General features: G+C 34.7%; 10 protein-coding genes across 20 annotated transcripts; 6 read left to right on the forward strand and 4 right to left on the reverse strand.

Moving 5' to 3' along the window:
• The first annotated feature begins 5,560 nt into the window (after nt 1-5,560).
• LOC111004902 (V-type proton ATPase subunit c''1) lies at nt 5,561-7,354 on the forward strand. Its single transcript, XM_022276166.2, has 4 exons — nt 5,561-5,847; nt 5,958-6,035; nt 6,479-6,649; nt 6,763-7,354. Exons 1-4 carry the CDS (start codon nt 5,720-5,722, stop codon nt 6,932-6,934), a joined length of 549 nt encoding a protein of 182 aa, XP_022131858.1. The 5' UTR covers nt 5,561-5,719; the 3' UTR covers nt 6,935-7,354.
• A 196-nt stretch (nt 7,355-7,550) lies between these two features.
• On the reverse strand, nt 7,551-9,428 carry LOC111004901 (uncharacterized). Its single transcript, XM_022276165.2, has 4 exons — nt 9,010-9,428; nt 8,628-8,932; nt 8,303-8,513; nt 7,551-8,194 (listed from the first exon to the last, which is right to left on the reverse strand). The coding sequence occupies exons 1-4, from the start codon at nt 9,364-9,366 to the stop codon at nt 7,676-7,678; spliced, it is 1,392 nt and encodes a 463-aa protein (XP_022131857.1). The 5' UTR covers nt 9,367-9,428; the 3' UTR covers nt 7,551-7,675.
• Nucleotides 9,429-9,528: 100 nt separating this feature from the next.
• On the reverse strand, nt 9,529-12,253 carry LOC111004675 (uncharacterized). 2 transcript variants are annotated; one of them, XM_022275789.2, is made up of 4 exons: nt 11,796-12,253; nt 11,145-11,452; nt 10,765-10,975; nt 9,529-10,254 (listed from the first exon to the last, which is right to left on the reverse strand). In XM_022275789.2, the coding sequence occupies exons 1-4, from the start codon at nt 12,057-12,059 to the stop codon at nt 9,745-9,747; spliced, it is 1,293 nt and encodes a 430-aa protein (XP_022131481.1). In that variant the 5' UTR covers nt 12,060-12,253; the 3' UTR covers nt 9,529-9,744. The 2 variants fall into 2 exon arrangements, with proteins under 2 accessions (XP_022131481.1, XP_022131482.1); XM_022275790.2 differs by having other exon boundaries at nt 11,811-12,251.
• A 3,771-nt stretch (nt 12,254-16,024) lies between these two features.
• Nucleotides 16,025-16,848, reverse strand: LOC148209385 (uncharacterized). The gene is made up of 2 exons (XM_088127764.1): nt 16,794-16,848; nt 16,025-16,662 (listed from the first exon to the last, which is right to left on the reverse strand). Exons 1-2 carry the CDS (start codon nt 16,846-16,848, stop codon nt 16,025-16,027), a joined length of 693 nt encoding a protein of 230 aa, XP_087983890.1.
• A 1,984-nt stretch (nt 16,849-18,832) lies between these two features.
• LOC111005202 (Acyl-CoA N-acyltransferases (NAT) superfamily protein) lies at nt 18,833-23,047 on the forward strand. The gene is made up of 3 exons (XM_022276631.2): nt 18,833-19,066; nt 21,345-21,467; nt 22,694-23,047. Exons 1-3 carry the CDS (start codon nt 18,913-18,915, stop codon nt 22,909-22,911), a joined length of 495 nt encoding a protein of 164 aa, XP_022132323.1. The 5' UTR covers nt 18,833-18,912; the 3' UTR covers nt 22,912-23,047.
• A 3,421-nt stretch (nt 23,048-26,468) lies between these two features.
• On the reverse strand, nt 26,469-29,440 carry LOC111004656 (putative EG45-like domain containing protein 1). 7 transcript variants are annotated; one of them, XM_088127312.1, is made up of 6 exons: nt 29,325-29,382; nt 28,817-28,876; nt 28,619-28,718; nt 27,200-27,321; nt 26,810-27,110; nt 26,469-26,718 (listed from the first exon to the last, which is right to left on the reverse strand). In XM_088127312.1, the coding sequence occupies exons 4-6, from the start codon at nt 27,300-27,302 to the stop codon at nt 26,712-26,714; spliced, it is 411 nt and encodes a 136-aa protein (XP_087983438.1). In that variant the 5' UTR covers nt 27,303-27,321; nt 28,619-28,718; nt 28,817-28,876; nt 29,325-29,382; the 3' UTR covers nt 26,469-26,711. The 7 variants fall into 7 exon arrangements, with proteins under 7 accessions (XP_087983438.1, XP_087983441.1, XP_087983440.1 ...); XM_088127315.1 differs by lacking the exon at nt 28,817-28,876 and having other exon boundaries at nt 29,325-29,440; XM_088127314.1 differs by lacking the exon at nt 28,817-28,876 and having other exon boundaries at nt 28,619-28,775; nt 29,325-29,377.
• A 1,400-nt stretch (nt 29,441-30,840) lies between these two features.
• DXPS3 (1-deoxy-D-xylulose 5-phosphate synthase 3) lies at nt 30,841-35,600 on the forward strand. Of its 3 annotated transcripts, XM_022276017.2 has the most exons (11): nt 30,841-30,989; nt 31,124-31,410; nt 31,683-31,802; nt 31,889-32,053; nt 32,240-32,390; nt 32,699-32,967; nt 33,106-33,379; nt 33,736-34,028; nt 34,143-34,421; nt 34,600-34,884; nt 35,170-35,600. In XM_022276017.2, the coding sequence occupies exons 2-11, from the start codon at nt 31,243-31,245 to the stop codon at nt 35,317-35,319; spliced, it is 2,154 nt and encodes a 717-aa protein (XP_022131709.1). In that variant the 5' UTR covers nt 30,841-30,989; nt 31,124-31,242; the 3' UTR covers nt 35,320-35,600. The 3 variants fall into 3 exon arrangements, with proteins under 3 accessions (XP_022131709.1, XP_087983436.1, XP_022131710.2); XM_088127310.1 differs by lacking the exon at nt 30,841-30,989 and having other exon boundaries at nt 31,005-31,410; XM_022276018.2 differs by lacking the exon at nt 30,841-30,989 and having other exon boundaries at nt 31,005-31,410; nt 33,766-34,028.
• Nucleotides 35,601-37,172: 1,572 nt separating this feature from the next.
• On the forward strand, nt 37,173-40,131 carry LOC111004759 (ammonium transporter 2 member 5). The gene is made up of 2 exons (XM_022275938.2): nt 37,173-37,911; nt 39,040-40,131. The coding sequence occupies exons 1-2, from the start codon at nt 37,303-37,305 to the stop codon at nt 39,844-39,846; spliced, it is 1,416 nt and encodes a 471-aa protein (XP_022131630.1). The 5' UTR covers nt 37,173-37,302; the 3' UTR covers nt 39,847-40,131.
• A 7,893-nt stretch (nt 40,132-48,024) lies between these two features.
• On the forward strand, nt 48,025-52,621 carry LOC111005066 (HCO3- transporter family). 2 transcript variants are annotated; one of them, XM_022276427.2, is made up of 14 exons: nt 48,025-48,282; nt 48,797-48,912; nt 49,032-49,114; nt 49,273-49,465; nt 49,557-49,695; nt 49,772-49,937; nt 50,024-50,190; nt 50,349-50,522; nt 50,628-50,723; nt 50,817-50,933; nt 51,023-51,330; nt 51,447-51,720; nt 51,858-51,995; nt 52,073-52,621. In XM_022276427.2, exons 2-14 carry the CDS (start codon nt 48,818-48,820, stop codon nt 52,103-52,105), a joined length of 1,983 nt encoding a protein of 660 aa, XP_022132119.2. In that variant the 5' UTR covers nt 48,025-48,282; nt 48,797-48,817; the 3' UTR covers nt 52,106-52,621. The 2 variants fall into 2 exon arrangements, with proteins under 2 accessions (XP_022132119.2, XP_022132120.2); XM_022276428.2 differs by having other exon boundaries at nt 48,816-48,912.
• A 3,305-nt stretch (nt 52,622-55,926) lies between these two features.
• Nucleotides 55,927-59,338, forward strand: LOC111004645 (GTP-binding nuclear protein Ran-3). Its single transcript, XM_022275739.2, has 8 exons — nt 55,927-56,075; nt 56,161-56,230; nt 56,529-56,585; nt 56,686-56,803; nt 58,063-58,152; nt 58,503-58,682; nt 58,801-58,878; nt 59,050-59,338. Exons 1-8 carry the CDS (start codon nt 56,073-56,075, stop codon nt 59,117-59,119), a joined length of 666 nt encoding a protein of 221 aa, XP_022131431.1. The 5' UTR covers nt 55,927-56,072; the 3' UTR covers nt 59,120-59,338.
• Nucleotides 59,339-67,846: the final 8,508 nt, after the last annotated feature.

The following is a 67,846-nucleotide window of genomic DNA, read 5'->3' on the forward strand; positions in this document are numbered from 1 at the left end:
AAGATTCAGATCTTATCTAAATTTTCAAATATTTTTAAATAATTATAGCTATTAACCTTTTTTTTCCCACTAATCTGAATATGGGAGAGTAAACGAGCATTTATTAATCTAAGTATTTCTTTTTTCTTATTTTTTAGTACAACATGTTGGGGTGGAAATTCGAACTCATGATCTCTTGATTCGAGGTTCATCGAATCTCTCTCTCTCATATGTTGATAAGATAAAAAATGTCCTATCTTACCATTCCAAATGTGTTTGATGTGACATCCTCTCCATTGCAGCACAAATTTATTTGACATATTGGTTATTGATAATCATAATTGAAATAGACCTACAAAATATAAGTGAGCACCCCAATGTAACGTTAAGTTAGAAGAAGTTTGATGTATTTTTCTCTCAAATATATCCACATATTTGTACGTATCTAAAAACGAGTATACCTTAAATATTTATAGGGATTGACCGATTAAGGTCACGATCAATCACGACGCACACTTGGAGCAGTGGTAAGTGGGGAGTTGGACGGTTTCTTTCGTTTTGAACATCCAACTTTTCAACTTTCTTTATGTCAGTTTGTAGAACTAACCCAAAGGCCAGTTCCAGTCCTTCGAAGTATGTCAATTTGGATGAACATTGAGTTCTAATGACACATGGTATGCCATTATTTGTCCTCAGACACTCTATCCCAAACTTTTTGTTTTCTCCTTTTTTTTTTTATTTCGAAAGTCTACAGAAAAATTTATTCTAATCGGACCATTAAATTTTTTTTCACTAATACAGTATGATTAATTTGATTCAAAGGTTGATCAATGTTCCACTACGCATAGTATCAAATATTTATCACATAAATATTTGTTTATCATGTAAACAAAATGCTTCATTATTTTTTATTGAATACTTTATAAAAAATCGATGATGATAATTTAAAAGAATAATGTTATTTATACAAAAAAGAACTAAAGTAAAATATTTCAAATAAGCATTTAGCCGAGTTTGCATGAATTATTAAACTATATCAAACTTACAAAACATTTGTAAATATATGACAAATGAAAACATATCTAGTTCAATGATATATTTTCGAGATTAAAATAGATAAAATATAAGAACTGAAATGAATAAAAATTGGTAAAACATGACGGTAATAAATATCTCAAGAGTTTAAGAATTAGATTAAAATAGTATTTAAATTTATTTAGAATAAATCGATATTTTAAAAATAATCCTAGAAAGCAGGAGAGGCAAGCCCTCACCTCAACTAATTTATAAATTGTACTAATAAAAGCATTGTTTTATAAATTAAAATCTTTTCATTTGGAAAGTTATCTTCCTCGGGAGGGGCAGTGGAAAGTTGGATTTTGACTTTCGTACGATACGATGCGTTTAATTTGTGAAAAAGATTTCCGATAACGGGAAATTAGTAATCGCCAAAACGACACAGTAGTAGCGTTTTCGAGGCAACATAGAAAATGGACCACGAACCGAACATTAAAATTATTCGGATCAATGATCATATTGCTCCAACGGGTACAAAATCCCCACGGATCCGGAGAAGATAGGTCGGTCCGTAGTCAACTGTTTTTTTTTAATTAATTTTGTTTCTTTTATCATTGTTTATGGTACATGCATCTCATGTGGGAAGGTTACGCGATGTTAATTTTATTTTTAAAATTATATTCTATTTATTGAAAGTTTTTTCACAAATCTCTTGCTGCTTCCTCAGGGTATTTCAAATTTCAATGCATCTTCATATGATTTGATTGTCTAAGAGATTGAACTCAAAAAATAAAAATACAAAAATTGTCAAGAGATTGCTTCTAGTATATATATATATATATATATATATATATATATACATATATATGTATTTATTATCTAACTTTTTTTTAGTGCCCCTATTGATAATCTCAAACCCAATTAAAAATGAGAAGGATAGTGCACATGTTTAAGATACGATGTTTCTGTCGGATACTCGTTTGAGCTTATTGAACTATTAACATTATATTAATATCCATCAGATTCCCTAACAAAATCAATATCAACAATAAAAAAATCTTATAAACATTGACAAACCTCTTTGATCTTTAACCAACATCAACATGTAGAGGTTAATAATTAACGAGTTGAGTTTTGCTGAAGTTGGTCTAGGTAGATAATACAAATATCATTGCTCCTCTATTTTCTTAAGAAACCAGCTAAAGGGACAAATGTAATATCTGTCAATGTACAATCTTTTTTCTTTTATTTTCTTTTTTGTATTTTTTGAAAAAGTGCAATCTTTTTGGAGTGTAATGTAATGAATTTTAAGTATTATTATTGTAAAAATGAAACAAAAGGGTCAACAGTGAGCATTTCGATCCACTAACCTACATGTTGTACTAAAAAATGAAACGGAAAGGATAAGCTTTTGCGACGAAAAAAGAATAGAATAGTGTAAATTAAAATTAAAAGTTAAAAGAGAGAGAAATGTGGGGGACAAAGGAATATGATGGGGTGTGACATAAATGATTCTTGAGGGAATCTTGGGGGCGGTGTGAAGGGAAGGGATGGAGCATTCCAGCTGGATTTTCGTATTCGTATCACGTAGCTGTCGTGTCCATGATTCTATTTTCCACCTCCACAATCTATTTGTCAGTAAGATCCTATTCCTATTCCTCCCCTTTATTTTATACATTCATATTTCATTTCCTTTTTCTTCCCATAAATTTTTTTAAATACTTTCCATCCCAATTCCTAATTCAGTCAATCAATTGTTTACTTATTTTATTTTGCTTTATTTAGGGACTTCTTGGTCTGTCATGTGTCAACATCATGTTGAATCTCATATAGAATAATGAGAAGATTCAACCATATCTTTCGTATTGATACAAGTATTGACAGTTCGGAAAGTTGCACCGAACTTCTTGTCTCCCAGGTAAGGTACACGAAACTATTCTTTTTATAACAGTAGATCGAATTGTATACTGACTAGAGCATCAGAGTTCTAACTTTGTTTTGCAGGTACTTCGAATTTCGATACATCTCATCCGAGTTTGGTTGATTTCACGATCAAACAATAATAATAAAATATTATTTTATTCCATATAATTTTAAGTTTAGTTTGTTTTGGTCAATGTAATTTTAAAACGTTAATTTAGTCTATGCATTGAAGTTTTGTTAATTTAACTAATTGGGCTTTTGAAATGTCAATTTCTACCTCACTTACTAAATTACTTAAAACATAACCATAAATTTGTATTAAATGATTTTCATTGTGTATATTCAAATTTTGTAAATAGAGATCAAATTAGTCACTTTTTAAAAATATAAAAACCAAAATAAATGATTTGAATGTATAATAACTAACATAACTGTTGAGACTTAAAAATACATAAACTAAAACGAATATTTAAGTTAAAAGTATAATATTTAAGTTAAAAGTATAGACATCAAAAAGTATTTAGACCCTGAAAATAATATATAATACTTCAATTAAAAAAAATCTCTCATTTGTCTATTAAAACCTTTTACAGTTAAAAAATTACAGGGGCGAAATGTAAAATTGGAAATTTTATGACTTTATCCCTGATTTTAGATTTCATAATTTAGAAGGTCGTACTTTGATATTTTACTTTGACGTTGTCTAAATATCCATCTTCGTCTTTATTTTAAAATTTTTGTCATGTATTTATTTAAATGTTACGAGGTGGCTTTTCTTCCCCCAATAAAATATTGTAGATTTTGAAATTTATTAGAAAAATTTGAAGGTTTAAAAATATTTTTAGAAAAGTATAGTAACTTAATTTGAAAAAGTATAAAATGTCTTTAAAAAAAATCTACCCTCATGGTTATCTAAAAAAAAATAATAATAATAATCTACCCTCTATGGAAGAAAATATAATATATTAATTTGAGATGTTTTCAACTTCTTATATGACACGTCGCAACTAACTTATGTACTTCCGTTTATTTTAATTTATGTTATGTACTTTTTAAATATTTGTTTTGCTTTTCTATATTTTAAAAGAATTACCATTTTAGTTTTTTCACTTCACATGACGTTTTACTTGTTAAATTTATTGAAATCTAACAATAAATTTGTATTAAAAAATTTCTATTATATATAAAATTTGTGTTAAAGTTTTACAAATAGAGACCACAATGGCCACTTTAAATTTTACCAATAGAGATTAAAATGACCTTTTAAAAATTTGGATATCAAAATGACCGTTTTAAAAGTATATTGACTAAAATTTGAAAAGTATCAAAATAATATATATATATATATATATATATATATATATATATATATATATTTTAGTCAACATATTGAGGAGGTAATTACCAAATTAATATTTAAACCATAAAAAATCTCAATCTTAAATTTGTAATTATATAAATTTCCACCCATTTCCAAAGCCATGCCCCCCTCACTGTGAAGATATTGAAAGCCCTTGGGCTTGGCCCAAGCCCATCCTACCCCCAACTTGGGGAGAACGGTCTGATGCAAATTTGAGGCACTTTGGTCGGTTTTTCAATTTACTTTTTAAGTAACAATTTTGAAGTATATATATATTTTTAAAGTATAATATGTGGGATGGATAATCGAACTTACCTTGTCAAGTACCGTTGGACTATGCTCGCTTTGGCTATAATCTCTTTAAGTTATTGTTACTCTACACTTTTAATTCGGATTACAATTTAAGTTATGGTAAGGAAATGGAAGTCTATTATTTAGATCATCATTTAAATTTTAAGCTGATCTTCTTACCACAGATCAATAAAAATCTTCAGTTGTATTGGTACTAAATAGTAATTTTTTTTTTTATGACACTCGAATTCTTTTGAGAATACTCAATTACCATTATTTGCTATTATTTTTTAATTGTTTAAATACAACAACATAGTTGAAATATTTGTACTTGTTCTACTATTATGCCCAACAAATAAATAAGAATTGCCCATAAAGTAATATTCACTTGTCAGGGAGCATGAGGTGCAAATGTTGGAAGTTTTTTGTTTTTCTTTTCCTTAGAATATTACACAACAAAAAGGGAGAGATTCACTTTCAAAAAAAATGAAATAAAGTAAAGAATTTTTTTCATATGGGAAAAAGTGAGATGAGAAATTGAAAATTTGACATCAATTAATGAATTTTTCAATATCCAATAAACTATACTTAAATTGATAGCGAAGATTGGTAAACAAATTACTATACACGTGTCAACAATATAAAAGTTTCTAATAGTACAATATATATCACTTTTCATTTATGTTAAATAAAAAATATTTAATATATTTTAAAAATATTAGAATTTTTTAAATTTTATTTTTAATTATAGCATAAGAATTACTTTAGTTAAGGTATTTTATATTCTTTATTTAAGTTTCACTCTGGTTTAAATTACGTATTATTTTTTAAATTACATTTTTCTAATACAAAATTTTAACTTTTTCAAAATTCATATTAATCTTATGCTATTTATGTAAATCCTATTATTCAAATACTATATTTCATATATTATTAGAAATACTGAGTTTTGTTATTTAAAAAAAAAAAAAAAACCGAGCTTTGTCACGCGCGCGTGGACGTTTGTCGATATTCATTCCGTCGATCTCCAAAATTTTCAGATCAGGAACTCCTCGTCTTCAGGGTTCAGACGAACGGCTTTCAGATCAAATCAAAGCCTGCTGCTTCCGATAAACTGCGCGATTTTCAAAATTACCGTCGGAGATAATCATGTCGGGCGCCGTCGTGGCGGGACGTGCTAGCTCCTGGGCTCGCGCTCTCATCAACATCTCTCCATACACTTTCTCCGCCGTAGGCATCGCCATCGCCATCGGCGTTTCCGTCCTCGGCGCCGCCTGGTGCCAACCTAACCCTATTTTATTTGCCTTTTGTGTTTCTTCTGGTGAATGCTTGTTTGATTAATTTCCTTTCTGAATGATGAAATTTTGCGTGGTTGCGGATTTGCTAGGGGGATTTACATAACGGGAAGCAGTTTGATCGGTGCTGCCATCAAAGCTCCTCGTATTACTTCGAAGAACTTGATCAGGTCAAGCCCCAACTCTGGTAGATGAATTGTTAAATTTTCGTATGGATTGGATTACTGCTTATGAGAGGATCGGGCCGGGATGAACAATTAGGGATTCTTATTGATACATTTGTTGTGGACGTGAGGCCTTTTCTTTTCTTCCCTTACTATTGTCATGTCCCTTTTCAAGAAATGTAGTAGTTATATATTGGACCGATACAACTAAGAATCACGATACACGCAGGTATTTATAACTTTCTACATCAATTAGAACAGTATCGAGCAGGAGCTAGTGGTTTTGAAAAAAGATTGTTGAATGTATTGCTGTAACTTCTTTTTTTTTTTAGTGTCTGCCTCTACCATTTTAATTGGTCCAACAAATTTCATTACTGATGTTAAGCATTTAGCTACATTTTTCTGGTGATTATTTTGATTATAACAACTCGAATGTTGTGTTATTTCAGTGTAATTTTCTGTGAAGCTGTTGCTATATACGGTGTCATTGTTGCCATTATCTTACAGACCAAGTTAGAGAGCGTGCCTGCATCTCAGATGTATTCCCCCGAGTCTATGAGAGCAGGATATGCAATTTTTGCATCTGGAATCATAGTTGGCTTCGCAAACCTTGTCTGCGGGTTCGATATCTTCTCATTTGCTTGGTTTTTTCAATCAAAATCATCCAATGTGGCTCTTTTTACTTATTCATTTTGATTGTTTGTTTTGATTTTTTCTGATGCTTTGTTTCAAGGCTGTGTGTGGGAATCATTGGAAGCAGCTGTGCGTTATCTGATGCTCAAAACTCCTCTCTCTTTGTGAAGATTCTTGTGATTGAGATCTTTGGCAGTGCACTTGGGTTGTTTGGAGTGATTGTTGGTATAATTATGTCAGCTCAAGCCTCTTGGCCTGCAAAGGCAGGCTGATCTACCTCTTGGATTCTGAACGTGGGATGTTAAAGTTCATCTGTGGTGGGGAGGGTAACTTGTTTTTCTACTCTTGAGCTCTGTAGTTTACCCCTTCAATAGATAATGATATTCTTGTAAGTTGTGACAGCTAGAGTGGGAAGTTTTATATGCATCTGTTAAAATTGTTTGGGTTTCAATCCTCTTCCCTTGAGAACCATTTCATCTTTTTGATGTTGGTATCAAATATTTTTTATTTTTGCCTTGTTTTGGATGGGAAAGATGCCATCATAGTGTTCGTTGAATAAGTAACGGAGGGGAACTTATTGTAGTAGGAGTACTCCCTTTTCTGGCGCGTGTAACATATTTCTTGAAATATCTTTCTGTATCAACTTCTTGGATCTTTTTTGAATCAATAATATCATTATATTTACTGTTCCATTACTGGATGTGGTACTTTCAAATGCAAAGGAACACTTGGATATTCACAAAGAATGTAAGAGTTTGTGATGATTCAGTAACGAGGAAACTTGAGGCTTTAATCTATAAAACATGAGTGTTGCCAATATAAGCAGCTTTATTTATCCCACCCTCCCTACAACCACATTGATGCAAAATATGGATATCTTCTGCGTAGTTGAAACTTGAAACAGATAGGGGATCTATTATAATTTCTGACAATACAATGTATCAAGTACATTTAAATGCAGCCATAGACTGGACTTCCAATCCGAAAGGCGTTCTCATTAATACATTTGAGCTTTAGTAAAACTTCAAGGTCGGATCAATCAATTGAGGAACATCATTAAAGAAAGGAATGTTTTTCTGTTGAAGTTCTAGGTAATCCTGTGGAGTAGCTACCCTCGGGTTGAAGGGTTCGCAGTCAGGAAGAGCTAGACCTTGCTTTAGCCTACCCATATACCTAGAATGCAGGACTTGCTTTGAGCTGACGGGCAGCCGAATGGATTGATACTCCGCAAGGGCTGATTGTAAGTTCTCTAGTCCCCATTTTTCAAGGCATTTGCCTAAAACAGCTGCATCTAATATTGACATATTTGTACTTCTCAAGCCATGAGGAGTTGTGGGATGAGCTGCATCTCCAACCAATACCACATTGTCCCAAACTAGTTGTTCCAACGGATCCCTATCATATATGACATTGATGAAAGGCTCTTTTGTTTCTTTAATGACTCTTACGAACTCGGGAACCCAAACCTTCTCTGCTTGTTCCTGCATCTTCCTCACCATCTCGTCGTGTACTTTCATGGTCAGTGAGTTACCCTGCATTTGTTTTGCACATTCGTTTCAGCCTAACACAAATTATAGAACTGTTGTATAGAGGTTTACGCAGAAAAATGGCATCGTGATCGCAGTTAGGCAATTAATTACCTTGAGTTGTGGCTCTGGTTGATTAATATACCAAATCCAGTTGATCTTTTTCTTTAGAAGCTCGTAGAGAACAATGTGAGTGCCGGATCCCAAGTCAAAATACAAGCACTTCCCAAGTTCGGGATACGCCTTTCGGATGCCAATTATGGTCTCTGAATCCTCATTCTCTGAAAAATCAAGGACCCCTCTCCAAGCACAATAACCAGAATATCTACACAAGACAATGAAGTTGTGAGTAGGCATGGTTCATAGGGCACTATGAAGTTATAAATCAATGAGAGATGCAAAGAATTTAGCATTGTGCTCCATTTTCATTTTCACATACCTCAACTTGAGGTTGGGAAGAAAGGTTTGAAGTACAGAAGAGAGACACCCATCTGCCCCAACAAGCAAATCCCCAAATATTTCAACAATCTCATCAGTTTGCAAAACTTTAGCTGCTATTTTCACAGAAGCTTTGTCTTCTGATGTGCAGAAAGAGAGAAAATGGTGTCCCCAAAGGAAGATGTCAGGTGGGAGCTCATTGTGCAGAAGGCCATGGAGGTCAGCCCAATGTGCTGCTCTGAAATTGAAATTCTCATCCTTAGTTAAAATCCTCCTGGCCTTAGCTTCCCCATCCGTCGCTTGATTCTATTAAAAAACACAAAAGAAGCCCTAAACATTTGATTCAAATTTCGCAGAGAATGGGGAGTGTTGATGTTCTTCACCTGATCTATTGTGAGAGGGAGTGTGGAGTGGAGGAGGAGGAGAGGATGGGAAATCCAGGACTGGATGAGGCTCTGCGAAAGAGGATCGAGGCCGAGGCCGGCGCCGGTGGAACTTCCGGTGGGGGGGGAGGTCGATTTTTCAAGTATCTGAACTTCCCAGCCTGCCTTTATGAGGGCGTGAGCGGAAGATATTCCGGCAATGCTCCCGCCGACGATGACTGCTCTGGGCCTTCTCTTCTTCTCGTTCATCGTTTTTTTGTTCTGTTTCTCCCAAACGAAACAGAGCGGAAGAATCAGAACTCGAGATTGTTCCAGAAATGGAGGTGCGAGGAAAGTGGCACGTGCGGCTCGTGCCATTTCCTTGTATCATTGTGAGATTTTTCTTTATTTTTATTTTTATTTTTTATTTTTTATTTTCCTTTCCAAACTTGTATGTCATATTTTCTCTTTCCTTTCTCACCAAACGAGCAACATCGAGTATTTCAAAAGATTTGGCCAGAAAATCATTCGAGTTTCTACTTGACAGAGAGAAAATAAATTATCATTGGAATTTAAAAAAAAAAAAAGAAACATCAAGAACAACAGATTATTGAATATCAAACGAGCTTCTAACAAGATAAATTATCCTAAAATCTTCCGCTCATAATCTCACTCATTCTTTAAACTACCTCTCCGCTCCACTAAACAGAATATATTTGAGCTTCGACTTTCCAGAAATTGACTCAGATTCATAGATCAGACCAGATTAATTACTTGAGGAACATCATCAAGGAAAGGCGTATTTCTAATTTGAATCTCCTGCAAGTTTTCTGTAGTAGTAACCACCATCGAGTCAAAACGTTCATGGTTGGGAAGGGCCAAACCTTGCTTAATCAGACCGACGTGTCGAGAGTGCAGTACTTGCCCGGAAACGATAGGCAGCCGAAGAGACTGATACTCAGCTAGGGCTGTTTCCAAATATTCTACTCCCCATTTTTTTAGGCATTTGCCCAAAACTTCTGCATCTAATATTGACATATTCGTGCTTCTGGCACAATGGGGAGTAGTTGGATGAGCTGCTTCTCCAACCAATACCACGTTGTCCCAAACTAGTTGCTTCAATGGATCACTGTCATAGATGACATTGATGAAAGGATGTTTCGTTTCTTTAACAACTCTTGCAAACTCGGGGACCCAAATCTCGTCCACTTGTTTGTGCAACTTCCTCACCATCTCCTCATTCGCTTTCATGGTCATTGATCTAGCCTGCATTTATATTCGCATAGGTTTCCAACATCAATATATAAAATATATGAATTTAAGCCCGTTCTTGAATGAAAAATTTCATTAGGATGTTTACTAAAAAATATTTCACTATTGTTAATTAAGTTTATTAAAATAATGAAAAATTTCATTAGGATGTTTACTAAAAAAAATATTTCACTATTGTTAATTAAGTTTATTAAAATGTAGGAACGAAACCAATTAGTTGGATGCTACTCACTCTCATAATCTCATTCCTCGTTCTTATCTACAAGCTGCAACTTCATCAATTTTCATTCTTATTACTTATTTCATGGACCCACAACTTTTCAATAATTATTTTAAAACTTTTTTAATTTTCCTCTCATCTATCAGTTAATTTATTTATAATTATTTAGAAATAAGAAAATAGTATTCTAGTAATTGTGATCTAGTACTTCGATTTAATTTCTATTTTGATTCTTGAGTAAGTGAAGGAGGCCTTAATTTCAAAGTAAGAGTAGGAAATCACACCTTGAGTAGGGGTTCTTGTTGATTGACAAACCAAATCCAATTGATCTTCTTGTTAGGGATTTCGAAGAGTCCAATATGAGTTCCAGATGCCAAATCAAAATATAAACATTTACCGATTTCTGGATACGCCTTTCGGATGTTCATAATGGTTTCCGAATTCTCATTCTCTAAGAAATCAAAAACCCCTCTCCAAACACAATAACCTGAGTATCTACAATCACAATAAACGAGGCCTTAATGCTTTGTGAGAAATCGATGGGAGCGAAGAATTTAGAACGTGTATGAGAATAATTTTAGTAAAATAGATTTAATGACAAGAGATCCTGTGAGTGATTTTTATATAATTATTTTGAGCTCGTATGATTAAATATGATTTTGACCTCAATTCGAAGTTGGGAAGGAAGGTGTGACGTATGGAAGAGAGACAGCCATCTGCTGCAACAACCAAATCCCCCTCTATTTCAACTATTTCATCAGTTTGCACTCCTTTTGCCACTATTTTCACAGAGTTCTTGCCATCAGATTTGGAGAGAGAGAGGAAAATATGACCCCACAGAAATATTTCAGGTGGAAGCTCACTGTACAGAAGCCCATGGAGGTCTGCCCAGTGAGCTGCTCTGAAATTCAAATTCTCATCTTTCGTCAAAACCCATCCCTTCTTGCTTTCTCCACCAACGATTGCTCGATTCTGTTCACCAAACCCAATTAACCGAATTACTCTATTTGAAAAATTCAACTCAAAACCCTAAAAAAACCAACTAAATATTTCACATCATCGGAAAGATAGCGAAGAAATATGCTCCAAGAGCTATAAAAGGATTTTTTTGGCGAGTAGAGCTATCTCACGGGGCTCATTCTTGAGGCAAAGATGCTATCTCATCCCTCACAGAGATGAGCCACTCACCTCGACCAAAATGATGAGCCTCACCAGCTAACTTTCTGCCTTCTTCGGCTTCAAGGATGAGCTTCAATAGCTTTGAGTTTTATTATTCATCAAATTGAAATACTTTGAACCTATCTTTATTATTTACCGAGAGAGTATTGACCTTTTCCGTAGCAAGGGGCAAGGTGGACTCGAAGAGAAGTTCCGGACGGGAAAGCCATGACTGGAGGAGCCTTTGAGAGAGAGGGTCGAGGCCAAGGCCGGCGCCAGTGGAACATCCGGTGGGCGGCGCGGTGGATTTTTCCAGTACCTGAACTTCCCAGCCTGCTTTAATAAGAGCGTGTGCGCAAGATATTCCGGCTATGCTCCCTCCGACCACCACTGCTTTGGGCCTTCCCTTATTCTCCTGCATGATGATTTAGCTCTAAAATTTTTGTTTCAATGGAAGAGATGATGAAATTGCGGCTTACACAAGATAGCTACTGCATTATTAAAAGATCCGTTGGATAAGGACAGTGCAAATTTTTGTGGGGATAGAATTACGACCGACACATCCATTACAATTTTTTTTGCTGAACAAGGATAGCGTGTTAATCCAGTTGTTTTTATTTCTTAAACTTTCTAGAATAGTAATAAGAAACAAGTGATGTTATTTATTAAAATTTGAAAGAATCAAATATACAACCATTATTAAAATACCGAAAATCTTTCGGTTCTTTGGGACAGAAATTCCCATCCTGCCTTGTTGATGTGAGGCATGGGACCCACGTTTGATCTGTGTACCCAAGTGGTGGTTTTAATTTTTAGTTAGGTTCCGTTTTTCAAGAAAAAAAATCTTTAGTAAAATATATATATTTTTAACGACTTTAAAAACAAAAACAAAAATAAAAATAAGGTAGGTTTGAAATATTTTATAATAGAATAACATCGATTTTACCCTTTGTTTTTAAGAATTTTAGATCTCTAAAATTTTAGATGCTCGAAAATATAGATTTTCAACCATTTTCATTGACATTTTCAAAGTATGACAAAAAAAAATCGATAAAATATGGAAAATTTCAACAAAATATCAATAATAAAGACATAATATTAATATTAATAATTTTTAACACATTTAAAAATGATTATGAGGTGCTTATTTGATATAGATCACTTCGAACATAAGATCTCCTGCTTCGATACCATTAAAAGGATGAATAAATCAACCCCTAAATCAAAAAACTTAAACAGATGGATTAGATTAATTTAATTCATATATTGGATATCTAACATATATATGTCCACCAATTGATTAAATTCCTACATTTTAATAAAAATTATAGGAAATTTTTTATTTTCATCCTAAAAAAATGTATTCATCATTTATATACTACTTTTCGTTGATTTAAATTTAGATAAGTGTGTTGTTAGCCCAATGAGGTGATTTGGAATTGGAAATTCTCATCGTTTGTCAAACTTCATCCCGTCCTACTTTCTGTATCAATCGCTTAATTCTCTTCAAAACACAAAAGAATTAAAATGTAATTCAATGAAAATATCGATAAAAATGTCTTTGTCGAGATAGATATTTCTATAAAAGTTAGAGAATTAAAAAAATCGTAAAAAATATTTAAATTAACAAATAGTGACATTTTGTTGATATTTTTTATATTTTGTCGATTTTTTTTTATATTAGGATGGAAATGTTGATTTACCTCTCATGTCAATGTCGAACTCATAGATATATGGACCGACCGTAGGATGGGTGAGTTTAGTTATAAAATAAGAAATATTTTTTAAAAAGAATTATTTTATTTTGGGACCTGATTTTTAACGTTTTGATTAATTTACGTTGTTAATTACTACGTTTTTTTAAGCGTTTTTAACGTTCATAAAATTAGTTTTATTTCGTAAATCAATTTTCTTCTAATGTTTTTTGTCTGAACTTCTAATTGCTCATTTTTGTGAATAAGGTAGAACGCAGAGAAGCATATATGCTCTGTACGAAAAAATCTTCTTTTTTTCATCTTCTTCCTGAGCAATTTCTTCTTCTGACTCATCTCCTTTTCTTAATAAGGCAATATTTTAAATTTAAATGTCGACGTATGACGTTTCAATTACACTTCATGAAATTATCAATAAAAACATTGATAAAATATTGATGTGAATGGATATTGGTATCTATAGGTTCAACATTGTAAATCGACATTTCCATCCTATTAAAAAAATTGACAAAATATAAAAAGAATATCAACAAAAGGTTATCAATATATACATAATTAATATTAATTATTTTAATTTATTTAGAAATACAAAAAAATATTTATTTTTCGTTTTTTAATTTATCAAATTTTTTTCAGAAATATCCATCGACATTAATATTTTAAGAATATTTTCATGAAATTGAGACCTGAACATTTGCATCAATATTGACATGCGTCGAGGGAGAGATAAAATATAAAAAAAAAGAGAGAGAGGAGAAAATGAGAGAAGTGAAAGGTGGGAGGGAGAGAGAATTTGAAAAGAGAGGAAATAAAAAGAAGAAAAAACAAAAAATAAAGGAGTGAGAGAGAGCCATGTGATTCATTCACGTTGAATTAAACCACAAATTAAAAGTGTCTTAAACAGCTGCCACAAATTAAAAGTGTCCTAAAAAGTCAAGGGAAATTGTGATTTTTGACCCCTTTCAATAACCACTCTGGATTTTTGACCCCCTTTTGTTTTTTACTCATGACCCCTTCACCTTAGATTTCTGATCTCTCCCCTTATTTTATCATGTAAATTGACTAAATTGCCCTCGTTTCATAATAAATGCATTTATGATATAATAAATTTCCAACCAACCCACCAACCACCAACTTAACAATTCTCACTTTGTTTTTTCAACTCCAAATCACCACACACGCGCAAGTCACGTTTTTTTTTCCAATACTCAAGATTTTCTCCACGTGATTGTTGGCCCACATTATCCAATCGATCGGTCCTCACATAATCCGTTACCTCGAATCCATTGTTTTCACAATATAGGTATGTCCATTTCATCATTTTAGAATATTGTACTTCTTCAAACTTGTAATGATACGAAATTTTATCATTTTTCTAGAAAAAAACGTTATCTTACGGAAAACAGAAATGAAGTCTAGAATTTATCTTGGACCGGGATTGGTACCGGGATGAAATTTAGAACCGGGTTTGAGACCGAGATAGAAGGTAAACTCAAGCCCGGTCCTTCATGTCCAGATACGACCGGGACCGGGACCGAGATGGGGATAAACTGGGGTAGACCGGGATAGGGATTGGGACCGGGATAGGGACTGGGACCGGGACCGAGATAGGGACTGGGATCGGGACTGGGATAGGGACCGAGACCATGCAATATAAATCTTGAATTTTTCTTGTTTGTTTGTAAATTTATTGATTTGTATTTAATTATAGTGTTTTGGTCTATTTGCAGGATGCCTCGTGTCTTTATATCATTCGGTGGAGAATGAAAAGATATTGAAAAGGATTACGTGGGTGGTCGTACAAGAGGATTGACTGTGGATAGTAAAATCACCTATGCTGAATTTCTAGGACATGTATGTAGGCTAAGTAGTATAAATCCATTATAGGAAGATATCATAATTAGACGTGTATATAATTTTAAGGCGAAGGTTTGTGTAATGGAAATAACTGACGACGATGACCTGACTTTCTTCTTGACTGGTGAAGATGTCTCTGAATTGACGCTATACATATCTACCGTGCCAAAGAAGGTACATCAGAATGAACCGTACATGCCTTCTTTCCCATATTATTTAGGCCAACACGTGTCCAATGTTCCTATTCCCTCAGCTTGTGCCCCCCAATTTGCAAAACCCTTATTTCCGAGACCCTCATTTTCAAGTTCGTCAGTTCCGTCCTCGTCGTCGAACCCCTCTTCTTCCCGCCCACCACCCCCTACTTTGGTCATATTGGTCATGATATAGCATCTCTCACACCGTTAGGGTCAAATGTTGTTCCTTGTAATTTGGGAGATGATAGGGCATATGATTGGGATGTGCCTGGCTTGTGGAATGGAAGTGAAAATGTGGATGAAGATAGTGATGAATCATATCGTCCAATGACCGACATGGGAGAAGGAGACGACGAAGGGGAATATGGAAATGAGTACGCAAGTGATCGACTTGACGTGCAACATGAGCATGAACAGGTAATAATTCATAATACAATGGCTGAATATCCTGTAGACGCCGTCCATGAAATGGCAAGCAATAGAGTCACCGGTCAGTCAGAAGGTGATAGATTGTAAGCCATGGTCCAATCCGCTGGGACCGATGATGTTAAGGAGGGTGACGTATTCGACTCGAAGAAGGAACTAGTTATGAAAATGCATTTACTTGCATTGCGGAAGAACTTTCAGTTTCGAGTGAAGAAGTCTACGCCGGAACTATACTTCCTGCGATGCATCGATCCTACTTGCACGTGGCGACTTAGAGCCACTAAGATTAGAGATTGCAACCTGTTTAAGATAAGGCTCGTGTCCATTTTCTGCTTCCTTTCCTTGCCCATCATGGCAAGCTCTATATAGTACACTATAGCAATCTTCACAGCGTCCTCGTCATTTTCGAATGTGTGTTCTAAAAAAATTTTCTCTAACTCCGAACACTTCACACTCGCCTTGTCTTGAAAATACAGAATTCTAAGTCTCCGGTTACGAACATCCTCGTCTACCCTATTCATGGTGTGTCTAAGACCGGTTATTAGGTCGAACTCCCGCTTCCCAAAAGAGACCCTATTCCCGAATAGGTTAAAGCTAATGAGGTCGTCTCTAGGTTCCTCCACCTCTCTAAGCAACAGGTGATGGAGCAACGGACCGTTAAATACAACGTTCATCCCTAAAATCGGACCAAAACATGTTTGACTAAACATGTCTAACTGAGAGGGAGTTAACCTAGCCTTATGACGAGAAGAGGTTTTCCCTACGTGAGTGAGATTTGACAGCGCGGCCGGGAACCAGTCGTCTTGGTTGATCTTAAGTGTCATATCCACGTCTCCTGTAACAAAACAAAACAATATTGCTTAGAAATGGACCGAGTTGAAGCCTGGGATGGAATCCAGAAAGTCGAAGTACAAGATATGGACTTTCTGGATTCTATCTCGGGCCTCGTCCCGGTCCATTTCGAACCGGGATGAGTCCCAAGATGGATTCCAGAAAGTCCAACCATCCTTCTGGAATCCATCTTGGGACTCATCCCGGTTTGAAATGGAATTTATCTTGGGACTCATCTAGTTAATTACAAATATATTAATTAAAAATTTTATTTTATTGGTAATAAATATTTTTATTATATAAATTCGTTTAATATTAATTAATAATAAATGATAAATAATTAAAAATAAATATTACACCAGCTAAAAGAAATAATATAGTTTTTGTTATAACAGCGGTCAATACAAACCATTATTAAATTTTAGTCTTAAAATATTTAATAATAGTAAGTTTGTTTTAACAATTTTATTGATATTAACTAACAATAACAAACTAAAATTACATAATTAATAAATTAAATAGAAAATTTAAAATATTTTGTAATAGAATAACATAGATTTAACAGTTTGTTTTTAGGAATCTTAGATGTGAGAAAATAAAGATATTAAATATTTGTTTAATAATCATATTTATTTTATAGAAAATTTTATAATATTGAATGGGAATATTTCCGTAACTAAATTTGTTTTACGTAAGATTTGTACTTTGCCATTGTTAAAAGATTATATATTTGTTCTAAAAAAGCATTACTTAATGGTTTTTTTTATAATTTAGTTAATATTAAAATTTAATATTATTTTATAAAACACAATAATTTATATTATTTTGATATTTTTTTATAAAATATTTAAGAGTCAATATTAATTCTAACTTTATTAATAGAAATAAGAAATAATTAATCCTGTTTCTAAGAAACTAGATATGAATCAAATATATAACCATGGCTAGAATATCATTAATTAAAAAAATCTATTTTATTGATAGTAAATATTTTTATTGTGCAAGTTTATTTAATATTAATAAATAATAAAAAATAGAAAATATTACACCAGCTAAAAGAATTAATATACTTTTTATTATAACATCGATCAACATTATTAAATTTTATTGGTGTAATATTTAATAATAATAAATTATTAACCATAACAAATTAAAATGAAATTACAAAAATTGAAAAAAATTAAATCCTTCTAGGATAAAATTTGACGCTTAATTTTGATTAGAATTTGGTTGGTAGAAATTAAATTGTTACAAATTTTAAACTATAACATGTTTTCGAAACAGAGTCTCGTGAAATGTTCTCTCTTTGCCTTTCATTACATGAAAAAAATGACTATCTATCCCATATTGGTTGTTTGCAGAATTAAGTGTATCACAACTTTTTGCAAATAGTTAATAAGTGTTGTTTTTTTTTCTTGTTAAAATAAATGAGGCAGTCGGTTTACTTTGATACTGGACTAGCCAACCAATCCATATCGATCGATTCATCTTTCAAACCAACCGATCAAGTCGGGTAGATTTTTCGGTTTCATTTGTAAACCCTATTTAAAATTATTTTCCAAATGTTATGGACTAAAAGTGTATCTTTCGAAACTTGAGGAATCAAATAAATACTAAATTTAAACTTGAGGGATAAAAATGTATTTTACTCTTGAAAGATCTGACTGGAATTTATTGTTTGATAAAAATATTGTACTTACCAACACATTCACTTATATTTGTAAAAATGTCACTTTTTTATGCTTTTTCTTAATGTAGCATAATTTTGATATTTCTTGGAATGTTTTGCTTACCTTTCAGTTTGGTTTTAATTTGAATCGTGCTATTTTTCCAAAATTTTAAAATTGTTATTATATATGAAAATACATATTTATTTTATATTTTTGTTGTAGCCTAAATTTTAAATCAACCGGCACTAATTTCTAAAACTACAACTCAATGATCGAGACATTATAACCCCTCACAATTATATATTCTTTAAAAAAAAATCAGCCTACATTTTTCTACATAATAATTTCATTATCATAAATACTCTCTCTTACTCACATTGAAATGTTTTGGGCCGTAAGCCGAGTTGGGCTACAGGGCCCAAATAAATGGTTGGATGAAGGCCCAGTTGGGCCGTAACGGAGAACGGACGATTTCTGCCCATAATTTTCCATTTGATATGAGCAGGGCGGTTCCACTTCGTCTCCGCCAAAGAAATTTCTGCAGCTCTCTCCCTCTGAACTTTTTTTTTCTTCGTTGAAAAATAATGGGGGCGGGGCGCGAAGTCCCAATTTCGCTCGACGGTGTAAGGGACAAGAACTTGATGCAGCTCAAGAAGCTCAACACAGCTCTCTTCCCTGTTCGCTACAACGAAAAGTACTACGTCGATGTCCTTGCCTCTGGCGAGTTCACTAAGCTAGGTCTGATTACTTCTTCTATCGACTCTACGGCCTGTATCTTCTTCTCTTCTTCATTCTTTTGATTCTCTCATCATTGGTTCTCGATTTTTACCTTTTGAGCATTCTTATTGTGTTCTTTATCATTCTGCCTTGCGTCCTTTGCTTATGAATCAGCCGATTTTCTTTACGGATTTAGCTACTAGTTATTTGGGAGGTGGGAAGAATGTTCGTAGGGTTTCTACTATGAATTATGTGGAGTTAGTTCAGTTCTTTGGTGGGTTTTGAAGTATTAAGCTGTTTGAACTTTGGAATTGGCATTATGTTTTTCTGCTTGGATGCTCTTTGAGACATTATATGTAGTATATCTCGATTTTATAATCATTATTATTGGTAGCTTGCAGGCTTTAAGAGCCAGATTAGTGTTAATTACAATAAAGGGATGGGAGAAAAAATAATGGGAATCGAGAAAACAGATTAGGTGGGCTTACCTTTCAAACTAAAGGCCTTTTTAGTTTATTTACAAATTTTAAACTAGTGCTTGATAATTCTTCAATTTTATCCACTATGACTTAATCTCTTCCAAAAATTTCCATTTGGGTTCTCCAGCTTCCTGGTGGGAATTATCAATCTAAACCTATATTATAGTTTGTTTGTTAGAAAAATGAGTCATCCACTGGCTACTGTTGGTAGGTTTCTCGGACCATGACTATGATTTTGATTGCTCTTGCGAGGCAATGAATTATTGTTGTTTTTATTTTGTGGAAATAGTTCGGCATTGAGTTATTTTTAACTGTGGGTTTGATCAATTTATTTATTTATAATATATCTCTTGCTTCTTTGGTCATGTGGAACCATCAAACGATTGGTTCGTAAGTTCAACAGTTGATGGTTCAAGATATTTAGTTGACTTGTTACTTGTACTATTTCTCATCATGGATCACTCAAGGTCCACTGGAGATCCATTTTTCAGTATTTTTTCATTGTGAAGAACTTGTTGGAATGAATCTTTCTTCTAGATAGTAGGAGTCATCGTTTTATGCTTTCACTACTACAGTTGAAGATCACCCTAGCAACTTGATATGGGTGCTTTCTGAAGTATCCTCCACTTTTTCTTATTTTTAGATTCATTCACAGTAAGTTTTTCTTGCATAAAACTGACCGTATAAAGTTTGTGTGAGAAACTAGGGATGCAATTCAAGCATGAACTTGAATTTTTGTAGTATCCAATCTATCTGTACACTATGTAACGTGAGATCCTTTTTTGTAATGACATGTAAGGTTTTTATTCCTAGCTTCATAGTTTTTATCTTTCCGAAATAAATCTCTCTATAATTTGTAGATATGGTTTTCATGCGCTTCAGAATTAATGAAATATGATTTTTTCACTTCACTCCTAGCTTGAAATAAGTTAAAATCTTCCTTGCCAATTCATCAACTTGTTTTCCCTTTAATTAGGAAAATTGAAATTGTGTTTGGGTGTTTCATGACTATGCTAGTTCTCAGGTGCACCGTGCACATACCACACTTATGCATTAAAGTTCTACTATTTTATTTTTAGGCTTTCATTTCCTTTCTACTAAAAGATAGGTAATTCATTTTCTTCATCTCTGATTTTAACCTTGCGTATTTAAGTCCCATCATTTTTTTAATAGGAAACAAAAGAATATATTAATGGAGAAACAGAAAGATCATACTACAGAAAGGGGAGATGGGATATCCCACAAGGTCACCATACTCCATAGGGTTACAAAAAAGATTTTCAATTGGCTGTAATATGAACAAGATCATAATTACAGACGGGTTTGGAAAGAGAATACCGAAGGGATGCAAAGAGTCTAACTGAGTCCCAGAAATCCTTAGACTAGGGTATCTCTCTTTGGTTTGTGTGTTTTCAATTTGCACGTATTGCACTAGTCTACTGAAAATTTGCGAGTTTCTGCTTTAAGAAAAAGGCTAGGAAAAAAAGAACAATCTAGTTTCCTTTTCTAAATTCTTCTCTTGTGCATTTCATTAATTTGACGATTTAGTAGATTTAACCTGCTGCAGGACTACTCCGATGCATTTTAGAATGTGAATTTTGCATAATTCTAGCCATAAGATTATCCTGTTAGTTCTGAGTCATATACTGGAAATTAATCAGTATACTAATTAATAGTTACCACTTTGAATGCCTTATAGGTATTACAATGGTTTTTGTGAATTTAAAACAAAACCTTAATCTTGCTATTTTAATTGTGCTAATAGGTTGTATAGTTGTATTCCAAAAGGCTAAAACTGCGTATTCCTATTGGTTTTGCAGCATACTACAGTGATATATGTGTTGGTTCCATTGCATGCCGCCTTGAGAAGAAGGAAAATGGATCCGTACGTGTCTACATCATGACCCTGGGTGTTCTAGCACCGTATCGTGGATTAGGCATCGGTAAGTACCTACTTCATGTCTCCCATAAGACCTTTTGTTTGTATGTTTGTGCTTTTTTTTTTCCCGTTAAGAAATGGGGTGCATTAAGTTACTAAGAGAGAGTAGAAAACCCTACCGGGGAAGGCTATTACAAAAAGTGTCTCCAATCCAAATTAATCATTGAAAAAATAAAAACTGTGATTACAAAAGAACTTCATGGGAAGGGCACTCCAACTTGAGGTCACATACCGTACAAGTTCACAGAAAGATTCAAAAGACTCCACAAGAAACCTTCTAAATACACACTTCCGTAGCACATTAGCTTCATCTTTCAGCCAACTGAAGAGGAGAATTTTGGGAAGCCAAAAATCAAGCTTATTCCGCATAACAGAGGAGATGCTAGAAATTTTAAGCAGAAAAAGACCATCCATTCTCATGCAGAAACATGGCAGTGCAAACTGCAAAAGCCGAAAAGAGATGATCAAGAGTTTCTTTCTCTTCTAGACATGAATAGCAATCGTTTAGGGCAATGGGCCGGCTGGGATTTTTCTTTTAAAGCTTTTCTTACAGTGACAGTTTTGTGTCTAAGATGGATCCAACTTCCAATTTCTTTTATCAGAAGTATGTCCTCTAAGACCCAAATCCCAGTTATGACCCTCATCGTTACAACAATTGCCAATTACTGCAGCAAAAATAAGAGTTTGCATGGGAGTGGGGGAGGGCAATCAACATTCTTTTAAATTTGGAATTTTGGAGTACGAAGCCCATATTTGCTTGTAATGAAATTCCTCCAAAGATCAAAAGCATTTTCCGCATTATTAAATCTCCACGTCCATTTAACTACGAGTGCCTTGTTTCCTTTCTTTCAAAGCCCTAATACCAAGGCCATACAAAGAGAGATGAAGAACAGTCATTTCCATCTAACAAGATGGCTGCCCTGACCTTGGTTGGTACCCCTCTCTAGAAGAAGTTCCTTATGGTCTTCTCCAAACATTTTACTACCTTGGAAGGGATTTTATAATATTTTCTAGTAATGTTTGGGCATTGTGCCCTAGGTTATGGTATTTGCTAGTAACGGAAATAAGAAAAACTGAAGAAAAGTCACATGACGTGCAAAATTGAAGTATCATAGTTGGTTAAAAGGCCTTTATTTTATATTTCTTAAAAACCATTTGATTGAGATTAGAAGTTGATACTTTTTGGTGACACATTTTAGTTGCTTGTTTTATGATTTGGGTTTTATGCAGGTAGTAGACTGTTAAATCATGCTCTTGATCTCTGCTCAAAGCAAAACATTACTGAAATCTATTTGCATGTTCAGACGAATAATGATGATGCCATCAATTTCTATAAGAAATTTGGGTTTGAGATTACAGAAACCATTCAGAACTATTATGCAAACATTACCCCGCCAGATTGCTATGTTCTTACCAAGTTAATCACTCAAACTCAGACCAAGAAGTAACCTTTCAACTTGAGTTCATTCCTGAGTTGTGCCCTACGAAATTGTTTTGAACCTTCTTTCTACTTTCTGTTAGTCAATTCGGGTCACAACTAATATTTGATATTTAATATCATGGGAGCTAGAGGGCTTTTTGACATGCAAATTTTGTCCGTCTGGTAATTGAGTAAATCTTTCTCTGTGCCTTTTGAAGATCTTTAGAACAAGTTAAATTTATTGTTTTTATCAATGATGGTTACTTTTCGCCCTTAATATGAAATGTTGGCATTGTTTGATTAGGTATTGCTTCAATACTTCTGAAGGAGAACGGTATTAAGTTATCATTAGTTTAAGTGGTTAGGTCAGAGTAAATATAATTATTTGATTATTTCCAATACGTCCTCTCATTTGTGAATTTAGACATTAATTACTCACAGCACCAAATTGTAGACCAATTGATATGAAATGAATATTACAAGATGGGGTGTGACAGATTGGACTAGGAGATTTTGTTATTGTCTTTTTTCTCCCTCTTTTTATTGGAGTTATTTCACCAAAAATTGCCAGGTTAAGAAGAAAGATAGAAAGGGAGCCTGGATGTTGAAGTGAAATAGCTCATAGGTACAGTGGAAATTTAGTGTGAGGTCTGAGGTTAACGATTATATGTCACTTTGGAAATAACACCTAAGAGTTTATAACTGGCCAAGCTTAAATTTAATGTTTGGTTCGCAAGAGCAGAACCTGTTGGATAATCGGTTTAGTTTAGGAGAAAATGATATATTAATATGAAATAAATTGCAACTACTTTTGGGGCCAAGTATTGATTTGATTGAAGGTGCTCACTCATTGAGCCTTGATAAGGTAGTCAATTGGTACCAATTTCTTCGTTAGGTGATCTATTAATTATGCATTCTAAGGGATTGACTGAGGTGTTCTATTGTGAAACTCACTACTAGGGAGTGTGAACGGGGAGGTCCAACCTAACTCCTTGGAGATTAACTGGTTTATGAAGTGCAAAATTCTTGGTTTACATTAATACCAAGTGAAGAAATATCGAAACCTCTGGTAGATGGAGGCAAAGGAATTTGCCCTCCCCCTTGAGTTTAACATAAGCTACGCTATTAGCTTAACTAGCTCTAAAATCCTCCTACCCATTCAAAGAAAGCTTTTTCAAATGCCTCATTAAGATCATTAGCCCTCGACCCTGGAATCATAAAACGACCTTTTTCTACATATGCTCCTTGATTCGGGATCCCTCAGCTCATCCTTTGACCTTATTCTCTCTTTAGAAATTCTTGCCTTTTGGTATGAAGTTTGACTTTGGGTTAGTAAAGGGGTGGAATTTTCTTCCCAAATAGACATCTTACAGACAGACATTTTGACATTGGTCGTAGTGGATTTGTGTTAACCAGCATGGTGACAGAAGGAAGAGGAGTGAGAATCACTTCATCAATCACGCCTTACTCATTGCTAAAGTGAACCAGCATGGCCATTCGTTATTAAATCAACTGTCAATCACGCCTTACTCACTGTCATATGACATTTGAGTGCAGAGTTGCACTGAGCATAGAGGGGAGGGGGAAGAATTTGATACGTTTTAACTAGTTGAGTTATGTTTAGGTTGGTGACTTCCACCTCAATTACTATCTCAATTGAGTTCAGGTCACAATTGCTAACTCATCACGGATATTCTCTTTTGCTTGAATCAAGCAGGTTTGTTCGCTCACATGTGCTCTACAGCTGACTCTCCTGGATCCAAAACCCTATTTAGATGGACATTTTTGTCATTGGATTGAGATAGGAGCTGGATGCAAACCAAGATGGAATTTAATCTTGAGTTTGAAATTTGAATAATGACCTTATTTTACCTCTCATTCTCATCCTTTCTTTGACCCTTTTCATCACGCTCCCAAGTTTAAATGCAAAGCCAAAAAAAAAAAAAAAAACCCCACCAAAGGCCATCATCCTTTTATGTCTAACGACTAACTACAAATATAAAGCATTCTCAATTTGCAGCTCGTTTTGGATTTGTGTTCCCACTAATATTTATGACTATTGGTTGCAACAGGAACATTTGGGGTGACAGAATATTCTGTATAGTTCAATTGGTTAAGGTATTAGTAACTTTATGCACGAGTATGCTTCAAATTCTCACTCTCTTATTTGATTGGCAGCGATGCTCTTAGAAAAATAATTGGGAGACCAAATAAAGTAGTTGGTACGATATATTTTCTTATTGAAGCAAAATGCTAAATCTTTTTACTAGATTTTGTTGTGCTAAATTAGTCTATATTTATTTAACGGGCATGTCACTTCATCATTTAGTCAATAGTGTTGATGTGAGGATTATGTAGAATTATGATTCAAAATTTTAGAAACATAACTAAATTTTTTTTAATTTAGGGATTAAATAGATACAATCGTCAAAAGTTTGAAGATAAATTTGTTTTTTTTAATAAAACAAATTCTGTCACCTATCTAAAAAAATATTTTTTTTTTTGATAGTTGTATCTATTTAATGTATTTTTTTAATCCACTACTAAACATGTTGATGAAATTTTAAAAATTAAAAAAAAATTGAAATTTAGAAGTACTTTTGGAAAGGAAAAAAAATTATTATACGACTAAATTGAACATTTATAAAAATATAAATTAGTTTAGTTCAAAAGATGTGGGTGAGAGCGTGAGAGATTAAACTTCTTACTTCTGTTCTATTAGTATTCTAAATTAGTAATAGCTACTTTATCTATTTCATTATTTTGAATTAAAAATAAATAAAATGTCACATCTTTCAATTATTTGTAATGGAGTTTTAAAGTTTTTAATATGATAGAAATTTTGTGATCTGATCTCGTGATCGTTTCCGGTATCAAATTTGCTTTCGGCCACCCATGTGAGTGCACGCACGTTATTTCTATAAAAACAAATTCCACCTTATTTTATTTTTATTTTAATTATAGGTTTCGTTGTTAAATTTTTATCAATGTTTTAGTTTGAATTTCTACTTTTTAAATTTTTAAATATCAATGTAAACTTCCAACTCTCATTATGGCTGTTTCAAAAAAAAAAAAAAAAACTCTCATTATGGCTATAAATATGATGTATTTATTTTTATTGAAAATGTGATATAATCCATTTTATTATCTATATTGTATTTTAAATTTTTAACAAGAAAACAGGTTAAAAGTGAAATACTAAAATGGAAAATTTTAAGCACCAAAATAGGGGGAAAGGGTAAAATTGACTAAAGTTACATTTAAACTTTAAACCTTTATTTCACTCTTTTATCTTCTAAAATTTTAAAAATTAACTTAACATTTTTCATTTACATTGAAATCAATGTTTTAATTTTATTATTTTTTTTAATACTACAACTGGAGTGGGAGGATAAGCTTATGTTCACAATGTTAAAATACAAAGTTCCTTTTTTCATATTATCCTCAATTATTTATTGTAAAATTTTAGCCTTTCATGCTATATATTTTTTAGTACCAGAAATATGAATGTACAACCTTTGATCTTATGCTCAGATTGGTCCATGAACATGTTAATTAATATAATAATTTACATAATTCTTAATATGTAAAAAGATATTGCTTTATTTTGTTTTATTATTCAAAATACAGTTAGTAAAAATGTAGTAGAGTAAAAATAGAGGCGGGGGATTGAATTAAAAAAGTATATAGAAGAAATTAGGTGTAAGCGTCAATGGCGGAAACCGAACACGTGGACTTCATCTTCCTCACAGTTGTACATTTTGGACCACTCCCACACAAAACCTACACTCGTACATCATGCATATTCTCATCTGCTTTCACCAATTTTCAAACCCTGCAAATTCACAAAATTATTCCACCCCTTCAAAAATCCCTTCCAAATCTGGAGAAAAAAAAAAAACAGAAGTCAAAACCAAACCACTCACTCCCGATATTCGATGTTGACGAAGGAGGTGGATCCTTGAACGATGGATTTATACGCCGTCGTCGAGAGCACCATCGTCCTCCCGCCGCTGGCCGCCTTCGACACCGCCGTCGCCGCACGATCCACTATTGTGATCTGAATAATCTGATCCGGCATGCACGCCTTTGGCACCGTCGCGCTCAGGCACCTAACTTGGTAATTTCTTCCGCAGGCCGCACCATTATCCCATATCCCCTCCCCAGCCGCCGCAAATAGATTGTTCGTCGGAAACTGCGAGAGGTCGCCCCCGCCACATGCAGTGGCTGGAAAAACAAATTCAAACCGATTGAGATATATATATCCAACTATAAAGTTAAAAGTTAAAAGGCAGATGCTATAAAACACAACTTACGTGAATAGGGAGGGTTGTAAAACGTTGCACTGCCGACATCTCCGTGAGAGAGATGGAATAGGGAAGCTACGAAGATGAGGGAGAAGAACACGGGCTTCGACATGTCGTTCAATTCTTGGAACCTGACCATTTTTTTTTTAAGAGTTTTAAAATATCTATTAAAAAAAAAGTTCATATTAAACAGTTAGTAAGAGATTTTATGTTTGGTCAAGTAGTATTGTTAAATACTTTATTATATGGAAATATATAAAAATAAAATTTCGGATTCTAATTTCTAGGGCTGTTTCCAAAATTTTGATGCGGATTGCCAAATGTCAAAATAAGTCAGTGATCGAAACGGTTGTCCAGTCAGGAAAAGACACCAAGGATTTGCCGGCCCCACCGTTCGGCTGACAGGGACGGCGACAGCGTGTGGACCCCGCTCAGGGATATGCCACGTAATGACGTTGTCATCTTCGCTGGCCCCATGCGCGGTTCACAACGTGATGACGTGGCGTTTTGCAGTCTTGGTTACAGTCCAGATATTCATTTGAAAAAAAAAACGACCAAAAAATATAAAGAGGTCAAAGGTTACAGCCAATTCGACATCAAACACATTTTTTTACAATGTTTTTTTTTTTTTTTAGATTGGAAGGATTTTTTTGATAGGGAATTTGTGAGATTTTAGGTCATTTGTGATCATTGGATTCCACCTCTATTCATCTAAAAAAGTAGCTGTTCCTTTCTTCTCCTTCATCTTTGTTGCAATTGAAAGGTAAGGGCTGCATAATCCTCAATTGCTATGTCTCCCTTTATTTTCATAAAGTGTTGGGGATATGGGTAGAAGTAGGTCGAAATACATATCGTTGCGGAAGAATAACCGCGTCCAAATCTAATCTATTTACTCAACGAGAGTGTTTTGAAAAAGTAAGGTATTCTAAATAACCTTAAAAACTGGTAACCCTATAAGCGATTTATGCTATCCATCCCGTCTCGACATTATATCGTTGAATTCAAAAGAAAATAAAGGGAAGAAAAAGACCAAATAGAAAGAAGCATACCAGGACCAGAGTATGGGATTTGAAGTTGAAGATGGGAAGATGAAGTTGAATAAGAGGAACAAGTTGATGGAATTTAAAGTAAAACCTTTTGAGTCATTTGTTAAGGGAAGCTTTTATTGGTAATAACTATTTTTGGATTAATCTGTTTATCCAGGAAGGATTTCTCTAGATTTGGAAAATAATCCCATACTATTCATTAGTATTTAAGACCCTTCTTAATTTGTAAATTATAATCTATTTTAAACATAATCTCACATTTTAAAAAAAGAATAATTATTTTGGTCATTGCTATATTATTCTGTCCTTTAATATTCACTTATCAATTATCAATACTTGTACCACCTCAAAATAACAACAAAAACGAAAAATCAATACTTGCCTCTGACTTCTTTATATCTTTAACCAAAATAATCAATTTAATCAAGCTGCTGATCTCCTTGCCAAATCAGCTCGTCAACTTTTCCTCTTGCCTTCTAAGTCTGGTAGAGACGAATATCTCAATGTAGCCCATGCAATAGCCACTTTTAATATTTGCCCTACTTTAGAAAAAGAAAAAAAAAAAAGAAAAAAACCTTACCTCTAATGCACATGTCTTCAATATGTGCCCTCATAAATACATTAATACACATACTCAAAACTGTAATAAACAATTTAAAAGTTTAGCAACTAAAATAAAAATTTTAAAAATTGCAAGACATGTAGTCATATAAACTCTAACGTGTGTTTGTTACAGTCAATTCAAAATCGGGAAAAAGGTTTTATAAGATTCAAAAGGTCCAAAAATAAAACCCCATGGACTTAAAAAACCTATAAATCATAATAGCCTTCATGATATGGTTGACATTCGACACAAGTTTCTCTATACTTGTCTTCCATTCTTAAAATAAAACTCTCCTTAAATAAAAAAAAAATCAGTAATTAAAGTAGGTTGGAGATTCGAATCTTTGACCTTACAATCGATGATATATACACATGAACCAATTGAAACGAAGTTAGCAAAAACAAAACTCTCTCGAGGGTTAATTTTCCGAAACCATGTAGTAAAGATGAATTATTCAAAATGAAACGCGTGGGAGATGGTTTACCTTTGAAGGAGAATTTGCCCAAAATTTAGAAGGAAAGGTTGGATTTGTGTGGGTTATGGGGAAATTAAAGGGGTTTTATGGAAGCATTTCTGAGGCGTAAGGAAGATGGGTTTGGGGTTATTTTTGCTTCTAAGCAATGTATTTAATTAGCGTATTAAGAGATCATATTATATAATATAATAAAGAGTGTGTAAGCAACGGGTACGGTCCTATCCCCACGAATTTTCCAACAAAGAAAAAATGTTATAAATTTCTTCCCTAATATTTTTTAGAATTCTGCCTGACGCATTTTTTTTGTCGAAAAAGGATGATTTGTAGTCGTGTAATTCTATTGCATTCAAATCAAATACCAATACTTACACTTTCCTTTCCTTTACACATTCCAGATCTCAATCCTATTTTAAAAGCTATCTCAATTTATATAATTCAAAATCTTTTGTTGTCTAGTTGACATGAATGTATTGTATAGCCTCTTTCCTACCTCTCTCTTAACTAGGTTTTCTTCAATTATTTTTTAGGTTAACATAACTTAATTACAATTAATATTATATATACAAGTCTACTTTTTCCTTTTCTTCCTTTTTTTTTCTTTGAGAAAATACATAAGCCTAGTGGCCCATATTTGTTGTTTTTTTTTTCCTTTAAAAAGAAGGTGCATTTCATGAAGCCACGTGGACATAGAAAGAACAGATGTTATCCTCCACAAATATAATCATATTTTAATTGAAACCCCTCTCCTTTGCTGACTCAAGATGAGATATGTTCTACACCATTAATTTATCAGATTAAGTTTCTACTTTCAAAATAAGAATGATTCAAAACATATATCTAAATAAATACACTCACCCATTTAGGAGTTATCCTAAAAATTGAGTTTAATAATGATAGGATTCACGGTGCTTTAAAAGGTAATTAATACCTTATCCATTCAGACATATTTAAATTTCAAAATATATATATATATATCTTAAAATTATTTGTACATGAAAGATGATTAGGCCAAAGTATTGATTAGTTATTTTGATCTTTCAATCAATTTACAAGGTAAATACTTAATGAAGATATTTTATATACAATTGGATTGAACTACTTTTTAGACCAAACCTAATCCACTATAAAATATTTATAAATTATTTAAATGATTATTATGTGAGCATTCTATCCACTTTAGTTACCTCAATTAATTATTAAAGAGGAATGTAATTTAAATTTTTTTAAATTCCAAATACTAATAGATTAATATAAACTTTAACACAATCTAATTAATACCGATCTGAATTTGGATAATTAGTTAAAGACATGTATCTTCAACCCTACTAGAAGTAGGAAAATGTAAGTGGTAAACATATGATTAATCCTTTTGTAGTAAAAGTTTCAACCTTCACCATCTCATTTATCATCTTGTTTTTAAGAAAGAAAATAAATGGTAAGTGACAAACAAAGAATGTTTTATAAACTAACAGAATTCAGTGTATAGGGCCATTATTTGGAAAAATGTACAGAAATTTATGGATATTGTAGAAGAGGCCAACGGCAGTCCATGGTAATGTTTTGGGCTGCAGGCCTGCCATGGTTGAGAGCACAGAGAAAGCGTTCTACACCACCAGTTATTCTATGATTCTTCCATGAAGTCACATCCAATTCCACTGTTGTCGATAATATCAGGTACGGATCCTGCCCTTTCCTCCTTTACTCATCTTCTGCTAATTTCCTTGTGATTTCAACTCTCATCCCATTTCAAAGTTTATCTGTATCTGAATTTTCAATTGGGGAATCCTCGGATCCTCCATTTTGAACAGTGTCGATATTGGGTTATTGGTTTGTTGTTCTTCCCGCTTGAGCCTTGAGCTTTTGTTTAATTCCTTGTACTGGGGGAGCATATTTTACGATCCTTCACAGTTGTGCTGCTGTTTCATTCATGGGGACAGCTTCAACTGGTTACCCATTTGGAATCGCTGTCCATTCGCATGGAAACTCTGCGGTCTTGCCTCACAAATTGGAATTTTCGCGCTCTAAATTCCCTCTCCAAGCTGAATTTTCGAGAGCCAATCCGCACTCCAGCTCTGTTTCCAGTAGTTCTGCTAAGGTAGTGAAACATTTTCTTTTTGATGAAATTTATGCTCAATCGTTCGATTTGTGTGCGTGTGAAATGATAATCAGCTCTGCGATAATTCCCAATTGTTTCAGTACTATTAACAAATTATTCCAATGTCCAAACCATTTATCTTTTCCTTCACTTCTATATGGTGATGAAAATTAATTGTGTCCTGTAATGTGTTGGATATCCAAAATGCATTTCACGAGGTTTGGTAGATCAAAATTCTAGAATTTGATTGTAACGTAATCTTCTTGATGCAGTTACCAGTTCATAAGATCCATTGTTTACCTGACATTGATAATATCTTCTGGGATAAAGTTCCAACGCCCATACTTGATGTGATTGAAAATCCTATCCATTTGAAGAATTTATCTCCTAAGGTTAGTTTATGATTTCACGCATATTTGTCCTTGTGGGTGCCATAGAAAATATGACTTCTAAACTCAGTAAACAACAATTATTGCAGGAACTGAAACAATTAGCCGAAGAAATTCGTTCGGAGTTGTCTTCCTTTCTATCGAACGTGCAAAAATCTTATAAAGCCAGTTTGGCAGTGGTGGAGCTGACTGTTGCCTTACACCATGTTTTCCATGCTCCGGTTGATAAGATATTGTGGGATGCAGGAGAAGAGGTAGGACTACCTTTCCTATTATCATTGTTATTATACTTTGCTTTGAAACTTAAATTGTCAAGAAGCAGAATGTGGACCTACTGTGACACCGATCAGTGATTCTTAGGCATGTGATCATCATCTGCTAGAGAGAGAGTGTGTCTAGAATGTGAATTGAAATTATTGATCTATTTTGTTTCTTGGCAGACCTATGCGCACAAGATTCTTACTGGAAGACGACCTCTCATGGGTACATTGCGTAAAAAGAATGGTCTTTCTGGGTCAACATCTCGGTCCGAAAGTGAATTTGATCCGTTTGGTGCTGCACATGGCTGCAACAGTGTATCTGCTGGACTTGGTACAGTTGATTGCCAATCCATATTTTGGGGGTGTTATAAATACCCCTTTTCTATTGTTCTTATTTACATACAAATGACTTTCATTGAAAAAATGCTCATAAGTTCTGCTTTTACTAACATATTATATTATGTAACCCTTTACCATAAGAAGACACTTCTGATAATTCGTCCAGCCGCCCAGGCTTCTGCATATGAAAGAAAGCAACTCTTCTTTGGGTTTATTCGCTTTAAAATATTCTGTCTTCTATTCCTAGAGTCATACTGGGAAATTGTAAAATAGATTTAATATGATCTCGTTTAATCTTAGGCATGGCAGTCGCTCGGGATATAAAAGGTAAGCGTGAAAGAATAGTTACAGTAATTAACAATGGGTCAACTATGGCGGGGCAAATATATGAAGCAATGAGTAATGTGGGATATTTGGACTCAAATATGATAGTGATCTTAAATGACAGTCGGCATTCTTTACACCCAAAACTTGATGATGGCTCTAAGACATCTGTCAATGCTTTGTCTAGCACTCTCAGCAGGCTTCAGTCCAGCAAATCCTTTCGAAAGTTTCGTGAAGCTGCTAAGGTAGATCTTTGGTTTTCTTTTTAGGTGACCTGCCACTTGAGGATGTTCTTTACCACAATGTGGATGAGAAGTTGGTCTTGTTCTTATTGTTTTATTTTTCTGAAAAGTGCTTATCTTCATACTCTCTTCTGTGATTAGGGTGTAACTAAAAAAATTGGTAAAGGAATGCATGAATTGGCTGCCAAGGTGGACCAATATGCTCGTGGCATGATGGGTCCAACGGGATCTACCCTTTTTGAAGAGCTTGGACTGTATTATATAGGCCCTGTTGATGGCCACAATATGGAGGACCTCATTTGTGTTTTACAAGAAGTCGCATCACTTGATTCAATGGGTCCAGTTTTGGTACATGTCATAACTGAAGAAAACTATGTAGAAGGGCGTCAGAGGGGTGTGGGCAAGCCACTGGGAGGTATCCTTTCCCTAACTCAACTTTTTCCTCTAGTATTTACCCGGTGATGGGACGTTTATTTGTTCACCCCTGAACCTCAAGATTGTTTGTTGCTTTTAGATCATTTAGAAAAAGCCCTTTCAGTGCAAGCTTCTCATGCTAATTGATGCAGAATTTGTACATCTACCATTTCCTACCCCATCACTGGATTTCATGTTCTTGGCTAGATAGAAATGTTCATGCTAATTGAGATCAGACCTTTGAGCAACCTTTATTCTGAACTATTTCCAACTGATCTATTTGGTGACTGGAATATTTACTTTAGATAAAGCAAGTTGGATTCTGTTTATTCATTCTGTTTCTTCTCGCAACTCCAGGTTTATGTAACATAGATTCATTGCTGCTAGGAACTGATTCTCGAACGTATAGTGATTGCTTTGTGGAGGCTTTGATTGTGGAGGCAGAGAAGGACAAAAACATTGTGACAGTGCATGCTGGGATGCAGATGGAGCCATCGATTCAACTGTTTCGGGAAAGATTTCCCGATAAGTTTTTTGATGTGGGTATGGCTGAGCAACATGCAGTTACATTTGCCGCAGGCTTATCGTGTGGTGGATTGAAGCCATTTTGTGTAATTCCTTCTGCTTTTCTACAGAGGGCGTATGATCAGGTCTCTCTCTTTCACTTTCCCCCGCTCATAAGCTCCTTCACGCACTTGAATATACAGTTACCCCTTGAGTGTTCAGGTGCCTAACAATGACAATTTTTGGTTATGGTATTTTAGGTGATACATGATGTTGATCGGCAGAGAATTCCCGTACGTTTTGTAATTACCAGTGCCGGGTTGGTAGGATCTGATGGTCCCATACAATGTGGTGCATTCGATATAACATACATGTCATGCTTGCCGAACATGATTGTAATGGCTCCCGCAGATGAGAATGAGCTAGTGCACATGGTGGCCACCGCGGCACACATTGATGATCAACCAGTATGCTTTCGGTATCCAAGAGGCTCCATTGTCACCACTGACAACCTTATCCTTGAAGGGGTTCCCATTGAAGTAATCACTTTGCACTCTTTTTCCCTTGTTAACGTGTGATGGGATTAAAAATGTATGAAGATTAAAATAGTGGATGCAGGCATACTTTTCCGAAGTCTCGATTTTCTTATTACTTGAGAATAGAAATCGAAACATATCCTTCTGTCCAAAATTTGATATTGTTTGTAACACGATGCAGATTGGAAAAGGGAGGGTTCTTGCTGAGGGTAAGGATGTTGCTTTGCTTGGGTATGGGGCAATGGTTCAAAACTGCCTCAATGCTCGGGCCCTTCTCTCAAGGTTCGGTGTCGAGGTTACAGTTGCCGATGCAAGGTTCTGCAAGCCACTCGACATAGCGCTTCTTCGCCAACTTTGTGAAAACCATGCATTTCTAATCACAGTTGAGGAAGGTTCAATTGGAGGCTTCGGATCTCATGTCGCACAATTCATTGCTCTCGATGGACGGCTGGATGGAAGAATCAAGGTGCATTTTTAAGCATTTTTCATTTGCTTGTGTGAAGCATAGCGCTTTTATTCGTTCCAAAAATCAAATTGAAATAGGAAGAGCAAAGTTAAACAAGACCCAAATGTGTTTAACATCTTAAAGCACCATGGAACAAAACTTCTAAATCTATTACCTACTACAAAAACAAAACGAATTCGATAATCCGAGCCCAAGATCAAGAACTTTGATCTTCAATCGTATGCGACTAGTTCTGGTTTAGATGTCTTTTGCCACATTTTCTGAAACTGTTTGTTTCCTCTGCAGTGGCGGCCGATAGCTCTACCGGACAATTACATAGAGCAGGCATCACCACAAGAGCAGCTCTCCCTTGCCGGGTTGACTGGAAATCACATAGCTGCAACGGCATTAAGCCTGCTCGGCCGCCCCCGTGAAGCGCTACTCATGATGTGTTAGGTTAGATCTTCCAACTCTCTGTTTCTGTTGAAGCTGAAGAACTCTAACAGTTTGAAATTCACATTCACCTAACCAAAGAAGATGGAAATCATCAGAGGTAGCAGCATTTTAGATATCAATTTGTTGTACATACTGCACTTTCAATGGTTTTCTTCCCTGTTTTTGTACCCAATTCTGCCTCTCATACATTCACACAGAAAGGAAAGTTCTTCAATTCTTTTTCCTTGCTGTTTTCATCATCTCATTATAATGTAAATGGAAAGTGAAACTTGTATGTACAATTCAAATTTCTCCTCATGCTTTCAGTTTTTGTAAGTTAGGTATGCCCTTTGAATGGCCAATTCAAAGTTGAAAAAAAATAATAAAAATAAAAATTTGTAAATGGAATGGTTTTCTCCACTACTTTGGATGGCCAATTAAATTGATAGACAGTTGTCATTCATAATTTTGTATAATTTAAAAAAAAATAATAATTTCAAAGATACTAATTTGAGTGGAGCTATTGAATTCTTAAAATTCCATGAATGCCCAGCATATATTCTGTTTGGCTGTCTGGAAAATGCGAGAAAATGAGAACTTTCCTTTGCACTCATATTCTTATATGCTTCGTTTCTTAGATTTGGAACATATTAGACCAATAAGCAGTATTACAGTTTAAAATTAAAAATTATTATTTTTTAGATTGAGGATGATTTTGGTGTACCTCCTAGTTTAATAACTAAACTATTAAACTATAATAGCATCAATTTTTTAAAAAATATATTTTTAATTTACTGCCAAACATATTATATTTAAAAAATTATTTATTAAACCTCCGACTTCAATATATACCAACTACAGTATTTTAGGGAGTTAAACTAAATACAATAATCTAAATTATTAATTAAATGCATAGAAACAAACAAAAACCAGTTATTTTATTTAGCCAATTACAAGACATAGCTGAGAGCTGGAAACTTTTTTTCTGTGTTTTCTTAGCAATGAGAATCTGAGGCTTCGGAATTCACAAAGTTTTTGGTTCCATTCTGTTTATCCATATATTCTTTTGCGGCTCATCAATGGCCAATAAATTTGCTTCCCTTTCATCTGAATCTTTGACAATATCGCTGCATATAATTGGATCGTACGCCAAATTGTCTCAGCCAACCCTCCAAAATCCAAACCCCAAAATAAATTAATAATAAAATATATTTCTTTTAAAAAGTAAATATACAAAATAATTCTTAAATTTTCTAAAATCCTTAATTCTTCCATTAATGTATTAAAATTCTCAACTCGTCCTAACTTTTCTATTACTCTCATAATATCTACAATAATCTCTGGAAATAATTTTTTGATGTTATTGGATTGCGTATATTATTCTTAAACAATGTTGAAAAGATTAAAAGTTAAATTGAAAATAACTTAAAAATATTAATTGCTTTTTAGGTCTAAATACTCTTTTGATTCCTATATTTTTTATTTTTATTAATTTTAATTCATGTATTTTTAAAATGTTCATCTTATTCATATATACATTCAAGTTTGTTCATTTTAGTTCAGGTTCTCTCGTGTACTTTAACCATTTAGATTTCTTCATTTTTATTTTCATTTTATTATTCCAATAAAAATTTAGCATAACAATTCATCCAACAAAATTCTTCAAATGTAGTCCTAAATTTACATTGAAGAGTTTTCATTCCGAGTAAAATTTTACAAATAGATACTAAAAATGAACAAAATTTGGGACTACGCCGAACAAAATAAACTAAAGCAAAAAATATATATACACACAAAGACTACTTGCTTTTTAATATATAAAAAGAAAAGGGAAGTTATAAGAAAAAAAACGAAACAAAAAACAAATAATCAGAATTTAGGAGGAAAAAAAACCAATATTCTCACAGCTTATCGTGACAATCCAAGTCCGAAGTCCGCAGTTATAAGCACCGAGATCCCCCTCGGAGAAGATTACATTTTTCATAAAAAGGAAAGAAAGAAAGAATGAGTAACTATTCGATCATAGTTCCTCTACCAGCGAATCTATTGGAAGACGCAGCGGACCCGGGATGGATGAGCAAGGGCGACAACGCGTGGCAGATGACGGCGGCGACGCTGGTGGGGCTGCAGAGCGTGCCGGGGCTGATAATCCTGTACGGCGGGGCGGTGAAGAAGAAGTGGGCGATCAACTCGGCGTTCATGGCGCTGTACGCGTTCGCGTGCGTGCTGGTGTGCTGGGTCGGGTGGGGGTACCGGCTGTCGTTTGGGGACAAGCTGGTGCCGTTTTGGGGGAAGCTCAACGTGGCGCTGGACCAGAAGTTTCTGCTGGACCCGGCCTTCAGCGGCAAGTTCCCCTCCGCGACCATGGTGTTCTTCCAGTTCGTGTTCGCCGCGATCACTCTGGTCCTCATCGCGGGGGCTCTCCTGGGCCGGATGAATTTCTATGCCTGGATGCTCTTCGTGCCGCTCTGGCTCACCTTCTCCTATACCTTTGTGGCGTTCAGTATTTGGAGCCCTAATGGGTTCTTCTATAAGATGGGGCTCATTGATTATTCCGGTGGCTATGTCATTCATTTGTCCTCTGGAGTTGCCGGCTTCACTGCCGCTTACTGGGTACGCCCTTTGACTCTTCGTCCACTCTTCCAAATTTGATAGCTACTTTATTTTTAAAAAAAATATATTCAAATACGGACGTGAAGATAAGATTTGATCCTTACCATAGTAATTGTTCTTACCACTATTTATCAATTTTTAAGGGGGTGAAGATAAGATTTGGTATTGTTGTTTAATATCTTTGTTTATTGATATCCTTTATGGTCAACTCCCGTGCTGTTTTTTTTTTTTCAAATGAATTATAAAATATAAGCCTAGTGTAAAATTGACAAGGCTTCGAAGACAAATATGACAATAGATTTACTTTAGTTCAAATTTTATAATTTGAGAGATTTGTTTAATGGTTTATTTTGTATATTAGTGATCGAGCTTAATTTTGCAAAAGAGTGATTTTGATTGAAGTGAGTGTTTTTAAAAAGATTTAGACATTGATTTTTTTTATTAAAATTGATGGGCAAACGAAATAATTTAGATAAAAGGTAAAAATTGTTGAGTCACATGTCTAAATCTATGATCTAGAATGATGAAATTAGGAGTGTATAGTAAAAACTGATACATCCTATAGTAAATATTGTTTTTTATTTTCTTGTAAAATTAAAACACTTTTTATTAACTATAACATAAGTAGGAGACAAGAAAAAAAAAACGTAAAATTTTGAGAATTTGTTTTAGAAAACAGAAACCTATATACATATATTTCTCAAAACATAAAAACTAACACATAATGAGAAACATCAAAAGAGACGAAAACTTTGCCATGCTAAAAATAATAGGACACAATAATAAAACTTAGAGGTGCGTATCTTCTAACTCACAATTGTTATAAAATTATTGACAAATGTTTATTTTATTCAAAAAGGGACAATTGTTTATTTTATTAAAAATTTGACGAGATTTTTTTATTTTCTCTCCATTTCTTTCATGCATGCATATCTTTGATATCAATTTTTTTAATAGTGATAAATAAGAAATATCTACTTATCAATAAATATTTAAGTTTGGCATAAAAAACTATCGTTAAAGAAAAATAAACTTGTTTTTAAAAAAGAAAAAAATTTAAAATAATCTTGAAAATACTTAAAAGTTCTTACCATCTCCCTATACGGACTATCATTGAATGTGTATTAGGTTGGCCCACGACTCTCGAAAGATCGGGAGAGCTTCCCACCGAACAACATCCTTCTAATGCTGGCGGGAGCCGGGTTACTATGGATGGGGTGGACCGGGTTCAACGGCGGAGACCCTTATGCGGCCAACATCGACGCCTCCCTCGCGGTACTCAACACCCACGTCTGCACCGCGACCAGCCTGCTGACATGGCTGATCTTCGACATCGTGTTCTTCCGTAAACCCTCGGTGATCGGCGCTGTCCAAGGCATGATCACCGGCCTGGTATGCATCACCCCGGCCGCCGGCCTGGTTCAAGGATGGGCCGCCATAATCATGGGAATGCTATCAGGGTCCATCCCGTGGTTCACCATGATGGTGGTCCACAAGAAATCCCCGGTCCTCCAAAAGGTGGACGACACAATGGCCGTGTTCCACACCCACGCCATCGCGGGCAGCCTTGGCGGCATCCTCAGCGGCATCTTCGCCGAGCCGCGCCTGAACTCCATCTACTACGGCGCGTACAACAAATACGTGGGCCTGTTCTACGGATTCAGCACGGCCCAAGTGGGGCTCGGCTTCCGCCAACTCGGCGTCCAACTCCTCGGCATCATATTTGTGACGTTGATCAATGTCATCGTCACCACCATCATCTGTGTGGCTCTCCAGTACATCGTGCCGCTACGGATGACGGAGGAGGACATGGCCATCGGCGACGAGGCCGCACACGGCGAAGAGGCTTACGCCATCTGGGGGCAGGGGGAGAAGCTTGATAACTCTAAGTATGACATTGAGATGCCTGCAAAGCACAGACACGCAGCTGAATAATGGCATGAGAATATTACTATTGACTTGTCTGTGTTTCAATTGCATATTTATATGCCATGTTAGAAAGTTTAGTAACAACTTCTACTCACTGGTGTGCAGCTGAGGAGGTATATTAATTTTCAAGTTATTATGTGCTTTTTTGGTATTTCTGATCTTGGATGTGGGAAGGTAATAAAAGTGCTCTTTTGGAGTGAGGAGTTTGTTTGGTTTGGGGCAGCAATTGTAATACTAGGATTTGGCTTAGTGGCTTTTGTAATAACTTTTGAAGCTGGGGTTTGGCTTTGGAAATTGGTGTTGTATGATATAATATAAGAAATAAAAAGGTTAAATTGTGCCTTTTTTATAAATAATAATAATAATAATATTAATTAATTGTTTGTCTTTCATCTTTGCTTTTAACATCTAACAATTTGAATGCATGGTTGGTAGTTAGTGAATAAGATACCTATTAAATTACTTTTATTCTTTCAGAAGTTAAATCTATCACCAATTGAATTCAAACATACTTGATCTTAGAACTAACTTAACTTAACTGAGTTAGTTAAAGTTGTTTTGAATTGTTCCAAATAGAGTAGAATTAATTAAGAGGGGATGAATTCAAATTCCAGGATCGTTAACTACCTTAAGAATTAGTAATTCTTATAAAGAAAAATGAGAAGACTAGCTTGTACTCCTTATTTAAAACCAGCCCAATTTTTCAAGTGAATAGCAGCTCTCTTTCTTTTCCTTGAGTGGATCGTTTTTCTTGGCTTAATTATATTTCTTAATCGGGTGACAAGTAATTAACCTTACAAAAATTACCATTTCAATGAATAATAATTCTTAAATTAAGTGATTGGTTGAAACTTTGTCTAATCAAATCAAATCATATTTTTGCTAGGAAAAAAACTCAATTTATCCCGAACTTGACGAGGTATATCCATTTTTATCATAAATTTTTAATTTTATTAAATTACACCTAAAATTTTAAATTGTTGTAATATTTACTTCACACTTAAAGAAATTATATAATTTTTAATTTAACATAAGCTTTTGTTCGAAGAATCGGTGAAAAGAAAAAAGAAAGAAAGAAAAAAGTATACTCACACGCATCCCATGAATCATAAAATATATATCAAATACAAAATTGATAAAGTTTCGGATCATAATGACAATAGAGCTGGCTTTTTGTTTAAATTGGTGAGTCTTCTATAATTATTACATGGTCGAATTTGTATGCACAAATAAAAGTATATTATTAAAATCAGTGGGTTTCTGAGATTTTTAATCTCATTTTTTGTGTTAGAAAAGCGTAAAAGTTGGGATATTTTTCTAATTCTAAAGTCTAATTTGGTAACACTAAAAATTGATAGGTAAAATTTTATTATTTTCCAATTTTTTACTAAAAATATAAAATCGGGAATTTCTTCTTTGCAATCACGTGGATGATGTGACCTCTACAACTGGCGCCACGTCACCAGTCAGTAGTCTTTTTTGTTTTTCCTTTTTCCTTAGACGATCACCAGTCACTGACTCAGTAGTCACCACGCTCCCCCAAAAATCCTCGCCCGTAGATATAATTCCTTTTTCTCAATAAAATAATAATAATAATAAATTTGTATATACCAAAATAGCGCATCTAGAACATTCCGTACAAAGTAAAAGTTCCGACTGACGTTGACCCATTGGTTAGATTACGTTAAAAAGAGTATGGCAAATTATAAATAATTATTTTTTTAATAAAATTATAAATAATGCTTTTGTAAATGAAATATTGTCTTTTTAATTATAAAGCTTTGCACATTAAAAAAAATACTTTTTACTCTTAAAATTTGTGATAAATAAAGCTGACATAATACGGTCATATTTTTTGCATGTTGTGATGAAAAGGAATAAAAAAATTTTTTACAAATTATCTATAAAATAACAGTACATCACATATATAGAAATCAAAATACGATTAACTTGTAGGAAGACTCCTACCACAAGTATAAAATGAAAAGAAAATATTTTAATATTTTTACATTTTAGAATAATGAAATATATGAAGATTTAATATAAATAAAATATGGTATGGTGTGTTTTGGGAGTGATTTTACATTACCAAAATCACTTCCTAGCCACTCATTTTTTAAGTATTTGGATAGTGATTTTGAAGTAATTGGAGAGTGTGTTTAGGAAAGCTTAAAATTATTTTTTAAGTATTTGGACAGTGATTTTGAAAAATCCATTATACTTAAATCATTTTTTTTCAATATCACTAATTCTATTGCCACTCCAAAACATAATCTTAATCATGGTCAAAATATTTGACATATCTCTTAAACGTGTATTATTTCCTTAATTATTGTTATGGAGAACAAAAACGACCCGAAACGGGACAAGGAGTTGAAGTCTGAGATCATTGATTGGGGGAGACCGGCCCGTGACGTAACGGACCAGCCCAAAGAACGACCTATTGCCGGGGCAAAGAGCGAGGAAAGCGACTGACGGAGAACTAACCGGGCCGAGAGGGCTCGATCCCGACCCGGGGCTCGGTCCCGACCCGGTGCTCAGCCCCGACCCGGTGCTCGGTCCCGACCCGGGCCTCGGTCCAGACCCGGGGCTCGGCCCACGGCCCAGCCAACGATCCCCCATCTTCGATCGACGATTCCACCCAGGCCCTGCAACGGTGAATTAGGGTTAGCTATGGAAAGTTCTGGAACAACTCCACGCTATAAGTAGCGATCCGACCTTAGAGGTAGGGGGAGGCGAAGAAGTGACTACATTTACCTTGTTCTCTTACTAACTTAAGCGTCGGAGCCCGTGTGACTAGAGTCACACCGGTTTAGCTCGATTTGGTTTTGCAGGTACTAGTCCTGGATCAACAAGTTTGGTGGGTGCGAGGAGGAGAACCGGAGGACCGAAATCCACACATCAACAATTGGCGCCGTCTGTGGGGACGATTTAAAGCATCCAGTTGAGCAACATGACACCAGAAAGGAGTCCACGACGCTCTAATGATAACTGCTCTGCCAAGAGGAGGCTGAACTTGGACGACCCCCAGGTTGGAGAACCCGAGGATGGGACCAGCCAGCCAAGCCTAGAACGTCAGGAAGGGTTGCCCGAGGCGCATGAACTAACGACCCCTGATCCGCTCCAAAAGCAGTTCGCGGTCTTGGAAGACAAGGTAGAGGGCATGCTTCAACTCATGACCCAAGTCCTTCGACAATTCGAGCGACAAGAGTCCGACGAAGTGCCCCTTGTCAGAAACCCGAGAAAGGGGAAGGGCCCAGCGCAAAGCGAGACTGAGGAGTCAACGAACAGTGCAGGAAGTAAGTTGCGGATAAGTGGAAATACCAGGCAACGAACCCGGATTTTCGACTCCCAAAAGATGAAAAAGCAACATAAACCCCCGACACCAAATGTGGGCAAGAGCGACCATGATGACAGAAACTCTGAGCCGACAAGTCTCGACAAAGGCAAACCGGCAGATCGACCAGAGTCCTCGGAGAAGCGACATAACCAAAAAAAGAAGGGATTCGACCTCGAAGAACTACTGGATCAAGCCGACTCACCATTCACGGAGGAGATCATGAGAGAGAAGGTCCCTCCAAAATTCAAGCTACCCACGGTGAAACAATTCGACGGGACGACCGACCCAGTATACCATCTAGATGCTTATCGGGAATGGATGGATATCTACGGAGTGTCGGAAGCGGTCAGGTGCCGGGTATTCTCGACTACTTTAAACGGGTCGGCCAGAATATGGTTTCGACAATTAAAACGAGGGTCAATCTCGAGTTTCAAGAGCTTGACCAGAGCATTCGTGACCCAATTTGTAGGGGGACGGTGTCGGAGCCGACCTGTGGCTTATCTTTTAACTATTAAACAGAGGACGGCAGAGAGTCTACATGACTATGTAGCTCGGTTCAACGAGGAGAAGCTGCAGGTAGAAGGCCTTACAGACGTTGTATCTCTGCTGGCCTTCATGTCCGGCGTCAGGGATGAGCATTTATCATTTTCGTTCGGAAAGAAAACACCGAGTACCTTCTCGAAGGCGCTGAGCCGAGCTCAGAGATACATGAGCGCTGGTGAGTTCTTTTACTCAAAAAGGGAGCCAGACGGAAAGCGAACCGACCAAAAGAGGGAGAGATTAAAGGAGAACAACGAGTGTTGCGGGAATGCTACTATACCCAATGAAGGTCAACGACAAGACTTCTACTAAGGGGGGCTGTTGACCTTTCCTTTCTTCCTTCAAATGTGGTTGTTTTTATTTCTCTACTTTTAGCAAGATTTCTAATTATTATTTCTTTTATTCAATAAAGTGTCAACTTGTTTGGTTCTCTGTCAACTATATCTCTTAAATCCAAAACGAGATACCGACGACTTTGATAAAACATTTTTCCTCGTCTACAAGCGTACTCTCAAAAGATATCAACAATACACTTGAGAGTAGAGGGCAATAGGTACCGACCACGGCTACTCAACGACGTAAGCTTGGTAAATCCAACTCTACACGGCGACAGTAAAACCAGCTATAACCGAGCAGGCCGAGTAGGGCTCGGGACCGACCACTGCTCGGGTCCGACCACTTTTCGACGTCGACCAAGTGCGAACGGGCACAAATCTACATTAATCGGCGGTTTTATGAGATAGCTTATTTTGGTCAATAGGTCTTATTTTCGACTGAGCACGGCTCGGGTCCGACCACCACTCGACGTCAATCACGTGCGGTGAGGCATGGATCTACTTTAATCGACGCGTTTGGAAAGAACAATTAAACAATCTCAACACGGCCAAACCAGAAGCGGGTCGATTGACCTAGCACGGTTAAAACATGAGATGGAGTAAAAGGCCAAAAACAACAGCGGGTGTAAAACCTTCGGCTATGACCAACGAGTTAAAAACCAACGACGGGCCTGAATAAAGCGACAAACTTCTCGGGAGAGGCAAGGCCGAGCCCTGGTCATCGACTTAATTCGCCCAACTTTGACAAGGGAAAACCGGCTGAGGAGGTAGAATATGTCCCTCTAATAACCGAAGAACTACGGGTCAACATCAGAACCAAGTTGGGGAATGAGGAAAGAGAAAGCCTTATAAACTTCCTCAGAAGCAACGCCGATGTGTTCGCATGGTCACCAGAGGACATGCCGGGAATCGATCGAGGAGTTATGGTACATCGACTCAACGTCGACGAGAGCTGTAAGCCAGTGAAACAGAAGCGTCGCGCGTTCAACCAAGAAAGGAACGAGATTGTAGCTGAACAGGTGAATGAGCTACTGAAAACAGGCTTCATTCGGGAAGTACATTATCCCCAGTGGATATCCAACGTAGTGCTGGTAAGGAAGCCAAAAGACAAATGGAGAATGTGCATCAACTTCACGGACCTAAATAAGGCCTGTCCAAAGGATTCTTTTCCTTTGCCTCGAATAGATCAACTGGTTGATGCCACTGCGGGACATGAAAGATTGAGTTTCATGGATGCCTACTATGGATATAATCAAATCAAGATGCATGTACCGGATCAGGAGAAAACCTCTTTTGTCACGAGTCGAGGCTTGTATTGTTACACCGTGATGCCGTTCGGATTGAAGAATGCAGGTGCAACCTACCGACGAATGGTGAATCGGATGTTTGCAGCCTTAATCGGCAAAAATATGAATACCTACATATCTACGACTTGAATATCTACATATCTACGACCAATCAAGAGACTCAAAATTGGGACGGACCTAGAAGCAGGCCGATAAGCTAAAAGCCAATCAGTGAAACCAGGGGAAAGAATCCTGAGGTGCTGAAAAAGGCATGCGTACAGGCCCAGCAAGGTTAAAACAGAAAACAGGCAAGCCTAACCGATCAACGAAACCCACGGGTAGAAAATCATATGGCAAAAGCCAAAATAGGTTAAAAACCCAAGAGTGTTGATTTAACTTGGGGTAAAAAACCGGCAGAAGCCAAATATGTTAGAAACCTAAGGGTGTCGACTAAACTCAGGGTATAAAAGCCATTGGCAAAAGCCAAGTGGGTTAGAAACCCGAGAGTAAACCCTGAGGTATAAAACATGGGCAGAAGCCAAATAGGTTAGAAACCCAAAGGTATCGACATTAGTTCTGTTAAAGTTAGATCACAAGGCCAAAAGTAAATGGTTTAAACTCAGATGAGAATAAAACCAGGCTCAGGAGACTTGATTATGGTCAATGAAAATTGGAAAAAACTTCCAATTCATGAATAGTATCGACAAGTTCAAGGCACAAAACCAGTGGCAGGAACCAAGCACTAAAATCCAGAATTAGATCAAAAGCTTTTGGTAGAAGCTCTGTGCGTTAGCAACCTTCTCATTTTTAGCCATTGATATACAACGGCTTTTGGTAGAAGCCCAGCGACAAGTACTCTCAAAACAAAGATCTTTACACAATTATTCGTCTTCTGTTTTGAGAGTGGGGGCCATTGTTATGGAGAACAAAAACGACCCGAAACGGGACAAGGAGTTGAAGTCTGAGATCATTGATTGGGGGAGACCGGCTCGTGACGTAACGGGCCAGCCCAAAGAACGACCTATTGCCGGGGCAAAGAGCGAGGAAAGCGACTGGCGGAGAACTAACCGGGCCGAGAGGGCTCGGTCCCGACCCGGGGCTCGGTCCCGACCCGGTGCTCGGCCCCGACCCGGGCCTCGGTCCAGACCCGGGCCTCGGCCCACGGCCCAGCCAACGATCCCCCATCTTCGATCGACGATTCCACCCAGGCCCTGCAACGGTGAATTAGGGTTAGCTATGGAAAGTTCTGGAACAACTCCACGCTATAAGTAGCGATCCGACCTTAGAGGTAGGGGGAGGCGAAGAAGTGATCTAAAAATTAAGTGACAATAAAAAAATAATTTATTTATATTATAAATTTGTGTTATATCGCGGTATTCATATCTATCAAGCATTATTTAATGTAAAATAAAAAGATGTATAAAATATGAAAAATAAAGGAAATGTCAAATTGGTTGGCGAGGGTTAATATCCACGTCCAGGTCCAATTGATGTGGAGTTTGGAATGTCGGTGTGTGAATAAAGGACGACGGCTGGTTTGACCGTCGACGACATCTTGCCATCTGTCGGTGCGGCGCCGCTGAGTGCCGGCGAAAACACGACGGACCTTCTGCTCAGCTGTACGCGGACGAAGATTACACCTGGCAACCGCAAAAAAACAAAAAAAAAACGCGGAGAAAACCCATAATTATATTTTATGGGTAAATCGATTCCATGGGGGCGCCTTCACAATCTTATGATGAGTCTGCGCGCTTTCTCCATGTTGGAACAGAAAGACTGTTCGGAAATGGATTTTCTTTTTAACAGAAAAATATAGTTTAAAAAAACAACTATTTGTTTAAATTTTTATTTTTTTTGAAACCGCCTATTTAATCTAACATACAATTGCCATTGAAAATACCTGCATTTTTCTTCTAATAATGGAACTTGGTTGTTCAACAAACAATCTCGTTATCGCTACTCATTCTTTAGTTACGTTTCTCGCACTATCAACAAGAAAAAAACTACAATGTCTACAAATAAAATAAAATATTACAAACCACCATCTAATCGTAATTTTTTGGGTCTGATTTTACTACATTTAAATTTAAATTTAATTTAATTTGGGCTTGTAAATTTTAAACTTTACGTTATATTTGAAAATACATATAAATGGCTGCTTATATTTTGAGACTAATTAGACTTTAGTCTTTATATTTTTAAATATTCAAATTTAACTCAAATATTTAAAATAGTATTTTAGATTTAAAGGTCCAAAGCTAAATTTGATAATTTAAAATATAAAGGTTATAATAAAACTACATCAAAATAATATTTTACGAGGCAACATGAGCAGTGCTCAACTTATATACCAAAATATCAGTATATTGAATCCCCGCCCCACAGCCACAGGTTGTTAAACTAAAAATAATAATATTAAAAAAAAAAAGAGAGACTAAATCTGTGTACAAGGAGTGGGGTGATGGACGGGTGTGATGTGGGAGTTGCAGGAGATCCGGCGTAGTCCCGGATGCAGTGGATAGACTCAATTAGTTCTCCCCGGCGAGAAGCGGAATCCAGATCAGAGCGAAACCGCCGGGCCCACTAACGAAATTCGTCGTCGCGCCGAGTAGTAAGCGTTTGGGCGATTTTGTAGGGCCCACATTTAGAAGTTGTGGTTTTCAGTCATCAAAAAAGGCCGAGGGTGACGGTGGCAGTAAGATTTGTCCTTCCCACCACCTCTCTCGCATGGGAGAGAACTCGGCTCAAACCCAAACAAAAATGAGACCACGAAATTGAAATTCTATCAGCACAATTATTTTTCAGAATCCAAACTCATATACCCCCCGGCTCTCACCGCATCATACTTCGCCGGTCAACTTCCGGTCGATTTCTGCGGTGTTCAGCCCCCCAACGTTACTTTTTCTTTAATACATTGCCACTCGATCGCAGCATCCTCCAGGTTCATCATTCTCTGTTCATATGCGATCGTGTTTGTTGAAATCTGCTTGTGTTTGTTTATTTATTGTAATTGTAACTTTTGGAAAAGGTTAATCGGTGACAGTTCATCGTGTTGATATTATGGTTTTTGGCAATTGGCCGGCCCTACCAGTTGAGATTCATTTGTTCGTATTAATTGGTCAAATCTTTGTTGGCATTAAGCAGAATTTATGCTGCTTGCTTTCTGCTGCTATTTAATGAATTTCTCACCACATCACATGCACACCAATATTCTGTCATTCAAATAATGTGGTGAGTTTGAAACGTTTCCTTTGTTTCTTTCTGCCTTGTCTCGTGAGAATCTCACGCGGTTTTGGAATTCACATACCTTTTGTTTTATTCTATCTTCTCCATCCTTTTGCCTCTTCAGGGGTGTATATATATGTGTGTGCCTTGTTTCTTGTTCTGGGATTTATGATTTATGAATGTCAAAAGAACTTGCAGTTGCATCGCGAACTGATTTTTAATTGCTACAGTTGCTTTTGTTGACTCCAGTGATGGGGACTCCAATCGAAGGAATAGTAAAAGATTTCAAGGGAAGGGCAGCCTGCTATAAGCAGGATTGGACATGTGCGCTATGTTCAGGCGTCAGGTGATTTTTCCCTGCCATAAAAATGCCTATTCAAGAACAGATTTCATACATGGTCTGAGTATCTTACAATGTTCTAATCTTCCATGGTGTTCTTTCTTTTTCTTTTTTGCGTATCCCAGGATTTTAGCTCCTACTATGTACATTTTTTTCGCCTCTGCTCTTCCTGTTATTGCCTTCGGAGAGCAACTTAGTAGGGATACAGGTGCGTCGTCTTCTTTCTGATGTAGATTTTCCTGTGAACAAAAATTACACAAAAAACAATAGAAAATATGCCCGTGCTTGTTTCTTGATTAGGAGTTCTTTTATAAACTGGAAATGTTATTTCAATCCTTTTTTTCTTCAAATCCTAATCCTGTTTAGGTGGAAGCTTGAGCACGGTGGAGACATTAGCCTCAACTGCACTGTGTGGAATCATCCACTCAATCTTTGGGGGACAGCCTTTGCTGATCTTAGGAGTGGCGGAACCTACGGTTATAATGTATACTTATTTGTACACTTTCAGTAAAGGCCGACCAGAGTTAGGAGGCGAGCTCTTTTTAGCCTGGGCTGCATGGTAAGGAAATTAGTTTTCCAGATAACAATCAGCTTATTCCCATCTCTTACTGGAAATTTTGGATTGTACTTACTTCGTATTTCTGTTGTAGGGTGTGCGTGTGGTCTGCATTTTTGCTGATCCTCCTTGCAATCTTTAACGCTTGCAACATCATCACCAAATTTACGAGGGTTGCTGGGGAACTTTTTGGCATGCTTATTGCTGTTCTCTTCTTCCAAGAAGCAATCAGGGTATTATTGATTGACGTTCATTACAAAAGTAGTGGGAAAAGAATTGAGCGAGACATTCTAAATAGTCTATTTGCAGGGATTGATCAGTGAGTTCAGCATTCCCAAGGCAGAAGATCCAGAGTTATTGGAGTTTAAATTTGAATGGTTGTATACAAATGGGTTGCTTGCTATCATCTTTTCCGTTGGTCTACTCTTCACTGCCCTTAAAAGTAGACATGCGAGATCGTGGAAATATGGCACTGGTACAAACTGTGGATTCGGGGATCTAACATCTGTAAAATATAAAGTTAAAATTGGGATTGTTCTTAATTGATGTCTCTGTATGCAGGGTGGCTCCGGAGTTTCATTGCAGACTATGGGATTCCGCTTATGGTCGTGGTGTGGACAGCATTGTCTTATGGAGTTCCCAGCAAAGTTCCTCATGGAGTTCCAAGGAGACTCGTTTGTCCATTACCTTGGGAGCCAGCTTCGTTGTACCACTGGACTGTGGTCAAGGTGAAAGCTCATAAACTTTTTGGGGATCATAGCTTTATATATTTTGCTCGTATGGTTGAGTTCAGGAGAAATTAGATCGGATGATGCTGTGAGTCCAATCCATTTACCATTACCAAATACTGAGAATTAAAAATCTACTTGACATGCTCAATTCGCAGGACATGGGGAAGGTTCCAGTAATTTATATCTTTGCTGCTTTTCTGCCAGCCTTGATGATAGCAGGCCTATACTTTTTCGACCATAGTGTGGCAGCACAAATGGCACAACAGAAAGAGTTTAATCTTCAAAAACCATCTGCCTACCATTATGATATCTTCTTGCTCGGAATTATGGTCGATATTTGTTAAAACCTGATTTCTTTTACCTTCTGTGTTTATCCTTTTACCGAACTGTGCTCTCTCACCAGCTTACAAATTGCTGTGTTTTCAATTTCACAGACTTTAATTTGTGGGTTGCTTGGACTACCTCCTTCTAATGGTGTCCTTCCACAGTCCCCAATGCACACCAAGAGTCTTGCAGTGCTCAAACGGCAGGTGTGTAGGCGTTGAATGCCAAAAAGAATCACGAATTCTATTCTATATTCAGCCCATTCTTTTTGGATTCTCACACTTTTAAATCATTTGCAGCTAATTCGAAAAAAAATGGTAAAGAGAGCAAAGGAATGTATGAAACAAAAAGCGAGCAAGTCTGAAATTTACGGAAAGATGCAGGCTGTGTTCATTGAAATGGACACATCTCCAACTGTAGTGCTCTAATCTTGTAGTCTCCCTTTTTTCTTACTCCAAGAATGAGTTATCTCATGCACCTGCACCTTACTTTGCTCTTGTTGCAGCCAAAGGAGCTGGAAACCTTGAAGAAGGCAGTGATGAATGGTGACAATGGTGGAGATCAGAAGGGGAAATTCGATCCTGAGAAAAATATCGATGCGTATTTACCTGTTCGTGTTAACGAGCAAAGGATGAGCAACTTGCTGCAGTCCATCCTCGTTGCTGTATCACTTTGCGCTGTCCCTATAATGAAAATGATACCCACTTCAGTTCTTTGGGGATACTTTGCTTACATGGCCATTGATAGTCTTCCAGGAAACCAGTTTTGGGAAAGGCTGTTGTTGCTGTTCATTACGCCAGGCCGGCGTTTCAAGTAAGTCTACTTAAACTTAGTCTACGAAGGATTATTAAGGATCTGGCATCCAGTCCTTAAATACCATGCTTTATAGTTTAAATATAATTAGGATTACGCTACATCGTGTGTCGCAGGGTCTTGGAGGGCTCTCATTTATCTTTCGTGGAATCGGTGCCATTCAAGAGCATTGCTGTGTTTACCCTGCTTCAGTTGGTATATTTCTTGATATGCTTTGGCGTAACATGGATACCTGTAGCTGGGATCCTGTTCCCACTGCCATTTTTCCTCCTCATTAGCATAAGAGAGCATGTGCTCCCCAAGTTCTTCCATCCTAGCCATCTTCAAGAGCTGGATGCATCAGAGTATGAGGAGACTGCTGGTGCTCCGCATCGCGCCCTGAATCTTACAGTTAGGATTAGTCTAACTTTATTTACTACTTTGGATCATTAAATGAATCATAATTTAAAGTTGTCGTCTGAAACCATCCCACAGCAGCACCTCCTCAAGAAATTTATTCTGAATTTTTGCTTTTAATGTCTGGCCAGGAAAAGGAGCCACCTGATACGATTACAGAGGAGAATAATGAAGAATACTATGATGCTGAGATATTAGATGAGATGACAACTCACAGAGGAGAGTTGAAGCTTAGAACTGTAAGTTTCAACGAAGAAAGGCACTTTCAGGTAAGGGAAACTAATGCACAGCTCCAAACTCCATTTTTCCTTAACCTTTAGTACATTTTTTGACATGTGAATTTCAGGTTCATCCTGAAGAATCCCTTCGACCGCAATGAAGAACTTGAAGGCAAATAGGATAAGAAAGTGTTGGACCAAACTCAATTCAGCCACGATGGATTACGATCAATATAGGAGGCTGGAGAGTATACAAAAAGGCATTTTTCTTCTCTCATATAGCGGCTGCTAATTCAAAGAATACGTGAAGTTTTTACATGAACTGTTCATTTTATTCATACACACGAAGGAAAGGAAGAGATATTAGAGAATATACAAAGCAAGGATTTTAAGATTTTATTTAAGTTAGGAAAAAGGTTTTAGAGAATCCTCAAGTTTATAGTCATTCATTTATTTGTTTATTGCCAATGAAATAGTGAGCTGAGGATGGCAGGCATCGATTAATGAGAATGAAAGGATGAATGGTTTTTTCACACTTTATAGTTGCTTTTCGCTAGGAACTCAAATGTGTGTCGCTGTAGTTTTTTTTCTTTCTTTTTTTCCTTTTTTGTTCACTTTATTATTTTTCTGTATGAGTATAATTATATGGCGAATAATAGATTCTATATATTTCACTATCTCATTTCTATTTTACTTTATTCAATGAGCAATCAAAATCTTGTGAACGAGAGATTACTAAAATTTATAGAGCAATGAAATAGAAGCTTTTCCATTGTCATCCTGCGTCCTAGGTAGGGATTAAGTTTTCGTTGGAAATAACTCCTGGCTTATTATTGTCATTTAAAAAAAAAATAATTTCTCGATTAAATAAATTTCAATTCCCTATTCTTCGGTAAAATTAAGAAACCACTCAATAAATATATATAACAAAAAAAATGAGGCAGGATCAAAGATCTAAATTTCATTCTAGCTTTCGAATTTTTAGGTTTATTTGATTATTTGAACTTTGAATTGTTATTTTAATTTCTTAACTTTTTTGTAGGATAGTGTTGAATATTAAAAGAAAAAAAATCATTTTAGGTTTTTGGGCAAATTTCTAGTCCTACCCGTTAGGGAAGATTTTCATACTCCTTACATTCACTTTGCACCATTTGTCATCCGTTATGTAATTTTTATTAAAAATAAAATATACAAATAAAAGGGACCCTACAGTATTAAAAAAAAAATCGTGTGGTTTCTATTTGGTCCTTCCTAACGGAATGGATGAGTTGGGTATTTATTTAATTTTATATTTTTGGAACATATGTGTCTTTGTTTTTCCGTTCTCTCTTCCCCCTCTTCCGCTCCTCTCTCTCTTCCCCCTCTTTCCCCATCCCGAAGCTTGTAGATTCCATTGATTCATCTCTAATTCTCTCTCTCTCTTTCTCTGGCCATGGAGGGCGGCATTCATGGACTGAGCAAGCAGAGCAGCGCTTTGTGGCGGTCATTCAGAAACGACGATTTCAAAGAAGATGGTGGGACGTTCTCAAGGAGAATCAATAACGAATTCGAAGAGCTCCGACGATTCCAAGTTCTTCAGCGATTCGTCCATTGTCGGCTCTGTTTCCACCGCGAATCACTTTCCGTCCGCTAGCAGAATGATTCCAGACCAAACGGCAGCTGCAATTTCAAATTGCACCGCGATCGGCGGTCGATTCTGCAGTGGTTCAAACCTAACGGAAACAAAAATCCTAGGAAATCTGTTTCGAAGCACGATGATGAAGGCGGCGGCGACGACGGACTGCGATTGCGAGGATGAGGAAGGATTGGATTGCAAAGTTTCGCCGCATGAATTGGTTGCTTAGCCTAAGAGACCGGTGAGGGTGCAGATTTCATCGTTCTCTGTGTTCGAAGTAGTTGGAAGAACTTTGAAAGGGAGAGAGAGGAGGGGAGAAGGGAAGAGAGAAAGAGAGAGGGGGAAGAGATGGAAAAAAAAGAGAGAGAAAAGATGCATATGTTCAAAATAATATAAAATTAAATAAGTATCCAACTCAACAAACCATTAAATGAGTATCCTACTCAACAAACCATGTCAGCGTTATTTAATTCAATGTATCTTTTAGAACCGTTTTTTAAGAAGTCAGGTCGAAGTTATCCCTTTTTAAAATTTAGGGATTAAATAGAAATGTATATCAAAATTTAAAAGTGTATTTTACTCTAAAAAATATTATATTTTTTCTTTTTCTATTATTTCTTCCTAACAACTTAATTTCTATCATTTTTAATCGTTTTACAACTTCAACTTTCTCTCTCCTTATTCCATTCACTTCCCTCTATAAATCTTCAGTCCATGCAATCTTTTCGTTTAAAGGATATTTACAGTGCAAAAGTTGTATTTCCCATTTTCACATTAAATTTTTTTTAATGAAAGGTTGTTTTTTTGTTGTTGTCTCATTCTTCGTAAAAAAAACATGTTGCCGTAATTCATAGTTTTGTCAAGTATCTACTTTTTAAGTTTTTTTGTTTTTAAATAATGATGCTTATAATTTCTTAATATATATTGATAACAAATAAGATTTGGACAAAACAGTTATTCAATTATTTAGGAATAAAGTTACAAATAAAAAATATTTAAATGGGTAACAAATAAAATTTAATATAATATTGATTAAATAGGACAAAATAAGCTACCAATAAAATAATATATCAAAATTTTTAATAAATAAAATAAAATTATAATATTGATTAGATGAGAAAAATGAAATTATTTAATTATTTAAAAATAAACCTACAAATAAAAATAAAATATCAAGAACCAACTTTAAACTGTAAATATTCTTTAAACTAAAAGAATGAAGAGAGGAGAGAGAGGAAAGTGAACTGAAGAAAAATAAAGGCTTTTTTTTTAAGTAAATAAGAACAGGGGAGAGAGTAATTTAAGAAAGAGGGAGTCTGTGTTTTTGTTTTTAATGCAACTATTAATTATTAATGTGATTATTCCAACTATATGCGTGTAACCATTATAATAGGAATCATCAGTCTTAGATATATTATTTTTATGAGTTACGAAAACTATAAGAAGAACTTTCTAGTTTTCATTTTATTTGTATATTTTATTTCTAATAATAATTCCATATCAGATATTTAAGTATGACGCAAAGTAAATGGAAGTATTATGGAAGTCTTCCCTACTAGGATGGTATTAGAAAATTTTCCCATTTTTTATTTTTGCATACATCAATATTGATATATTTTACCTTATTCAAATTTCATCTCTCCCCTATTCTCTCTTGTGCCATTATTCTTCTTCTCACTTATCCATACCCTCCCCTTATGCCTGCAACCTTTCATTTCTCATCTTTGAACCTGGCAGGTTTTAGTAAGTCCCTCTCCTTCTGCCTTTCGTATTTCGTCGTGTTCCGTGGAAGCCAATCGAGAAAGATCAATATGACATAAACCAAAATATAAATGGTACAACTAATTGACAACTTAATAATACATAACGTGATACATGTCTCACTCTTAAAAAATATATGTTTTTACTTGAATTAAACTTTATTATGGTTTTAATATAAAATTAATAAGATGAATTGTAGAAACATTTTCATGTTTGACCATTTTTAGCAAACATAAGATCAACTACAACTACTAGTTACTTGATATTTCTTTACCCATATCAATAATGTAATGTCATTTTTAACCTCAAAATTTTCAATATTTTAATAAAATTGAAAAGAATTCATACGAAAATGACAGATTTCAAACAAACCAATATCGAACCGAAAACTCCCTGTGGGAACTTCCAAGTGTTCTCGTGAACTTGTATCATTGCTTCAAGTTCAAACTCAAAGCCCATCATTGTCTGGGCCTGGCCCATATTGATGGAAGCTGCCAAGGCCCAGGCCCAATACAACTCAAGTTCAACTCGTCAATATTATCGTCGCCACGTGTAGGGCTGAAATTCAAGCGGCCTTTTGAAGCGGGACTTCAATCCAAGGGTGCAGAAATTCGCGTCGAATAAAAGTCGAACCCCTCCCCCCGACCGATTATATAAGGCCTCCCACGACCTCCATTGCCGACCTCTGTCGTTTGAAATTCTTCGCAGTTCTCTTCATTTCTTAATCCTCCGTTGCCGATAAGACATTTTCGATGGTATGATTTCGTCTCTCTGATCTCTCTTTCCCTCTGGTATTCGGTATTTCTATGCTTCTTATTTTCGGTTCATTGCTTCGTTCAGGCGCTACCGAATCAGGCGACCGTAGACTACCCTAGTTTCAAGCTAGTAATAGTCGGAGATGGTGGAACAGGTACGGAGATTCATCTATTGTTTTCATTTTCTCGATATCTCCTTCAGCTCAATTCGCCATGTCCGTATGATGCTACGCCGCTGGTTTAACTAAACCCTACCTTCTTTAGTGGGATACAATTTCTTTTTTCTTCCTTCGTTTCTAATTGCGTATAAGTTAGACTGGTGGTTCATACTTCATATGTATTGTGTGATTAGAAATTTAGAGAGTGTTAGATCTATGTATATATCTTTTTACAGACATTTACTTGTTGCGATGATGTCGTTTATCTCTAACGGAGGACTGTGTTCTGATCCAGGGAAGACGACCTTTGTTAAACGCCATCTTACTGGAGAGTTCGAGAAGAAATATGAACGTAAGCATGAAATACGTCGTTATTTATTGCTTGACGTTTAATGAATGTATTTGTAAGGTCGAAGTATTGTTGATATTTGGCCTGACTTGATTATGGATAGCGACAATTGGAGTTGAAGTTCATCCACTGGACTTCTTTACGAACTATGGAAAGATAAGGTTTTATTGCTGGGACACTGCTGGTCAGGAGAAGTTTGGTGGACTTAGAGATGGTTACTAGTAAGTGGTTTATTTCTATAAATATGCTGGTATATATTATTGGAGTGGTATTTCTTATTGTGATTGTTCATTGTGACTGACATCTGTTGGATTTTCGAATACATGAATGCACCTATGCGTGTAATCACGTACAAATTTTTTCATCTCCATGTAGTGGTTGGATGGACTTTCTATAATCAAGTTTCATGTTCTAAATCTATTGTGAGAGTCTTCAGGAATGTGTTTTTTAGATGAGGGATTTGATTACTGAATGTACCAAGCTGAAAGTTAATTAGTGCTTTTTTTTTATGATTTTGTTTTGTATGATGGAATTGCATTACAGTCTATTGAGTTCTGGTTTAATTAATATCCTGGTTTGGTAATTGAATTGTGATTATCTAACAATTTTGGCGTTGAGACGTTCATGTTCAACAAAAATACAAATATCCAGTCTTAACTCTTTGATAACTTTTTTGGTACTTATACCAAGTATTTTATTTTTTCTAATATTTTTCATTTTGTTACATGATGGACATAATGAGAAGCAATAGAAAATGTTTAATTTGTTCTCTATTAGTCGATACAAGTGTTTGGAAGGCATTTTTCTATCCTTTCATATTCTATAATTCAGTTGTTTAGAAAACACTTGATAGTCTCTAAAAACAAGTCATTTTCTTTATGAACTTTTGTGAAAAAGACACTGTTTATATAGTATAATACTAGTGATAATACAAGTATTATTCTTCTGTTTGAGTTTTCAACAGTCAAGTTATTCTTCAGTTTGAGTTTTCAACAGTCAAGTTATACTTCTGTTTGAGTTCTCACAAGCTTTACAAAAGAAATCATTTCTTATCTCATATCTTCTTCATATTGTACTTTTAAACATTGATATTATAGGCTGAAATGCATGTTTGCAAACAGTTGCAAGATATACTGAGTAGAGTAGTTCTCATGTTCATGTTCATTTCTTTTTGGATATGATGCGGTGGTGTGAGTATGTTTGTGACTTCAACTAATTGATTAGTTTTCCATGTCTCTCCCACACTCCTACTCTATTTCAGTGTTCTTGTGATTTCAATTAAATTGTTCTTATTTCTTCTGTCTTGCCTGTTCTGATTAGCTTAGTTGTTTGCTTATTGCTGCTTTGTTGTTACTTCAGTTTTATCTGTTCTGATAAGTTTAGTTTTCTATTTAACTTTGCTTTGTACTTAGTCTCCTGTTTTATTTGTTCTAATAAGTTTATCTTTTCTAACTATGCTTGTGTTTTTTGTATTGTTCAGTATTCATGGGCAGTGTGCCATCATCATGTTTGATGTCACTGCTCGTTTAACATACAAGAATGTACCAACATGGCACCGTGATCTCTGCAGGTATTGTATTTAACCCTAAGGTTCTGAAACACTTAAAAACCCGAGGTTTGTCATTTGTGTATAAGGGGTGTTTGAAATTTGTTTCTTTCAAGGAAAGTTCCAAGCACTTGTCCACTCGTGGCCTTGTGAAAAATGTTGGAAACAATATTTACAACTGAACGAGATTTGTTGGATTCTAGTATCTTTTATGTTGTTTTTAACGTGCTGGGCTATATTTGGAAATGAATGTAAAAATAATGAGTACATGGAAGCAAAAGTTCAAAATAAATTCTTTCCATTACGCTGATCAATTACTCCGTTATTTTTGTATTATGTTGGTTCTAAAGTTAGTTGGGATTGTTATGTATTAGGGTTTGCGAGAACATACCCATTGTGTTGTGTGGAAACAAGGTCGATGTGAAAAACAGGCAGGTTAAGGCAAAGCAGGTGACCTTCCACAGGAAGAAAAATCTCCAGTACTACGAAATTTCTGCAAAAAGTAATTACAACTTCGAGAAGCCCTTCTTGTACCTTGCCAGAAAGCTTGCTGGGTAAGCTCAGTTGTTAGTGTTTGTTTCACACAATTTTAATTGATCTGTCCACGCCTTTGATGAACTCTCATCTGTTGACTCATTTACAAATTAATCCATCTTTTATTGGAACTTTCAGGAATACCGAACTCCAATTTGTAGAATCACCTGCCCTTGCTCCTCCTGAAGTTCAAATTGACTTGGCCGCACAAGCACAGTAAGTAGCTTGATATCGATGTTACTTACCTGATTAACATTGTCTAGCTTAGTCATAGGTTCAAGTTCAAGACTCCCTCTGCGGTTGGGTCCACTGTAAATTGTCAAATATTAAATGGCTCTCCCCACTACTAGCATTAACTTAGGGCGATTAATTTTTTTTGTGTTTCAGGCACGAAGCAGAGTTGGTACTTGCTGCTGCACAACCTCTTCCTGATGAAGATGACGATGCCTTTGAGTAATACATTTATACAAGAAGTCTGGCTTTTGGCTCTGGTTTGTAGGGTTTATATGGTGTTTGTGGTCATCTGGAATTTGGAAAGCTGACCTACTTGGTTCTCTTCTTTATTGAGGTCGGTTGTTGGTTGTGTAATTCTCTCTGTGATGTGTCATTGTAGCTTTGATTTCACCTATTTACTGTTATCGATTCAAATTTTGGTAAATCAATACCATTTGCAGTCTCTCTTGTTTAAACGTTATATTTTGAAAAAGATCGATAATTCTCCATCGGGTAAAATTGTTTTTTAAGTACAGATTGGTGGATTTTTGAGCAAAATCCATACAACAAATGCAGCCAACAGTAAAAGAGGAATTTGGCATGATTTATGATTTTTTAAAATTTGAAGTGTGTTTATGGTTAAAATTTTCTTGACATTTGGTTTTATAAACAAGTGTGGGCCTCATTTAGTTCACATTACGATGAACTGGACCCAGATTGTTGGGTTAAATGAGATTGGGCCTCATTGGGCCATTTTTGTTCTGGATCTGAATGGGCCGATGTTCATCCGAAATGTCCCTAAACAATTTAAGTCCAGTACTACAAGTATGAGCAATTACGTAAATTAGAAGGCAGAATTTAAAATATGTATCTTTTGTGGTTTGGGAATTTTTTGTGCCACCCTCTAGTTCTGAATTAATTATATAGTTTATCCCTTCTTTGTCATGACTCACATGCTTTCTAGTTGCTTTACTAGGAAGGTGTATTTTGTTAGTATATGTAGTCATTAACTCTAGTGTCACGTCGTATTGATATTCCGATTTATTATGTATGTGGTAGTCTTTTAATAATGACCAACAATTTTAAATGCATGATTTCATTTTTTTTTTCTTTCAAAATAATGATTTTCATTGATACTATAAAAAAAATTATATATATATTATAATATTTATATACGAAAAAAAATCCCAAAAAGTATATATGTTTTTTATTTTTATTTTTACAAACTTTACTGCAACTTAGCACTCTTTGTAGTTTTTTGTCTTCTTTCTTTTCTTTTAATTTTTTATTTTCATACAGAGGCACGATTGAACATGAGCATACTCAGAAATAAATAGTTTTATTTTTATTTATCTACACATTTAGTTTTAATAAAAAATATATTAAGCCCAAGAGGAAGTAGAAACGCTTTTTTAATGCTAAAAATACACAAGGAAATGAAAGTGTTCGCTCAAAGTTTTTAGACATTAGGTATACTTATTTTTAAGAAGGTTGAAATTAGATGATTTATTATACAACTATTAATTTTGGGATAAATAAGTTTAATAATACCTTACCAAAAAAAATTAATAATTTAAGTGTTCTATAAATATTACTAGTAAAAATAATCCAAAAAATATTTAAGAGAGAATAATTAATCAAACATATTTTTACTACAATACTCTTATTATAAGATGAAATAAAAGATATATATTTTTTGAATAGCAATTTTGGAAATGGAATCCAAGATCTCTCATATGGGACATGCAATTGAGTAATTAAAGATGCAATATTTATTAAATGATCTTAAAACCAAAGTCAGAGAGCACTTATTTACTCTGCTGTTACTGAAGCATTTATAAGTCAGGAATGTCACAATTTCAACATTCATCTTATGGTTCTTTATTTATTAAAAAAACAAAAAACATTCAGATTATGGTTGGGTTAGTAAATACCAAACTAAAATATTAGGACCACTGAATAGAATTAAATTATCTTTTTCTTTTTTTTGGGCACCCAAAAATTTTCACAGCCACAAAAAATGAGTCTGGGAGCAGACGATTCGGCCATAAATGTGCGCACGTGCAATTGCCCGCTGTCGTTTTCTATATCCAGCTTCGTCGTTTTGAGTTGCGCCGCCGTCGTCTCCGATTAGTTGAATCTGGAAATGGACAGTGCATGTGAAATTAGACCCATTTTCTTAAATGAACAACTGTAATCGCAATGCAATTAAATGAACAAGTGTAATCTCAATCAAATTTTCATATACTTTTAAAAGCCCTATTTTTATCATTTTATTTTCAGTTTTGGTACATTCATGTCCCTGTACTTTATAAATCATTTTGATCTTTTTATTTAATTTTTATCTCATTTATTAAATTTTCACACCACTTCATTTATTAAATTTCTTGAGAGACACCTTTAAATTTGTATAAATAATATATATTAAATATAATTTTTTTATTAAAATTTTACCAATAGAGACAAACTTGGTTATTTTTTAAAAGTATAATATTAAAACGGATGTTTTAAAAATATAGAGATTAAAATGAATAAAAGTAAAAAATACATCAATTAAAATAAATTTTTTAAAAATATAAATATTAAAATGAAACTACATTTTAATAGTATTTAAATCTAAATGAATAGTGGGTGTGAGAGAAATAAAAAATTAAAAAAAAATAATAATGGGTGTGAGAAAAGATTGACAAGGCGATATACAAATATGAAGTTGGATTTGGAACTTGGAAGTGGGTAACGTCAGTTGGTGATGAGGCCAAATCTCTCAATTTATGGCCTTTTTTTTCTTTTTTTTTTTTTAGTTTGAGATAATTATTATAAATCTTTTGATATCATCTTTGTTAGTTTAACTTCAATCTACGACTGCTTTTTTTCCCCATCACATTGAGACGTCCATTTCTTTGTATACATCTTTGAGAAAAATAAACTTTAACAATACATTTGTAATTTAAACTGAATTTATTAATATGAAATGATATGATGTTTTATATGCTAAAATTGTAGTATTTTTCAATTTTAGTTAGAAAATTATTTCATGTCTAACTTCCTAAATACGAATGTTACAAAAGTGATATATTAAATATTTGAGACTATATTTGCTTATAAGAAATGAGTCAAGGGTGTAGATAACACTTTCTTGAAACCTAAGTCTAAACTCGAGAGGAGGAATATTACACCGTTCAATAATGATCTCACTCGTATTTAAAGGAAAGTATAATATTGATTAATTCAACATTATTTGAAATGTGTAGCTACAAAAAAAAAAAAACAACAACAACAAGGGCATACATACTTTATCCTTTGATTGAATGAGAGCAGTAGATTTTTTATGATAGTAGACCTATTTTAACGATTATCTAAGCTAGCATTCTGAGAAAGAATTGATAGATTCGATACTATATCTAGAACGAAATATTACCTATTATGTTATGTCTAGCAATTACCCCGTTGTGCTTGATGTACTCATTTTACCTAACTCTTTTAAGGAGCCGCTTCTATTTTATTTGATCATATGCATTCAACTCATCTAGCACTTATCTTGGACCACTTGACTTTATTCATATATGATGTATGATACAATTTACTACGTCACATTTAAATTATATTATTTGATGTTCTTTTTTTATATATGTAATTTTTCAAATGAAATCCATAATGTTGTAGTTTAGGGCTTAAATAGATAGGCAGGTCAAAATACTTGTTAAAAAAATTTACCATTGCAAATGTGAAAATTGATATTCAAAGTTTCAACATGTAAATGATGTTAATAATGTTTTAAACCAATTGTAAAATTATCTAAAAGGTAAAAAAGTCATCGTTAAATTAAAAGTGTCTAGCTAATAGACTTCTGAACCTTAAAGACTTTCTAACCGTTTTTTAAACTTTCAATGTTATGTTTAAATGTTCTTTATTATTATATTTTTTATGTATGGTATGTAAATTAACTTTCAATTTTCTAATCGATAGTTTATTAACTTTTCAAATGTTTTACCAAATATAAAAACCAATTATACACGAGATGTAGATGGGTGCTGACTAATAAACATCTAAATATTGTTATTATATTATAATACCAAATAGTTGGTGCATAAAGATGGGTCATCTTTGTACTATGGATCAACAAAAATTTGACAGTTATTTAATTTTTAAAATAAAAAAAAATTTATTTTTCTATATCTTTGTTTCTAATTGTAAAAAATGTAACGATGACTGGCAAAATACCAATACAATATATGTAGGGATCTCCCAAAGTAGGCCTAACATCCCCTTTGGTAATCTTATCCAGAGACAACCTTAATTAATGCGACAAGGACACGTGGGTAGTCCCATCACCGCTAGATCTAACCAACGAAATCGCGTCGGTTGGCTGGTCACTTTTAAGGGCTTGTAAAACGTAAATCATAAAAGGGCTTATAGGGCCCAACTCCGCCGGTTCAGATCTAACCCGAAAATGTCAAAATGATTTCGAGGCCCCACCCAGTTTGGGCCCATAGGCCCAATAGTTCGGCCCTTCACCTGACAGCCGCCATTATTGAGATGCCTGACGTTGAGAGCTACGTGTCATGTGACTCACACGTGGCTACCCTTCTCGCCTCTCGCTATTGTTCGTTTTCGGTAATTTAAGAAAGATTTTGTCTTTTTTAATTTCTTTTGTTTATTTTATACGATATTAATATTTTTGGAGGAAAAAGATAAAAATAATATAAGAGTCGGTGATGAGAAGGAAAGGAGAGGAGGAGATTTGTACCCGAAATGGCAATAAATAGATGCATGTGTCATGTGTGGGGATTCCGAATCCACAGCAAACCCACATGCCCATCTTCCATTTCTAATCAAATTGCAATCATCAAATTTCCCCTAAACCTCATCTCAATCTCTAATTTATATTCATTTCCCGATAGGTTGGAAGCTTTTTCTAGTACAAAAATATGTGTAGAATGAAATTCAAACCTCCATCTTTTTCACTAGAAATATATGCATTAATCAATTAAGTTATGATTAAGTCGACAGTAATTATAAAAATTAGATGAAAATATGGATAACGTAATAATTTTTAATTTTTATTCAGACAGGTAGATGATTTCATCTATATATGAGATTTGATTGGTTTTGGTCAAATCTCATAATAAATGAATGCCAACAAAGAACATATCTGATTGATGACAAGTAATTAATATTTTCTTTAAGTTTGAAAATTCAAACCGTCTGTTCTTAACACTGGAAGGAAAATAAAATAAATCTCAATCAATAAATTTGATTTTATAAAAATGAGTTTTTAGGTGATTTGTTTTTTTTTTAGGGTTGATTTGAAGTTAGTTTTGGCCAAAAACCAAGCTAAAATCAAGACCTCGTTATTCAAGATATTTCAACATTTAGTAATTTTTCTCTAATATCGTTAACATCAATATTTTGATTTGCCGAAATTTGTAGGTTCGAATATTTAATGCCTTGCATTCATTTTTTTATTTTATTTTAGAGTTGAGGTTGCAATCAGTTAAAGGGGAGGGGGTAATGGTAATATATGGTATGTTTCTTGTTTCAAGAAAATATAGTATTTTTTTGTCACATTATCCATCTGACCAAATTCCATCACCCGAAAATGAGAATACGCATTCATAACTTTTATCAAGCAGTGATTTTATCCTTTTATATATATATATATATATATATATATATATAGTCATTTTAAATTTGCATCAATCAATGTTTATTTAAAATTAGTAGGGCTATGATAAGGGAGTATTTTTGGTAAAAAACACCTTTCCCATTACCAAAAATATTTTTCACTTAAAATATTTTTTTTACCAAGTTGTTCGGTAAGATGATTTATTACCAAGTTGTTTTTTTTTTTTACTAAATGTTCTTAATTATTTTCAAAATATTTTTGCTAAAATCATTTGTTTTGAGAGTACAAATAAAGATTTTAAAAAATACTCTAAATTGAACCTCAATAAATTAATTGTTATTGATCAATTAAAAATCAAGTTATACACATAAATAACTTCAACTAATTTAGTTTAATCAACTAATCTTAATTTAGGAATGTCTCTCAACTTCTCACCGTCTCCATTTGATTATTTTCATCTGAAGGAAAGAAAGGTCCGAGGGAGGGAGCAGTGTCTGAGCAGGAGCCGTCTGACACATCACATGCTCTACAGATTAGAAAAAAAAAAAAAAAATATATATATATATATATATATATACTCCACGAGCACGATATTTAACTTGTCGCTATTTTCGTCAACATTCTTATGCATCTATGTGTTTGACATCGATATGAAGTATAAATCGATATTTCTATCATGTTACAAAAAAATCGACAAAATAAAAAGTATATAAACATATGAATTATTTTTTAACTTATTTAGAAATAAAAAAAATGTTTATTTGTTAACTTAAACAAGTTTTTAATTTTTCTAACTATCAACATTTTATCGACATTTTCATCGATCTTTCTATGAAATTGAAATTCGACATTTTCATCGAGATTAATATTTAAAACTTTGGGTATAAGACATGAAAACTGTTGGAGAAATATGCATAGAAAACTTAAAGGAAACACAAAATTAAAAATCGGAACCCAACGTAGCGTTATTTCCTTAAGACAATTTTGTTCCTTCTACGGTGCTCAAGGTTTCATGTTCCCAGGATGGGACGGATATACCAACATGTGAATGTAACATTTCGCACACAATACTTAATAAACTCACAACATTTAAGTATTCGTATAGAGGAAACGAGAGAATTTTGAGGGATCAGTTTCGTATTTTTCAATGTAAGGTTATGTTTTTTATAAAAGACATAACCTTTGCAAAAGACACACATTCATAAAAAGTTGTGATTCTTCGATTTTTAATAAAAATAATTTTATTAAAAAGTTCCAACAAAAACGACAACATGATCCACCGTTTTGGATTTGGGTGGCCATGCGGTGCAATGCAGTAGAGAGCCCACTTCTCCAGTTCTCCCACAACCCATCGCCCCTTCACTCTTTTTCTCCAATATGCTCTACAAAAGACAAATTTTTACTTCACCATCCAAAATTTTCCCCTTTAATGTTTTATTTTTCTTCTCCTTTTCTTTTAAATTTATTATCTAATTCATTTTGTATGCCTATTTTAGACATTGCAATTATATGATGAATGGTAGGGGTAGAGTTTAAGATGGAAGAAACTTTTTACTCCTCAGGCTGCATTTCGTTGGTGATTTACAAATATGAATTTGAAAAGAAAAAATAATCGGGTCGTTTCGATAATAAAAAGAACTTCTTTCTAATATGAAATTGATAAAAATTCGATATTTGAAGATCAATAATGTTAAAAGATAGTTGTAGGCTAAAATACGTACGGACCAATGAATTTAATTGAAAACATAATTATATTTCATGTTAGGAATATTTTGAAATATGTGTTTGGAATACCTTTAGAATCTCGAAACACGTGTAAATATTTTTTTTTTCTATTTTTATTTTTTAGATTACAAAATATAACTACTAGCAAAATACTATTTTCGAAAACCAACTCACCAAACAGAAATTAGTTCAGCTTTTATGTGAAATAATAGATTAAATACAGATAAGATACCTAAAAATATTAGTTTGTCCCTTAACCAAAAAAAGAAATATCTATATATATATAATCAACAATTTCAAATTTTCCCTCCATCTTCTAAAATTCTGGACTTGAAAATTTATATATCTAAAAAATTTTAGGTAAAATTTAGGGAAAAAAAGAAGAAGTAACATCCTTACTTAGGAAACAAAAAGAAACATATATAAAATATTGGTTATATACTATTTTAATCCATGCCATCTAAGCTCTGGTTGATATTGATTTATGTACAATCCAAACCTTAATTTTTGTCTATGAATTTTGAATATAATATTAATATTAATTATTTTAAAATTTTTTAAAAATGATTAAATTCTTATCTGTTTACAAATTTTTTATTTTTATAACTTTCTATAAATAGCCATTTTCGTCCACAATTAAAACCTTGATTTTTGCGAATGTCCGTTTAATAAATTTAATGACAATCAAACTTTCAAAATTATATCTTTAATTTTCCCCTTCCTTTCATGTTTGACTGATCTTTGTCAAAATGGAATTTCAACAAACGGTTGGAAATTTCCTTTTCTCGTAAGATTTCATTGAAAAAGGAAAGTACTTGAGCTCTAGAATTTTCTTGTCTAAGGCCCTAATTGAAAGACCATTTAATTTTGTGCATTTATTTAATCATTGAACGTCACATATTTAGCCATGTCATCATTAAGATACAATGTTTAATAAATAATCATCTTTTCTTCATAATTAATAATCATTCTTTAGTCTTTGCCAAAATATAGTTTTAAATTTCAAAACAATAACTTGCACTTAGAATGTTTCGTACTTTAATATTAATGGTGGGTTGCTTCTTAATATAAATTTAAAAAGTTCGATTATTATATTTAAAAAATATATAAAAATCAAATCATAACAATCAAATATTCCAAGATTTAGATGTAGACAGACTAAAAGCAAATTTTGAGGGAAACAAAATATAGGTAAAGTCTTAGAGATTTTTAAACTTTCGCAAAATATTCTGTGGATATTTTAGTTCATAATCTTGGATCAAATAAATATTTTGGTCATTATTTTAATCTTTAAATATGAAAATATATATATCTGGGTGTGATTGTATTAATTTTTTCATCAAATAATACATGTTAATATCAATAACGTCAACCTGAGTGACTCTAATGTATATTCATACGTACCTTAATATACATATTTGAAGGTAAGTTATCAAACGATTAAAATTGTGACTTTAATAATGATAAAAACCATAACGATTTATTCTAATTTTTAAACTAAAAAAAACACTTTTAAAAATTTTTAACATAGGAAAGAAGCAAAGAGATTTGGAATGAACGAGCTTAAATTTCATGAAGATCGTCTACCTAAAATATTAAAAATAATACCAACTAAGTTAT

The sequence above is a fragment of the Momordica charantia genome (assembly GCF_013281855.1).
Source record: "Momordica charantia cultivar OHB3-1 chromosome 8 unlocalized genomic scaffold, Mcharantia_2.0 BLBB01000008.1, whole genome shotgun sequence".
NCBI lineage: Eukaryota > Viridiplantae > Streptophyta > Magnoliopsida > Cucurbitales > Cucurbitaceae > Momordica > Momordica charantia.

What these genes read in the sequence shown, in the direction of transcription:
- LOC111004902 (XM_022276166.2), top strand. Translation starts at nt 5,720, where the DNA reads ATGTCGGGCGCCGTCGTGGCGGGACGTGCTAGCTCCTGGGCTCGCGCT. An exon ending in ACTTCGAAGAACTTGATCAG is followed by an intron (nt 6,036 to 6,478) that starts GTCAAGCCCCAA and finishes GTGTTATTTCAG; the next exon opens with TGTAATTTTCTGTGAAGCTG. An exon ending in TTCGCAAACCTTGTCTGCGG is followed by an intron (nt 6,650 to 6,762) that starts GTTCGATATCTT and finishes CTTTGTTTCAAG; the next exon opens with GCTGTGTGTGGGAATCATTG.
- LOC111004656 (XM_088127315.1), bottom strand. Translation starts at nt 27,302, where the DNA reads ATGTCGAAGCCCGTGTTCTTCTCCCTCATCTTCGTAGCTTCCCTATTC. An exon ending in TTACAACCCTCCCTATTCAC is followed by an intron (nt 27,111 to 27,199) that starts GTAAGTTGTGTT and finishes TTGTTTTTCCAG; the next exon opens with CCACTGCATGTGGCGGGGGC.
- LOC148209385 (XM_088127764.1), bottom strand. Translation starts at nt 16,848, where the DNA reads ATGGATTCCAGAAGGATGGTTGGACTTTCTGGAATCCATCTTGGGACT. An exon ending in CCATCTTGGGACTCATCCCG is followed by an intron (nt 16,663 to 16,793) that starts GTTCGAAATGGA and finishes GTTTTGTTACAG; the next exon opens with GAGACGTGGATATGACACTT.
- LOC111004759 (XM_022275938.2), top strand. Translation starts at nt 37,303, where the DNA reads ATGAGTAACTATTCGATCATAGTTCCTCTACCAGCGAATCTATTGGAA. An exon ending in GCTTCACTGCCGCTTACTGG is followed by an intron (nt 37,912 to 39,039) that starts GTACGCCCTTTG and finishes AATGTGTATTAG; the next exon opens with GTTGGCCCACGACTCTCGAA.
- LOC111005066 (XM_022276427.2), top strand. Translation starts at nt 48,818, where the DNA reads ATGGGGACTCCAATCGAAGGAATAGTAAAAGATTTCAAGGGAAGGGCA. An exon ending in GCAACTTAGTAGGGATACAG is followed by an intron (nt 49,115 to 49,272) that starts GTGCGTCGTCTT and finishes AATCCTGTTTAG; the next exon opens with GTGGAAGCTTGAGCACGGTG. An exon ending in ACGCCAGGCCGGCGTTTCAA is followed by an intron (nt 51,331 to 51,446) that starts GTAAGTCTACTT and finishes CGTGTGTCGCAG; the next exon opens with GGTCTTGGAGGGCTCTCATT.
- LOC111004645 (XM_022275739.2), top strand. An exon ending in AGTCGGAGATGGTGGAACAG is followed by an intron (nt 56,231 to 56,528) that starts GTACGGAGATTC and finishes GTTCTGATCCAG; the next exon opens with GGAAGACGACCTTTGTTAAA. An exon ending in CTTGCCAGAAAGCTTGCTGG is followed by an intron (nt 58,683 to 58,800) that starts GTAAGCTCAGTT and finishes TGGAACTTTCAG; the next exon opens with GAATACCGAACTCCAATTTG.
- DXPS3 (XM_022276017.2), top strand. Translation starts at nt 31,243, where the DNA reads ATGGGGACAGCTTCAACTGGTTACCCATTTGGAATCGCTGTCCATTCG. An exon ending in TTGAAGGGGTTCCCATTGAA is followed by an intron (nt 34,422 to 34,599) that starts GTAATCACTTTG and finishes AACACGATGCAG; the next exon opens with ATTGGAAAAGGGAGGGTTCT. An exon ending in GGCTGGATGGAAGAATCAAG is followed by an intron (nt 34,885 to 35,169) that starts GTGCATTTTTAA and finishes TTTCCTCTGCAG; the next exon opens with TGGCGGCCGATAGCTCTACC.
- LOC111004901 (XM_022276165.2), bottom strand. Translation starts at nt 9,366, where the DNA reads ATGGCACGAGCCGCACGTGCCACTTTCCTCGCACCTCCATTTCTGGAA. An exon ending in CTTCCCAACCTCAAGTTGAG is followed by an intron (nt 8,514 to 8,627) that starts GTATGTGAAAAT and finishes TGTCTTGTGTAG; the next exon opens with ATATTCTGGTTATTGTGCTT. An exon ending in AACCAGAGCCACAACTCAAG is followed by an intron (nt 8,195 to 8,302) that starts GTAATTAATTGC and finishes AAACAAATGCAG; the next exon opens with GGTAACTCACTGACCATGAA.
- LOC111004675 (XM_022275789.2), bottom strand. Translation starts at nt 12,059, where the DNA reads ATGCAGGAGAATAAGGGAAGGCCCAAAGCAGTGGTGGTCGGAGGGAGC. An exon ending in CTTCCCAACTTCGAATTGAG is followed by an intron (nt 10,976 to 11,144) that starts GTCAAAATCATA and finishes TTGTGATTGTAG; the next exon opens with ATACTCAGGTTATTGTGTTT. An exon ending in AACAAGAACCCCTACTCAAG is followed by an intron (nt 10,255 to 10,764) that starts GTGTGATTTCCT and finishes ATATAAATGCAG; the next exon opens with GCTAGATCAATGACCATGAA.
- LOC111005202 (XM_022276631.2), top strand. Translation starts at nt 18,913, where the DNA reads ATGGGGGCGGGGCGCGAAGTCCCAATTTCGCTCGACGGTGTAAGGGAC. An exon ending in TGGCGAGTTCACTAAGCTAG is followed by an intron (nt 19,067 to 21,344) that starts GTCTGATTACTT and finishes TTGGTTTTGCAG; the next exon opens with CATACTACAGTGATATATGT. An exon ending in GTATCGTGGATTAGGCATCG is followed by an intron (nt 21,468 to 22,693) that starts GTAAGTACCTAC and finishes GGTTTTATGCAG; the next exon opens with GTAGTAGACTGTTAAATCAT.